This window comes from Gastrolobium bilobum, unplaced genomic scaffold (genome assembly GCF_033153095.1).
Source record: "Gastrolobium bilobum isolate Gb01-03AN ecotype WA unplaced genomic scaffold, APGP_CSIRO_Gbil_v1 utg7510, whole genome shotgun sequence".
Classification (NCBI taxonomy): Eukaryota; Viridiplantae; Streptophyta; class Magnoliopsida; order Fabales; family Fabaceae; genus Gastrolobium; species Gastrolobium bilobum.
Window position 1 is genome coordinate 33,599 of NW_026897090.1, and position 72,089 is coordinate 105,687.

General features: G+C 34.7%; 7 protein-coding genes across 7 annotated transcripts; 1 reads left to right on the top strand and 6 right to left on the bottom strand.

Moving 5' to 3' along the window:
* Window positions 1–4,199: 4,199 nt before the first annotated feature.
* LOC133304072 (multicopper oxidase LPR1-like) lies at window positions 4,200–8,473 on the top strand. Its single transcript, XM_061504042.1, has 3 exons — window positions 4,200–4,418; window positions 6,823–8,280; window positions 8,420–8,473. Exons 1-3 carry the CDS (start codon window positions 4,200–4,202, stop codon window positions 8,471–8,473), a joined length of 1,731 nt encoding a protein of 576 aa, XP_061360026.1.
* Window positions 8,474–12,519: 4,046 nt separating this feature from the next.
* Window positions 12,520–13,749, bottom strand: LOC133304061 (uncharacterized). Its single transcript, XM_061504031.1, has 2 exons — window positions 13,144–13,749; window positions 12,520–12,732 (listed from the first exon to the last, which is right to left on the bottom strand). Exons 1-2 carry the CDS (start codon window positions 13,747–13,749, stop codon window positions 12,520–12,522), a joined length of 819 nt encoding a protein of 272 aa, XP_061360015.1.
* Window positions 13,750–23,707: 9,958 nt separating this feature from the next.
* Window positions 23,708–33,161, bottom strand: LOC133304057 (beta-galactosidase 10). The gene is made up of 19 exons (XM_061504025.1): window positions 32,996–33,161; window positions 32,642–32,737; window positions 32,404–32,516; window positions 32,219–32,285; window positions 32,005–32,097; window positions 31,656–31,799; window positions 31,289–31,377; window positions 29,962–30,067; window positions 29,714–29,801; window positions 29,459–29,577; window positions 28,618–28,782; window positions 27,203–27,399; window positions 26,770–26,879; window positions 26,470–26,579; window positions 25,631–25,738; window positions 25,376–25,486; window positions 25,052–25,266; window positions 24,203–24,530; window positions 23,708–23,864 (listed from the first exon to the last, which is right to left on the bottom strand). The coding sequence occupies exons 1-19, from the start codon at window positions 33,155–33,157 to the stop codon at window positions 23,754–23,756; spliced, it is 2,532 nt and encodes an 843-aa protein (XP_061360009.1). The 5' UTR covers window positions 33,158–33,161; the 3' UTR covers window positions 23,708–23,753.
* Window positions 33,162–34,555: 1,394 nt separating this feature from the next.
* On the bottom strand, window positions 34,556–43,883 carry LOC133304062 (beta-galactosidase 6). Its single transcript, XM_061504032.1, has 18 exons — window positions 43,719–43,883; window positions 41,938–42,033; window positions 40,988–41,100; window positions 40,829–40,895; window positions 40,499–40,591; window positions 40,256–40,399; window positions 39,768–39,862; window positions 38,424–38,529; window positions 38,093–38,177; window positions 37,901–38,019; window positions 37,644–37,808; window positions 37,359–37,540; window positions 36,942–37,033; window positions 36,755–36,864; window positions 36,561–36,668; window positions 36,301–36,408; window positions 35,755–35,900; window positions 34,556–34,712 (listed from the first exon to the last, which is right to left on the bottom strand). The coding sequence occupies exons 1-18, from the start codon at window positions 43,881–43,883 to the stop codon at window positions 34,556–34,558; spliced, it is 2,151 nt and encodes a 716-aa protein (XP_061360016.1).
* A 2,847-nt stretch (window positions 43,884–46,730) lies between these two features.
* LOC133304070 (cytochrome P450 94A1-like) lies at window positions 46,731–48,361 on the bottom strand. The gene has a single exon (XM_061504040.1). It carries the CDS (start codon window positions 48,336–48,338, stop codon window positions 46,839–46,841), a length of 1,500 nt encoding a protein of 499 aa, XP_061360024.1. The 5' UTR covers window positions 48,339–48,361; the 3' UTR covers window positions 46,731–46,838.
* Window positions 48,362–54,859: 6,498 nt separating this feature from the next.
* Window positions 54,860–55,825, bottom strand: LOC133304063 (uncharacterized). The gene has a single exon (XM_061504033.1). The coding sequence runs from the start codon at window positions 55,823–55,825 to the stop codon at window positions 54,860–54,862; it is 966 nt and encodes a 321-aa protein (XP_061360017.1).
* A 9,273-nt stretch (window positions 55,826–65,098) lies between these two features.
* LOC133304069 (cytochrome P450 94A1-like) lies at window positions 65,099–66,628 on the bottom strand. Its single transcript, XM_061504039.1, has one exon. It carries the CDS (start codon window positions 66,626–66,628, stop codon window positions 65,099–65,101), a length of 1,530 nt encoding a protein of 509 aa, XP_061360023.1.
* Window positions 66,629–72,089: the final 5,461 nt, after the last annotated feature.

Genomic DNA, 72,089 nt, shown 5'->3' on the forward strand with positions numbered 1-72,089 from the left:
TTCATCATAAATCTATGCTCATCACTTTTTGCCACTACGGCTGTATGGTGAGCCTTCATAGAATATAATTTGACTGCATGTTGCATTTCAGATTTGCTACGAAACTCCTGATACAAATATAATGGATCCCCTAATTGCCAAACACCGTGTAAGTCATCGTCACCATACAATATCTCCGCCTCATCATTAGGGTGAGCCCAATTAATGAAGGAATAATGTGGGCTTTCGTTCCAAAATGGCTCGATCTCAGAACCTACGTCTAAATTATTACTTTTCCGTCAGTACCAACAATAACACAAAGATGAAATGTTAAATTAAAACTTTAATTTACTATCTTACCACTGCTAATTGGATCAACACGAAGTGGTGGCATAACCGGGGAACTCAGGTTTCCTGAGTTTGTGTTAGCGTCAAAATCACCCTCTACGTCAGTATATGAGGTGTCACCTAGCGGAATAACACTCTCAGCTTCACCGTCCTCATCACTGTCCATATCCTCCTCGTGCTCATCCTCATATATTTCTCTCAATGTTATTTGACTTATGACAGGTGTAACACCCCGTATATATCCGGTAATGTTATCATACTATCGTATTAAGCTGCGCTTAATTAAAAAATGCGGAATATCTTTTTCTTTTCAATTATGAAGTCAGTATCATTACCAACTTGCTTATTAATCAATTAATAAAATATCGTCTGTATGCAATTGCAATAAAACAGTTAACTGAAATACCTCATTAATTAAAATAACATAAGTATGTCTCTAGTCACGGAGCTACAACACGTAGACCAGACCAACTAGCAGTTTATACAAATCAACTCAAAAGTACTAACAACATGGTGGCATGGACAACTCCCATGCTCACCCCAAATAAGGCAACAAAGCCCAACATAAGTCTCAACTCAACAGCAACATAAAGATAAGGGCAGAAAACATAAACAACATCCAATCCAGTCATGCCAGCATAATATGAACAACACAAAACATCAACTAAGATCTGGCCTCCTGCCACCAGAGACATCAGTCCCCATACTACCTAAACCTAAAATAAGCATTCCCCAAACGTGGGGTGAGATCTCTAAACAAGAAATCTCAGTAAGGCAAGGGGTCCTCAAGGATCTTCCACCTCAAGCTCACTTACATGTGCAATATAAGTTCAAAAGCAGTTTATCATCATCAGTTCTAAAATAGTATAATGCAACAGATAATCATGTAATGTGTGTCAATTCTATTTTACTAGCCAGAGAAATGCAGGATTTATATACGTCTAATACCCACACATAGTGCAAGACGCCACCTGCATCCACCCCGGATTACCGTCTTGTATGGCGCCACATACTCAGGCTTACCGTCAAGATGGAACAACACATGTATATTAAAAGCCATTACACATAAATCTCAACATCATTTCAAATATTCAAAGCATGTAACACAACATGCATATAACCATACCCCCAAGGGACATGGTGGAACCACAACATGGCTAAACCGAGGACACGAAAGCTTACCTTGCAAGCTAACTATCCAAGCCAAGAGTCCGTACAAGCTTAGGACCCACAAACAGCACAATCACAATCTGTTTATATGAGAAATATCATCAATAACCATAATTTAAAGGTTCATTTCATTATGACAACATTTCCTTATTCGATTACGTCTTTTCTAGATCATAATTATCAAGCACTAAGTCCCTTAATTATAGGTATCATTGTTTCCCAACAGTAACACCAACTTCCTAGGCTATCAAGCCCATATGGGAACTGTCCCACACACAACAAACTGATTTCTGGTCATTTTCACAGGTGGTAATCGATTACCAAGGGCTGTTAATCGATTACTGCAAATGGTAATCCATTACCACCAGCAAGGTAATCGATTACCACACATGGTAACTGATTACCAATAAAAAATAATCGATTACCACGCGGGCAGAACAACATTATGCAGATTTTTTCTGCATAATCCGAAGTCAAATTGCTACCCCATGACCCAAGGTCCGATTTTGACCCAAAACAGAAGTTCAATACCACATTTTAGACTTAGATTAACAACCTTAAGCTTGAATGATTAAAGTTAACTCATTTCATAACCAAAAACAAGCCATTATCAAGGAAATTCAAAGGAAAGTTCAAGGTATACCAATGGAGATTTAAACTCAGCAAAAAGAAGGCTCTTGGAGCTCTCCAACAAGGCTCAAAGATTCTGACTTTGCAAGAGCACGAAAATACAACACAAGGTTGGACCATTCTCTTCAAAGATGGCTCTTTTAAGCACCAAATGCCATAACCATGGCTTTCTCAAAGAACACTCACCAAGTCAGCCCACTAACACCCAAAAACCAGAGGTTAAACTCAGCAAATTAGGATCTTTAACTCACACAAGGCTTGTCCTCACAATACTCAACCATTTTGGTGAAGGAACCATGACCAAAGGTGATAACTTTGGTGAAATAAGTGAAGGAGAAGCTATGGAGTGGAGAAGGGAAGGTGGCAGCTAAAAGGAACCAGAAAAATCACGTAGCACAAATGTAATTCTGACCTAGGGCTTTGTGCCAAAAGCTTATATAGGCTCACTTAAACATTAAACACACAAATATAACATTAATTGCTACGCTTAGCATTTTAATCCCAAACTCAGGATTATTAACCTACTCAATTTTACAAGAATTATCATATTTTTCTTATATTTTTCGGAGCACCTTTTCGGTACGCGCTTTTCATAGCCAGTACCAGTTTCTGGCACCAGTTCTCATTATTTTAACTTGAAACTCGTTTTACAAGTCCTAAATGGTATTCTAGTAATTATCATGCACTTATTATAATTTTCTGGGATACTTTTTCGGTACGCATTTATACCGACTAGCAGAACCGGTATCTGCACTTTTCGTCAGAAAAGTAACTTTCAGCATTATTACCCACTTACTATAATTATTAGAGCCTCATAATAATTATTAGGGTCAATTATGAAATTATTTCCTAATTTCACATAATTAATTAATTAACTTCCTTAATTAACGGTGCGGGTTCTTACAACAGGTGCAGGTGCAGATAAATCGATGACTATGTCTTCTTGACCAAAATATTGTTCACTTCTTGTATGCATAGGTGCAAATGAAGATTGACCACAATCTATTTCAACATATATCTCAATAAAATTTTGAAATTTTCGATCAACAATTGCATCTATGACATATTCTACGTCTTCATCATCACATATATCGTTACTAATGTAGTATATAGCATCCTTACCAACTGTAGACTCTACCCTGGATATCATCTGCTCAACGCATTGGCTGCCTTGTAGCCCTAATTTTTGGTGAATTCTCCCCTTCAGCTCATTGTATGTAGTGCCCCGTTTGATTTTTAAGATTTTCATTTTTCCTTCAAATTGAACAACATTGGGGCCTTCATAATGCCTTCTATTGTAGTAGATCACTGTAACATACATGTTTGGACTTGAGCTCATCTTTCACACGAATTTGGGACTAGGGTTCGGATTTTGGGGACAACAAATGAATATATAAGTGCAATGACAATGATTTCACAAGATTAAGGGTTTAGAGATGGTGAGATGAAATAGAATATTGATTGCAAGGATTATAGATGACAAACAAGAGAGATATTGGTTTACAAAACGAAAATATTTGAAATGAGACCGAGAATGGGCAAAATATAGGGTTTCTGCCGACATTTAATCGATTAAATATTTTTTTTTAATCGATTAAATGTCCCGAAATTTAATCGATTAAGAGGGATATTTAATCGATTAAATTTCGTGTCAACATTTTTTCTGTATTTTGACCATTTAAACGATTAAATATTCAAGTTAATCGATTAAAGAGAGAAAGATTGGTGGATAGGTTTTGGTGAGGGAGAAAATTGTTATTAATTAATTAATGAGAGACAAAAAGGTCAAAAAACCTCTTTTATTTTCCCTATTAATATTAACTCCCTAAACACACCCTAAATACACAACATGGACTAACACCTTGTAAATGTGAAATGTCACATGATAAGATGCGTGTTCAAAGTGTGTCATACATCAAAATATTTTTTTGTTGTCTACCAAAAAAAAAAAAGTTTTTTTTATTATATATTATTAAGGTATTCTTTTTTTTTTTTACGAGATTGTTCAATAGTTAACCAATTATCCTATAAATACACTTATCTTTGTTTGAACTGGAGCAGAGCAGGAAGCCATGGAAAGAACATTGCTACTGCAACTCACTGTTTTGACTCTAATTTTAGGAGCATCTACTTGCACTTCATCTTCAGATAACCTCATAAATGCATCCAAGCTGCAGATGTTTGTGGATGAGCTTCCAGACATGCCTAGAATCCCAGGCTATGAGGTTGTACTTGTAGATGGCGTTGCCAGATCCAGGTCTCTCCAAATTGGCATGTTCAAAAAGATTTGGGTATGTATCCTTTATTCTTTTCTCTTTCTCTCTTTTTATTTTTATTTTCTTCAATTTTAATTCAACCCGAGCTCCTGCTTCTTCTTCTTCTCTCTCTTTTTTCTTTTTTTACCCGTCTTTTCCTTTCCCTAAAGACTTCAATGCCCATTCTTTGGTGCCATCGACACTAGCTAGGAGCCCAGGACACATGAAATACAAATAAGTACGGTATTCAATGTAGTCCAAGACTTGAAAAGCGATGTTTCTCAAATAAATGGTCTCATAAAGTTTTAATTTATGGATTTTTTTTTAAAAGCATAATACATCTAAATAATTATTTGATATGATTATGAAAATTTTTATGTAGTTGGTAAAACGAGTCCAACTTATGTCGGATTGTACCGTTTAACCCATTATATATAAATGGTTGGATTGGGTTTCACAACTTGTCAATCCATTTGAATTTACAAATATAAGGTCGGGTCAAAAATAGATTAAACCCACCGTAGGATAAGTTGATCCATGGGGTTGCTTTATTTTATTTAATGTTAAAAAATTAATTAATGACTTTTTATATCTCTTTGATCATTATTTCATGCCTTTTGCATTTATAGGGAATATATTTTTGAATATATTTTTATATTTTAATATGGAGAAGGTTATATTGACAAATTTTTTTCTTACAAATTTATAAATTATACTAAATTTGACTAGTCATATACTATTGATTGAAGTTTGACCAGTCACACTTAGTGTAGTTTGTATTAAAAAAAAATTGTTATATAACCCTTCCCTTTAATATAATAGCGGGTTCGCCTTACTATCTTTTATTCAATTTGAAAATAATTGAAATCCAAAATTGTTGATATTTAAAAACCACAAATATATAACTCATTCTCATGAGCCTTTTGTGCTCAAGGATTAATATGACCAACATTTGTGATTCTTCGAGATTAAGGGGAGGCTTTTGTAATTTTAGAGATTCAGATGTATAATATTTCAAGAATAAATTAGAGATTCCGGGTGTGTTTGAATGTGTTTTTGTTTTTAAAAACTGTTTTGAGGATAAATTTTGAAAACTGATTTTGAGAATAAAAAAAATAAGGACTCGTTTGGTGGACAAGATAGGATAATGATAGGATATGATATGGGGTTGATAAAGGTAGGATATGGTATGTGGCTGATAAGCTTATATCATGTCCTGTGTTTGATGAGCACCTGATTAGCAATCTGATAAAATTATATAGAAGGAGAAAGGAGAGAGAAAAAATAAAATATAATGCAATAAATACAAATATATTAGGTAGCGTGAGGATATATTGGGTAGTATGGAGATATATTGTGTATCCAATATTGGTATCCTATCTTGTTGAATCCTAACCCAGCTCCTCCGGATGAAAAATTATGTATTGGATAGGAAAAAATGAGACAATAGGATAAGCTAATCATATCCTATTGACCCACCAAACAAGAGATAAAATAAGATATGATAAGTTATCTCATCCTATCTTCTTTATTAGATGCTCCAAACAGGCTCTAGAACTTGTTTGAATATAATTAGTTTTAAAGTTATAAAGAAGTTGTAGTTATTTACAACAATGCCATTAATGAATCCTCATATTTACAAGATTGTCACCGCAAAATAATTTAAAATTAAAATAAAATTTGATTTAATTACAAAAATTCCATTAATGAATTCTTGTATTTACAAAAATGCCACCGTGAAAACAAGAAAACAACAAAACAGCTTTTGAAAACATCCCTTAGTTATTTTGGTTTTTTGGTTTTTAAAACAAAAACGCCAGGCTGTTTTGAAAATAGATAACATGAAAACACTTTTTCCAAACAATTTTTTTGTTTTGTTGTTTTTAAAATTCAAAAGTTGTTCTCCAGACTTGATGTCTAGCGTAAGCTCGAACAATGCACTCCCAATTTATTATAGTGGCAAATATGGGATAATTACTACCGATATCTTTCTCAAACCAACTTTCTCCTCAAATAATCTACATAATTAAAAAAATTGATGAAATTTAAGCCGTTTAACAATATTCAGGAGTGATTGTCCTAAAAAGAGAGAGTAGGGGATACTATTAGTGCTCCACTAGCGCTGTTAATGCTCCATTAGTGCTGTTAATGCTCCACTAGCACTGTTAATACATATTGTAGAACAGGTAATTATTTAATTAAGGGTTCCAAACTTTTGCTGCACCACTTTTTTTACGCAATAGACATAAAAAAAGTTATACAGTGATAGAAGAAGTATAAAAGTCTTTAACTCAAATATCCACCAAAATCAATTAAAACCGTGCCTTTTTAGAACAAAGTTATGCCTAAATTCGACTAATAAACTGATTAAAAGAATTGACATTTTACTTTTGTTGTCAGAGTTATATACGAGATAAAAATGTTAAATTTGATTTGGCAGAAATTCCACAGGGATATTCCCCCAACATTAGTTTTTGCATTCGGGATAACCATTGAGACAGCAACAGTTCCAGGTCCAACCATTAAGGCTCTTTATGGAGTTGACACCTACGTGACGTGGCAAAATCACCTCCCTCCAAAGCACATACTTCCGTGGGATCCAACGATCCCAACTGCAATGCCCCACACAAAGATGGGTGTCCCCACAGTGGTTCACCTCCACGGTGGAATTCACGAACCCCAGAGTGATGGAAACGCAAACTCATGGTTCACCTTTGGATTTCAAGAAACGGGACCCACTTGGACCAACAAGACATACCACTATCCCAACAACCAACAACCTGGTAATCTATTTTACCATGATCATGCTATGGGGTTGACCAGAGTCAACCTTGTTGCTGGCTTGGTTGGGGCCTACATCATCCACCACCCTCAGATTGAGGACCCACTTGGATTACCCCACGGTGATGAATTCGATCGACCGTTGATTATCTTCGATCGAAACTTTTACACCAACGGTTCCATCTACATGAATTCCACTGGAGACAACCCTTCCATACACCCACAGTGGCAGCCAGAGTACTTTGGTGATGTTATTATTGTGAATGGTAAAGCTTGGCCACGTTTCACTGTACGACGTCGTAGATATAGATTTCGAATAGTCAACGCTTGCAATGCTAGATTCTTTAGCTTATTTTTCACCAACGGCTTGAGATTCATCCACGTGGGATCAGATTCTGCTTACATTGATAAGCCAGTTATCACTAATAAGACTGTGGTGGGGCCATCTGAGATCATAGATGTAATTGTTGACTTTTCAGAGTCAAGGACTAATTTCGCTAATCTAGCCAATGATGCACCGTATCCTTACCCATCTGGTAACCCTGTGAATGAAGCTAACAATAAGGTTATGAAATTCATCATCCTACCTCATCCAGAAGTTGACACGTCACGAGTCCCACAAAAGTTGTTGGAATATCCCAGTGCAGATTTATCCAGTGTGTCAGACACACGATACATTACTATGTATGAGTACACAAGCAACACTGGTCAACCGACTCATTTGTACCTTAATGCAAAACCCTTTGAAGCGCCGGTTACAGAAACACCGAAAGAGGGGTCCACAGAGTTGTGGTATGTGATCAATCTCACAGGGGATAATCACCCTCTGCACATTCATTTGGCTTTGTTCAAGGTATTGGATCAAACGGAGCTTGTGAAATCAGATGAATTCAAGAGTTGCATGATGAGGATCAATGATGCATTGAAGTGCCACGTGGAAAAGTATGCACGTGGCAGGAAAGTAGCGGTGCCGGGTAATGAGAAGGGGTGGAAGAATGTGTTCAAGATAATACCAGGGTACGTGACGAAGATATTGGTGAGGTTTTCGTATATACACACAAATGCGTCGTATGCTTTTGATGCAACAGCAGAGCCTGGTTACCTATATCACTGTCATGTAAGTATTTTTTATTAAATATGTTTTTTCATTCATGCATTATTATTATTTTTGGTGCAATTCATGTTTTTTTTTTTTGTTTATCTTTTTTAAAATTAAAGCTTTGTCTATTCCTAATGACATGCACATTTATACGTAGATATTGGACCACGAAGACAATTCAATGATGAGGCCCTTTAAGGTCATCAAGTGACGTTTGTCTAAGGTAGCCAAAGAGTGGTAAATACATTAACAATTCAGTTAGATTCCTATTTTGTGTTTTTTCTTAATACGCATTTTATGTTATTTTTATTGGTTATTTTGTATATATGTGCTATAAATAGGTTTTTATATTTTAAATTTGTTAAAAAAAGTTATTGTATTTAATTAATGGGAATAAAATTTCCTTAAAAGTTTAGGCTTGAGTTTGGGGTTTAAAAAAGTTAAGTTGACGAAATATACTTTTTATTACATATTATCACTTTCATTTAATAATTATTTTTCTTGTCAATACTTTCACCCTATGTTTGTAATTATATTATTAATTTCCTTTATATTAATAATAAGATAATTTTTTTTTTTTGGAAAACATAATAAGAGAAAATTTAAATGTGTTATCACGACTTTGCAATTAATGATGTTAGTCGCAATATATTTTTAGTAATAAACTATTTTTCCATTCACCAAAAAAAAAAAAAAAACTATTTTTCCATACTCACGTTATGCTCAAGTTCATTATATAATGTAATTTTCTACTCTTATTGCATTAATTATTCACAGCAGTAAAATTTACTTAAAAATAAAGAAATTTTTTATTCATGTAGTACTTTTCTTATATCATGATAATTGATAGTTTTGGAATAATATGTGTAAAAATAATAAAATAAATTACACTTTAAGGATTCAAATATAATATGTATGCTATATTGAGGCTAATATTTAATTAAGGCATCAATCCAAATCAATATTCATGTATAGATTACTGGGGAAGGATATTGTGACAACCAAGTTGTGTTACTACCAAGTGATTACCAATTAATCTTACCGTTAGATCGCTTATGTTGATTCAACGGTTATATTTATTTTCATCTTTGTATGGTCATGATTTCCCAAATTTAATACTTTATATTTATTTTTACTTTTGTATGGTTATGATTTCCCATATTTAATGCTTTCACTTTAAATATGGGAAATCATAACCATACAAAGATAGAAATAAATATAATCGTTGGATCAACATAATCGATTTAACGGTGAAATTAATTGGTAGTCACTTGGTAGTAACACAACTTGGTTGTCACAATATCCTTCCCCTTACTTACGTAAATAACTTTTAATTCTATTTATTAAATTCAAGCCATTAATGTATTTAAAAAAAACCAATTATATATATATTACTTATCGTTTCTCAAGCCGCTTGAGATAATTTTATCTCCGGCTACTAAATACTAACCGTACAAAGATGGATCCATGGAGATAAAGGAAAAGAGAGGAAAAAAGAATCATAACCATTCAAATGTGAATCAATTAATATAAGAAAATAAATAAACAAAACGATGTAATTTTAGGGTGACCGGAGATAAACTTAACTTTTTTTTTGTAAAATAAAGAGGGGCACAACCCAGAAAGACAAAGACTAAACAAAAAGAGGCAAAGAGACAGACTTGGAGACATCCCTTAACAGAGTTGCAGGAGAAATACTTTTCTCATATATATATATATACACGGAAAAACATTTCTCTTGCAAATTGAGATAACTTTATCTCTAACCACTAAATCATAATCGTGCAAAGATGAATCAATGTTGATATATAATTAGAGAGAAAAAGAGAATCATAACCATTCAAAAGTTAATCTATTAATATAAAAAAAATAAAATAAACAAAACGACGTAATTTTAAGGAGGACGAAGATAAATATATCTCAAGTGACTTGAGAAATATTTTTCTCATATATATATAGAGATAGGATCCTTTGACACTGGTGTCAAATTTTAAAATTTGACACCACATCCTAACCGTTGATTTTTGCAATTAACTATCATGATTTCCGCAATCAAACTTATTTATTAATGAATTATTAATTTCCAATAAATGATAACCGTTAATTGACAGAAATCAATGATTATAATTTGTTGTCAAATTTTAAAGTTTGATATCGATGTCAAATGATCTTATCTCTCTTATATATATATATATATATATATATATATATATATATATATATATATTCTTACACCAGTGTAAGAGTTATGAGTCTTACATTCAATCTTGACCATTGATCCACTTGTATCCAATGACTCACATTACTAAAAAATTTGAACCCTTAGATATAAGTGAGATCAACGGATAAGATTAAGAGTGTAACTTACACTGGTATAAAATGATCTTGACCCATATATATATATATATATATATATATGAGTGTGGGAAGATAGAATTTTTTTTGTAATACCTCTGTTGTTAGTGCCATCTTTAGTTATTATTATATATATTTTTCAAGTAAAAGAAGTTTTCATATACATTTCATTAGTAAATTGAATTTATTTACATAGTATAATAGAAGCACGTGCCTCAGTGCAGGATGGAACATTTGACATAGTCATTATACCCAAATTTTAATAATTTTGGCCAGTAATAATTAAGTTATAAAATTAGTAGCCATGTAAATTTAATGTGATTTACACATAAAACATATAAGTGAAGCTAATTATATTTTTTATAAACATGAATGTCTCTAATCAATACTTTTTTCATCTTAAAACTCAGTTCACTTTACATGTTAGTTTATAAACGTAAGTTGTTAGTTAATATATTGGAAAGTAACTGTAGAGAAATAATACTAGCTAGAGGTACCATTGAAATTTTTATTCAAACATCAAATTCTTTCTTTAAGTAGAAATTAGATCATAGAACAGATAAAAAAAAAGAAAGAACTCGCATTACAGAATTTTGATTTATTTATTGTATACAACATTTCAAAATAACAATAATAATCCTAGATGATTTTTGGTCTATCATTAATGTAAAACTTTTTTCACGCCACTATTTGATTTTGTGTTGCATGTATCATTAAAAAAATTTAGTTATAGTGACAAATAATTGACATGTAAAAAAATTTCAGCGATGTAATGACAAATTATTTGGTCATAGTAAAAAGGTCTCAAGTGGCATTTAGTTCTCATTTTTCATCTACTACTTCTTTTTTTTACTACTGTCTTATTTGTTCTAATGCATATAAAACTCACGAGTTGAAACTGTATTAGCAGGAACAGAAGAGGGAGGGATTTATGTTCTTGAAAGGCCCTTCTGTCATTTCTCAGTTATTATATATACATTTTAGTGTGTAATTGTTGTGCTTAACAAATATTATTTGTTTGTAAAGTGAAAATCCAATGTGATAAGTGAACCAAGTAAGATCTTGTAAAGTCAGATATACTATGTGTATATGTGCAAATAAAGTTCTAGAAATACATTTACTGTCTAAGTACAGAATAAATCATATTCAAATATTAGTCTGCAATGTTTTATCTTTGTTAAGATTACCATATGAAACCTCATAATAGTTGCATAGACCGTTGGTATATGCTAGATGTTTTTAGCATACGATATTATGTTAAATGTATAACTTCATCTTGAGATCCTACTGAATAAAATCAGAACATGAAATAATATAGATTATTGATGACCATATAAAATAGCATTTTTCGAAACTGGATGCAGCACTGTTATTTTTAACTAGAAATATTAGCATGCTAATATTTATCATGGTATGTCCTACTTAAACAACCTCATGTTCTTCCTTCTGCTGCGTTAGGTCATTAGAAGCTTGAAACACAGTAATTTACCTTGATTCATCTAATACGTCCGCTCTGTTTATAAATAAAAATATAAATAGGATTAGAAAAACCTTAACAGTAACTATGTTGCTTTTCTGCTAATCCCGAAAACACCTCACAGCATGAGAAATATGAGTGATAAACATTTATGGCACAATGGCTTTTTAAGATGGTTATTGTTATTATCTAAGAGGGGAGAAGAAGAATTGAAAAAATCTTCAAACTAGGATTAACCAGTATATGATCTATAAAATTTATCCAAAACCAAAGTCATATATATAGTTTCACTAATGTAATAGAGAGCCACATTTTTAAGTCCAGGCTCATATATCATACACATTCATTATCATTTTTCTAAGGAACAAAAAAAGAAATGCTAAACTGTTTAAAGTTGCAAGTCCAAGCCAAATTGACTAAAGCTCTTAATCTGTCTTCTTCTCTGATAACTGGGGTTTGTTGATGGCCGCAGATCGCTTGTCTTCTCCTGTCTTAGCATAGATCTCTCCCCTCTCTTGAAAATACCTCTCAAAAGCTCTTGGAAGGAACCTTGGTATCAAGAACCCAAATAGATTGATGCAGAAATAAACCAGATTTAACACTGCCAGACCCTTCCCAAACCAATACCATGCTATGTCCTGCATGCAAAACAGTTGTAATTCATTAATTTCTGTCATCCAATCAACTATCAACTATCTCAAAAGAAAAAGCTAGCTTAAAATGTTACATGAAAATGATTTTATATTTTATATTATATTTTTAATTCAATATTTATTAAAATTAGAAGATCATTGGAAGAATGAAGCAGCAAGGTCTGTACCATTTAATCAAAGTCTCTAGTATCATATTAAACAATCAACTATCTCAAAAACTTAAAAGCTGTTAGATAGACGGAGATGAATGATTTTATATTATATTTGTAATGATTTCCCATGTACATACACATAATATAATAATCACACACACACGAGATTATAATCTTAAAAGAACTTTAATTGGGATGAGGTCATCTCAGTCATAAAAAAATAAAAATAAAATAAGAAAATTACCTGAAGCGGTGCATTTGCAGGCAAAGTTTTGTTGAGCCACACATCATGTATCCAATCAATATCCACAAAGATCCTCCGAATTGTGTAGATCATAGGAACCAATGCTCTCACAGGTGGTGAAAACAGAGACAAGCTACTGATGATGTTCTCAGTCAATATTTGAAAAGAGAGCAAGAACAAATGCGGGGTTGCTGACCTTACAGCATGCTCATCCCCTCTAGCAAACCCTCCCAACACATAGGCCAATGGCAAGAACAACCCTACAGTTGTTCCAACAATAACATACATTCGGAAGAACCTGCTTCCTTTGAAGATCTCCTGTGATGCAGGCCCTGATGTTGAACCTAAAGATGGGAATGCAAAATGTGCAAGTGCCATTATGTAAGCAGAGGCAAGGGCTGGGAACACTAGATCAAGGAGTGGAACAAGACCACTTGCTGAGAATACCAATATGAATGCCACAAGCTGAAGCTCTATCATTCGGAGTGAACCCATCATGCCACCAGCTGGTGCATGTTCTTGCTGTTTTTGCTGTGTGCCTGGTGGAGCCACCGTTTGTTCTGTCGTCTGTGATGGACGTCCCACTGCTAGAGACACGCCTGACATTTTCTTTTCACTGAGGTTGATTATTTTGATCAGAGATTAGTTTCTCTAATATGACACCAAATCTGGGAACAGAATAGGCTATCTAACATATCATTAATAATTAACAACAGGGCATGCATATAAGAGTTGTCATACACCAAAACTAAATAAGAGTTGTCATACACCAAAACTAAGTTACAATGTGTGGAATCTCATGAATAATTTTATTGTATATATTAATAATGTGTGGAATCTCATTAATAATTAAACAGCTAGAGGGATCACATTAATAATGACAAGAGGCAACCATATCCATATCCATATCCATTCAATTTCAATCAATCGTATATATTAAATGGGTTGCAGATTTGTTTGCATAACAGTGTAAATACATGGACAGAAACTACAATTTAGAGCTAATTAATTAGACATGTCATGTTTGATGCCACAATGCATACCACGCTGGGAGATATGATGAAAATGATGAGTTGAGAATGGGAATTCAAAGATTATCGTTGGAAATATTCCAGAGAAAAAATTGATGAGGCTAAGGAAAGTAAAAATAAAACAAAAAAAATTAAAGAGACCTAAAGTGAGAACATGAGATGTTAGTCTTACAAATGAAATGGTCAGAAAAGAAGAGAAGAGCCGGAACTGTTGATTCAAAAATGAGTTGCCGTAGGCGATGAAAAAGACGAGTCTCCTTGAATGAGTGAAAATGAGTGTATGATCCTAATTCACTGCACAGAACATAAAAACACCCAGCATTGTCCCGAATCTATAGCAAACGTTGTAACGTGTAATGTAGCATGCACAACACTTGTTTCTCTTTGGTGTTCTTAGTGGCCAATGCTCTGTGCACGTGTTACATTCTAATGCTAGCTGATTTCATCATTTATAAGCTTAGATTTTTTTTTTTTCTTTCCTCTTTCTAATCTTTAAGCTATATATATATATGCAAAACACTCAGGTTGATTAAAAAAATAAAAAGTGAGTTCTGGTATATTAATGATGATTTGTTATATAGGTGTTTGTGTTATATAAAAGGATAATATTGTATGATATAGTTTGTGTTATATAAAAGGATAATATTGTATGATATATATATATATATATATATATATATATATATGAGAAAAGTGTTTGTCATTTTAAATGACATAAAGTTATATCATTTTAAGAGAGAGATAAACACAAAATAATTTTTTTATTTAAATTTTAAATTAAAAAAATCACTCACTTTCTCTCTCCCATGATTTCTATTTTTGTGTGTCTATCTCTATCATAAAATGACATAACTTATGTCATTTAAAATGACAAATACCAAACCATAAGATTTTCAAGCTGATTGAGATAATTTTATCTTCGGCTACTAAATCATAATCGTACAAAGATGGATCAATGGTAATAAACGAAGAGAGAAAAAAAAGAAATCATAACCATTCAAAGGTGAATCAAATAATATAAAAAAATAAAAATAAAACAACGTAGTTTTGGGATGGCCGAAAATAAATTTATCTCGAGTTGCCGGAAAAATAATTTTCTCGATATATATATATATATATATATATATATATATATATATAAGAGAATATTCTTACTACTAAAATTTTCTACTACCAACTTACTACCTATCTAATCACCATTGAATCAAAGAGAGAGAATGTTAAAAAAAATTTGAAAAAAGAGAAAATATTGATCTAATGGTGATTAGATAGGTAGTAAGTTGGTAGTAAAAAATTTTAGTAGTAAGAATATCCCTCCTCTATATATATATATATATGTGATACAGAGATACTGGTACCCTGGTGTGAAATGAGGCGCAAACAGACACTGAGTAGTACTCAAATGTGGAGAATTCGCAACAGGATTTGTAACTGTGGCGGTGCCTATTAATGAGTGGTGGATTTTCCAAAGCGGGAAACCAGAAGACTCGGCAACTATTAACAATGAATCGAAGAGTGAAATCAAATATTCAACATCAAATTTAGTTCCAGAGTAATTTGAGTTACAATTATCATTAGCTTGCAGATTATTATATAAAGACATTTTCATGAATCTGAATGAAAATTGTATTACAGGTAAATTAACAGTTACCCGGTAAAATGCAGTAATAAACCTAAAGGGTAAATTTCACCCCTTAGTTTTTTTATAATTAAATTGAGTTATTATATACATATTCAACTATTCATATATATCATATGAAGGGAGTTGCCAGCTTTTGAAACGTTACTGTTGAATTTTTTATTTTTTTTGTAATAATTGAATTTATTATGTTTTGTTGTGTGGTGAAATGCCATCAATGAGTATTAAAGGCATGCACTCGGTGACCAAAGATTGCATGAAATAATGAGATGAAATAGACAGAGAAAAGAGATAGCTCATAGATAGTGAGCTGGAACAGTTATCGAGAAGCAGGAGAAGTTAGCTATGGATTCTCTGTGTCATCACCGAATAAATGAAGGGAAATAATTATTTCATGTTTCACGAGATAATTATTTCATGTAAAAAAATAGTGGATCCTATAATTTTATCTGTGTTGCATGAGACATGGGAATAATAGATCTCATAAATGAATCCGTGGCTTGTCAGTGTTTATAGTTTGGTATGTCTTCCACTTGATTCGATTTGGTCCATTTTAAAAATAGTAACGCGAGAATATTTTTTTTTATAAATTAGCATAAGCTTATTTTAGGAGGTTCGGTCTCTAAATATCGTATGTATTTTTTTAATACATAATATTTATTATTTTTTAATAAAATAACTTTTTGGATTATGTTATAGCTTCAGCCTTCATTATTATATTATTTTAACTTTTTATCAATTTGAACATATAAAAAGAAATAAAATAATATAAATATATAAAATGTAATATGTCCTTTTTAAAGGTTTGATAGATCAGATCAAGAATTGTATTCTTTAACGGAAGTAACTGTCTTACCCGAGTAACTCACATACTTGATTAAGTATTCAGCATAAACTACATTGAATTACATATTCTCCATGTGCGATCAATCCATTAGATCTCTTCCCGTTATTGTCACATTAGTTACAAATACCTACTTTCTAACAACTATAATCTTTCGTGCATTAAAATGAGGACAATGCTTTTCTCATGCTACATGAGATAGTATTATTTCATGTAGAGACATAATTAGGTGGGCCCCACGGTTAAAAGAAAATAAAAAAGAAAAAGAAATGCTAGCTCGGATTGTGATGTGTCTGTGACATGAGATAAAAAAAATTTATGTAACTTGAGAAAAACATTTCTCTTAAAATAATGAGTCAACATATACGTTTCTTTTATCATGACACCCCAGATATATCATGTTAGACAAATTTCGTCTAATGTCATAGAGATAAACATGTGGAATTCATTTTTTAAATAAAAAATAAAATAAAATTGAAACTAAAGAAACCCATATATTTATCTCTATGATATGAGATAAAATATCTTCAATAACATTATATTAATAAGTCTCTGTGTTTATACAATACAAAATCAATCAATATCAATATTAGAGGTGGCAAAATGCGCCCGGCTCGCCCGTCAAATGATGCGGGGCGGGCTGAGTTTTTCAAACCCGCTGCCAGCCAGCCCGCCTGGGTTGAATTTTTTAATTTTTTTTAGTGTAAGATGTCATGGGCTTGGCGGGCTGAATTTTCTAGCCACCTTCAAAGGCGGGGCGGGCTAGCCCATTTTTTGGCGGGCAGCCCGCTTTGCCACCTTAATCAATATGTTAGGTCGCTGTAGAGTGCCAATAACCTTTAAAAATGGCCTTCTGACCACTGTAGCCTTTAATTAATAAAAAAATTACCATTTCGTCCTTCCACCAAAACCTATCATCCATTTACCCTTATTTGACCGTTAACCCCGTAAAATACTCGAGTACATAGGGGGATACCCAGGTATCCTTCGGAAAAAAAACTACCCGAGCACACAGATGGGCTACCGGGGTAGTGTTCATAATCTGGAAAAAAGTTTGAATTATTTACCCGGGTAGGGAGGGGGTACCCGTGTATATTTCGCGGGTAGGGTTTTTTAAAACCCAGCAGCCTCCATTTTTGCAAAACAACAAAGGATACCCTGGTAGAACTGCGAAAAGGGAAAAATCACTTATTCCTTTACCACACTGGTTGGACAAGTTTCTTCCTCTACGATCATCCTTCGTCACCACCGTTTCTGACTTCAACCAATTGAAAATGAAAAAGGGTATTTTTTTTAGGTTTTAATTTTTGATGAACCCTAACCTAAATTCTGATTTTCGTTTGTGGGTATCTTTCAACTGCTCAAATATCATTTAATCGTTGATTACATTTCGCTTGGTAGCTAGAGCTTGGATTGTTTGCTAATTAAATTTATGATTCTTGAGAGTGACTTTAATTTCTGCGTCCATGAAGTGATGTTTGATTTTTGAGTGTTAATTATATTTGGATTGGTTACACGTGCATTTGTGTTTTTTCAGTTTGACACTGTAAAAAAATGGTTGACAAACGTGGTTCGAAGAAAGGGGTGGTTACCGAGCGGAGGACCAAGTGTTGACATAACGGGTCCTCATCCTCTCAGCCAGAGGCAGCTGTTCACGAGGCTCCTGACATGCCTTTTGGCTATTTATTTGAGAATGACATTATAGCACACGATAGGTTTGTGAAGTCCTTCATGAGCTGCAAAGTATGTGAGCCGAAATCACTGGATTAGGCGTTTTTCAACATGGAGCGGTTACATTGTGCCACTTCTGGTGCTTGTGGAGATGAAGTGCCCTTTTTGGAGGTTATGGTGAGGGCTTTCTACCAGAACCTCCACTACCTACATGGCGAGCTGACTTCCCGCATCTGCGGGATTGACATTGTCCTGACTTCCCCTATCTGGACGGAGCTCCTCAGCTTCATGTATGACGGAGACTCCCATCATATTTTTGGTGCTTACGATCATGAGCCGATTGTCGCGTAGACCAGGAGGGCTGATGCAGAGGCTGGTCATTTTGCTCATTATCCTATAAGTAATCTTTTGGTGCCCGCCCGCATATTACATTATGTTGTGACACATTTATTTTCCAACACAGGCATAATCACTCGAAAGTGCAGGAGGGTGACTTTGTTGTTTTGTGGGCCATCCTTCACCATATTAAGTTGAACTGGAGACACTACATATGTATCCTAATGTGGAAGGCTTCGAAGTCTAGGAAGGTTGAACTGCCATTTGCATTCCTAATGCAGAAGATTTTGCATAGGTTTGGTGTGCCTATGCAAGACGTTTGGTGTGCCTATGCAAGACCCAGCATCAACTTCAACATATATCCCATTAAATTTTAATACTTTCCACTTAACAAATGCATCTGTGACAAATATAATAGCCCTAACTTAATTAATTAGTAAATTATATATAATTAAGTAATTAGGCATGTATTAGTGAGTAAAATTAAGTATAGGGCCAAATTAAATGATTTGGGGTCACTTTTGAGGTAAAAAATGCACTCAGTGAAAATTATGGGGTAAAAATAGGTGTAGGCAAAAGTACCCAAAATATAAAAATAAAAGTGTAAATATTCCTAGAAAAATATTCCAAACCTTTAAGTAAAGTTTGAATGAGAACGGAGTTGGGTAGATAGATAAGCTATTACCAGTGAAAATGACTTAACCAAGTTAAGTGGCAAAAACATGACAAGGACCCCTCATTTTCTTCCTCTTCGTCGAGCAAAAACTGAAAGGGAGGAGAAGAGAATAAACCTTGAAGCCTCAAACCCTAGTTCCATCATCTTTCAACCGATTTGAGTGATTCAAAAGCCTAAACCACTTAGAATCTTCCTCTCATCCTTAATCCTAGCTTGGTTTTGAGTGGGGAGCATTGTGGTGTGAGATTTATCTTCCCAAATTTTTCCCCCTTTGAAGATTGAAGGGGTTTGGGAGCATTTCACTCCTTGGAAGTTTTAGGAACAATCATTCCTTGGTTAAACAACCATTTGTGGTAAGTTTCCACTCCTTAAGCTTGGTTTTCATGGAGTTTGTATGATGGAGGAAGATAATGAATAGTGTCATTGTGAGTAATATGAGTTTGGGTTTGATTTAAGCTTAAGCCCTTTGTAAAAGTTGTTGTAGATGATAAATAAACGGTAGAAATGGATTTAGATTGTCATTTGGTTGTTGTTCAATGTATTAGAAAATTCATGCTTGGGGTTTGTGAGTTTTCTAGCATTTTGAGCAAATTGTAAATTGGATAGTTGATTGTGTCCTTGTGTTGCTAGGAGTGAGGCAAGTGGACCAACCTTGAGTGACCACTCATTGGAGCAAGCTATGGAGCTTGATTAGCGCATTTGGATAGGTAAGCTCATGCCAATTGGTGGTGTAGAGTTGTTGTTTTATTGATGAATATATAGATATTCATTAACTTGTATTGATTGATTGTGTGACACCTTGGTGTAGGTGTGTATTTTGCAAGTTGTAGCTTGAATTCAAAGTTGATTGGTTGCAAAAGTTGTTGGTGAACAAAGGTTGAATTGGAGCTCTGAGGTAAGCATTCGGACCTTGGGAATTGATCCCTTAATTGTTCCACCAAGCCCTGAATGGGTAGTGGTTATTAGTAGTGTTGTATACGCAATAAGGTAGTTCAATGCTTTGTTATATGTATGTGTATGAATTTTGTGTGGCATAGGATGGTGTTTCCCTATGTTATGTATGTTGCATGACGATGTGTAATTCATACTTGGTAGTTTAGCTGGCCAGTAGGACTATTTTGCATCTGAGTATCCTTAGGACGGCATAAGAGCTCGAGGGATGTCTCCTGGAGATGTTTTTACACATTGCATGGATATGTATTTACTGCATTATTTACTGATTATTGCTATTATATTGTGAGTGAACTATGGGGTGGAGAGATGCTCCAAGGACCCCTGGTTTACTGAGATGTATTTATATATCTCACCCCGTGTTGTGGGGACCCTCTTTCAGGTAAAGATGTTGCAGGAGCCTCTGATGACAAGTGGCCATATTTGGACTTGTTGATACAAGAAGATTTTGCATCATTTTGGGTTATGCATGCCATGTTGTAGTTCCTATGTATAGGATTGATATTTGAAAGCCATTGGTTATATGTAAATGTCATGCTCTATTTTGATGGACTTAGCCTATGCTCATCTCCTTTGGTATCTCTTTTGTCGATGGGAGCCAAAGATTTGATCATAGTGTTTTGTATCAAAGTCCCATGATTATGTATTAGAGACACTTGGATATTGTGCTTATATATATATATATATATATATATATATATATATATATATATATATATGATGGAAGGGCATGAATGCTTCTTTTGATACATGTCTACCTTGAAATGACTAAGAATCATGTATTGAAGTGGTTGTATGTTGTCCATTAGGTGAAAGAAGACCTCTAGGTTGAAAATCCATGTAAAAATAAAGATTTCATGTCTTTTTGCCCATTTTTCATATCCTATATGATAGATTTGGACCATTGTTCCTTGATGGAAGTTGTAGATCCTTTCTTAGCTTTTCAACGAGACCAAGATGACGTCGATCAGATAAGTATAACTCCAGTTGGGGGTAAAATACTAAGGCTAGGTGTAATCTCCAGAACCTTGGCGCTATTAGCGCCGTGGTGGCGCTAATCGCGCCAAGATACAGTTGGAAAACGCATTTTTGGCGCCATTCGCGCCATGATTGGCGCCGTTCGCGCCATATGTCTGGAAAACTTCTGTTTCGTGGCGCTAATCGCGTTGGGCCCAGTGGGTTCGACACTCGTTTTGTAGAAAATTCATAACTTAGGCTACGGTGCTCCGATTTGAGCGTGGTTTGAACCTACGTGTAGATAACGAAGAGATCTATAACATATTGAAAGATGAAGACCATAAAAGTAGTATATAAATTTCTTAAATAAATAAAGAGTGGAGATGTTTAGTGTTTAATAACAAAAAAAAAATGAGTTTATAAGCCTTGTTGGTCTAATGGGACTACTTGGCACACTAGGGTAGTAACGTATGGTTTAAATAAAATTAAATTAGGTGTTCCACACATAGTTTAAGTTATGATGACAACTATTGGAATTGTTTTAATTACGGAATAGGGTGTTACAACAAACTCCACATCTTCATCATCATTGATCTCATTACCAATGTAGTATATTGTATCAATATCAACTATAGTCTCTAACCTGGCTATCATGCGCTGAATGGATTGGCTGCCTTGTAGCCCCAATTTTTGATGAATTCTTTCCTTCAGTTCATTGTATGTAGTGTTCACTTTGATTTTCATTGTTTTTGTTTTTCCTTCAAATCGGACACCATTGGGACCTTCAAATTGCCACCCATTGTGGTAAATAACTACATGATACATGTTTGAACTTGAACTCATCTTTCACACGAAATTGGATCTACGATTTGAGTTTGGTTCAGATTTTTGAGAAAAAAATAGGAATATGTAGGTGTAATGCCAATGATTTCACAAGATAAGGCCTTTTGAGATGGTGGGAGAAAATACAATCTTGATCGCTCAGAATAGAGATGAGAAAGGAGAGAGATTTAGGGGCACAAAACATACAAATGATAAAAGAGGTCGAAACCCACTGATATTGGGGTTTCTAGTCGACGATTACTCGGGTATCTGGGTGTGTACTCGAGTATTTAACAATATACCCAGGTATCTGGGTGTATATATCCGGGTAAAAACTCAAATTACGTAAGAACACTAATTATCCGCGACATATACCTGGGTAAATGGGTCAGTACTCGGGTAAATGTGTACTCAACGGTCAAACAAGTGTAGATTGATATTATGTTTGGTGAAAATGTCAAATTTTTTTAACAGTTTATAAATAGGGCTAACATAATAATTTTTTATTAATTAAAGGCTATAGTGATCAAAAAGCCTTTAAAAAGGGTACAGTGTGAGGAATTCCGACCTTATATATATATAGTCATGTTTAGAATTTACTTTTGATGAAATTAATAATATTTTGCTTATAAATAATTAATATTCATCTTTTTACACAAGTTCATTAATAAAATCAGTAACTCAGTTTAATTTTTATATGTTTTAAATATTATATATATATATATAATTTAATAAATTTAAATCCTTACTACTTTATATATTTTACTCTATAAAATGCCTCTATTTACACTTTACAGGATGCATATCCTCATTTTTCATTTATTTCAATAAAAAGGCATACAGGAAAAACGATTCAATTTCTCACAAACAATCTTTATTTCAATAAAAAGGCATGAACAAAATTAGTTTATAAGAAAATACATTTTAATTGTACCAAAAAAAAAAAATTACATTTTAATGTTTAAAAAAGAGAGGAGAGTATGGATATATTTATGAAACAAACATTACATTTATGACAAAGTATTAAACTCTTAAAACAAGCGTGGAACATAACATTTATTAATTGGGATTAAATTTATTACTTTTGTCAATAGACATTTCAAAAACTTATTTAATTCATCATTTGAAGCCTACCATTTTACCTACTATTATTTTGATGAAAAAAAATATTATCTACTCTAAGAATTTATTACTTAGACTAATGAGGTTCATCATCTTACTTAGAATTTAGCAATACGTGTACGCAAAATCTAATTTATTTATTTTTTAAAATATTTTAATAGATTTATTGTTTTGCGACTAGTCCAATTTAGAACGGATCCTGAAATTAAGATTTTAAATCTCTTTCAAACACATACTCTCACTTTCAACTCTGCTCAGTTCCCTTCCGCTAATTGAACTATCATCATTTGGTAAGCAAAATCTAATCTAATCTAACATGAACGTTGTTAACACCTCTCACATGATTAATGAATCAAAATGTTACTACTGCGTGCAGTTTCAGAGCCTCGTGTGAAGAAAATGCATTGATTCTGAATGTGGAAACCCAATTAAATAAAAGCTGAGACAATATTAATAAATGCAAAATTGTCATCCGCTTCTTTGATACAGCCAAGATGGTAAAATAAATCGTGTAATGCAATGTTCCAATTAACTCTTCCCGAATTGATATTATTATTATTATCAGCTACAGACAGCTTCCACTGCAAGTTTCCTTGATAAACCAGGACACAAGTTGTTTTTGAAATTCTCTTCATTTAATTTTATGACACAGTCGTTTTTGTTTAGGCACGCCTGCAATAATGAAATGTATAAAGACCTATCAGTACTATAATCCTTTAAAATAAAATGCCAAACTATGGAACATTGCATGAAGTATTTCCCTACAAAAGAAAAAGACAGATAGCTGAGTGTGACCTGCATGCATAAGCTAAGTTTGAAACAAGGGAATAGTCAAATATTTTGATAAAAGACCACTTTTATGTAATGATAAATTCACTCAAGTGTATGAAATGCTGGAAACATTGAATCCTACGTGGGATTAATGATGATAACTTGCTATGAACTTCATTAATAGATAGGTGTAGAGTATAAATCAAATGCAAAATAGAATAAATTACAAAAACACATACCTTCTCAACAACTATGCTAGAATTTGGATCATGGCAATCTCCCTTCAAGTAAGATCCACATGTTCCAGAAGGGGTTCCAAAGCTAGCAAATTTTACAGCAGATATAACAGTGTTTCTGGGGCATGTTAAACGTGCAATTGGAAAGTTTTTGTTATTCTCTATTTTATGAGAAAGGAGTCCAACATAGGGATAATCCTCTGCAACAAGGGCACACACTCCAGATACTTTACGTCTCAGGAATCTGATACTTGTTGGATCTCCACCTTTCTCCTCAAAAATAACAAGAATATTTCCAGATGGCTTGAACCAAGAACGTGGAACATGATACCTGATCCATAGGAAATACAGAATGTTTTATTAAAAAAAGCAACAATGATACATAACTATTGAGACCTACCAAATAAATTTCTAGTTCTTCACAATTATGATGAATCACGAATGATTTCTACTCTTACCATTTGTCAAATTAGCTATGATGTAGAAAGAGCTACAAAATGAAACTCAATCTATCAAAATTGTAAAAGTGTACTATGGATACTAATTCACAATAGAAAGTGAGGACAGCCTCTTGAAAACCTATAAACAATCCTTATCAATTTTTTTTGATAAAATAAAAAATCTGTCAGGGATCTATCCTGCAGCATCAATCGCATCAATTTATAAATAAAATCTTATTCTAGTATTTATCTCTGGCCTATTTCTATTAGTTATGAAATTTGGCACGAAACTCTTCAACCACTTTAACATATCTAAGGTAAAAGTTTTGTATATAAAAAAAGAAAAGAAAGGAAAAGGCAATGCATTTCAATTCATCAATTTCACTTAAATCATAATTGCCATAGATTTTACCACTTCTGTGTAGGTTCTCCACAACCAGTGTCACATTTGTCAGGAAGGAATTTGCCTCTATAGTCACATTCTTGAACACAATCTTCTTTCTTGAATTCACTTGTCCTGGGCCAATATCTTCCAATTTCTTCTCCATTTAACCAGGCTAGACCTTTTCCCATATGCAACATATCCAAACCAACTGGTTCATCCCCAGGTGGAGCATCCACAACAGCCTGCAAGGCCAAGAGTTTTGAAAGAAACTTCACCAAAAAACACTATACTAAATGAAAGAAGTACTGATAATTTCCATAAGTGATGCCAAAAATAGAAAGGTCGCATTACCTTGTACCACGTCAGTGGCTGCCCTTTGGGTGGTTCTGAGGTAGATGTCCAGTTCACATTATTCAATCCATCTCCCTGGTATATCCTTAGATGTTCTCCTTGCACTCCAATCTGAGAAAGCAGGAAATAGAACAGATCATAGGACAAAGGCTAATCAAAACTTTCATGGTTAATACTACCATCAAATTTCTTTAAAAGATTGAGCGGTATTTCTAAGGTAAAAGGAACTGCCAATATATATATCCATTGAAGTACCTTGTAAGTCCAAGCATAAGAAGACAAGTCTATTGTCCCATTGTTGAATCCCTCAATCTTTACACTTGTTAGTCCTGCCCCTACGAAGTCGTAAAATGGTCCAGCGGTCTAAACATAATAAAAAAAAAATAGTAATGAGAATTCAAATCATTTAAGAGAAAAATAGACACCTTATGACAAGCCATTCTCAAATCTCTGGTTTAACAACTAATGTCTTACAACAGTTTGGGCATCTGTAAGTGTAACTAACTTCTGAAAAAAATTAAACTTATGAATAAATTTAAATTAAGTTTCAGTCTCAAATGAATTCCTTGAATTTCTATGGACATTTTATAAATTCCATCCATAAGGAGAAAAAAGAACATATAATTGACTTGGAGCTCAGAAATTCATGCATTCAGTGTGGCATTAATAGAATTCAGTCCGATCCAGAAGTCAATTATAAGCCTTTTTTATGATCCGGACCTCAGATCATGAAATACAAACACACTGAAGGGTATAAAACCAGGTGAAAAATACATTGGAAAATACAGAAATAAATTTCATATATGGGGTTTAATATTATGAAATAAAATCATTCAAAATTCTGGATGCCAAAGAAATGGGCCTAGATGGCAACAGATACCTAGATAGCAATTTGCAGATGGTGGTGGTGTTGTTATTGGAAATTAAATTCTATTACCAGCGCAGAGATCAATCTAAACTTACATTTTGACATATTTGAACTCCTGCCACTTACTAAGCCCCTATTGTGATAAGAAAATTGTGTTTCTTATTTATATCGAACTCTTAAACTCTCAAGAAAAATACATGCTCTAATTCTAAACAGAGTAACTTACCTGTAAACCTACGGTCAAGCTCAACAAAGCAATTTCATTCTTCCCTGAACTGAGAGAGATAGGATTCTTAAAAGTGAATGTTGAATTTGTACCATTTCCAGATGCAATCCCTAAAGGAAAAATTTAAAATTATAAAAAATGAAGGGAGAAAAAAATCATTTGTCAGAGCTCATGATCAACTTAACTAATGATTATACTCATCTTAAGTGCTGCAATTCAATCACTTCTGATTTTTTTCACCCCATGATAATTGATTAATAAAATATAAAGCTATGTGACTACTATCTATTAGAGGATAACCTTGATACTCCTGATTCACAAAAGCATGCAGAGCATGACCCTTGGATTCTATTAGAAGAACTGGTTTGCTTCCCTTCTTTAAGAACTCTTCATTTTCACCAACAAATATACTGCCATAAACAAAAAATTGAACTTTAATTGACTAAAATCTACTTAAACTCAATTTACTAAGCATGTCTATGTCTATGACATTATATATAAATGAGCATAAAATTCATAATGTAAAGAAGAAGCACGCATAAACCGCTCCCCATTAAACCCCACTAGTAAGGGTAGGGGTGAGGGATGCAACCTTATCTTGCATATTTGCAAAAAGGCCTTCTATGGAAATTACTTATCATATTAAAATATTATGCACAAGCACATGTTTCAATCCTTTATCCTTTTTATTGATTGATACCTGCCCTTGATCATTTTTTATACTGAGACAAACCTTGTTGTATGCCACAGATAGTCAGTGGTATCTTTGGTAGTATTGATGTGGTCGACAAAGCCATTTTTGACCAAGTCTGCCTTTCCCCATATCCCTGCTTTCTCCTTCAATACACCCCATTTAAAAGTTTTTACACTTTTATCTGATTGCTGCAAATTCTCAGGAACCATTGCAACTACATTTGTCTGGGAAGCAACCTGTTGAAGATTTTAGGACTAAGCACAAGGACCAGAAAAAAGAAGTACATACATATTTTTTTTACATTTATTGTGTTCCTAGGGAAATTAATTAAGACAATAACTTCTATTGCAGAAAAAGTTGTCGTATTGAAAGTGATTTTGGTCATGCTGCAAATAGCAATTTCAGTTTCATGGGGTTTTCACTCACAAACATCTAAACACCTTAGCTTTAAGGATTATAATCATAGAGTTGATATGATTTTGTCTAGATGTATTCCAAAATCAGTCTTTTTCCACGACCTACAAAATTTTCATTATTTTAGAGAAACCTCAGAACTGAGTTCCAATGTAATATTCAACATCACTAAAATTTTGAGCAATGTTGCAAATATGAACTGAGTCCTTGATGTTGGTTTTTGTGAATCGTTAGACAAGATGGAAGTTAAATTGTTAAACATTGTCAGATGTGCTAACAGAACCAGCATAGGCAGAGTAAACATGCCATTTCTGTGTTTTGTCCGAGCCACCCATAATATAAGCCATGCTGCCTCCCCCAAGCTTTGCAAAGTATCCATCCAGGATCGTTACTTCCTCAGAAAAGTGGCGATGGGGATAAGGCTGAGCACCAGGAAAAATGAAACTTCCTCGGGTGTATCTTACAGATCTAACCTTAAGGGAAAGGACCTCAGCCAACTTCAATATGGGTGGGATTGAAAGCAGTAACTTCGTAGTACCACAGGTTTTAATGATGATCTTGTAGGGATAAACAAAAAGGCTGGACTCAGACAGAACATACGAGTCAATTTCATCATTTGACAACGAAGAAACAATGGTGCACTCAGCTGGTGCCAGAATCTCATCCAACTGGGATTTAAGAGACCTTAAACCACTTCCATCAGGGTCAGAAAAGAGTCCTGGCTGGAAAAAGGTTATCTCCAGTCTCTTCTCGTAACCTTCAAAACCGATAGCAGAAACTGCCATGGCCGTGTTTCAGAAATGAAATGAACGCAGTCGGGAACGAAAGAACAGTTGCAAAAGAGAATGATCGCAAAGAGAGGGATTGGAAATATGTCGTTTGAAGGAGAGTAGTGAACAAGCCTAAAGGAAAACAAAAAGAAAAGCTAAAAAAACACTGGTTGCATGCAAGGGATATCAGGACGGCTTGCGAGCGCAGTTGGAGTATGCAGCAGAATGCAGGAAAGATGTCAGTGGAATGCAGGAACAGTAATAACATACCTTTGCTGTGTTGAACACTACATTCTTGCAATCAGGAAGAATGCTAACTGACCATGCTGGCAGGTGATATGATGCATTCCGAAATTCCACTGTCTTATCATTTTTATCATCAACATTAGCAATAAAGGCAGCACATGCTCCTGATGAGTCAGTATAGACATCAGCCTGCAATACAGTGGTTACCACATAATGGCATATAATTCCAGATCAATAGATTATTAAGTACATTCAAAATCAAAGACATCATGGATGATCGAATATGAAAGAAAACATATACCACTCCCCAAGAATAGTTTTATATCTCTAACACTTGATAATATCATAAAGCTAAAATTTACTTCCTTAAACTAAACTGTAGACAGTCCAGTAATGAAAATTCTGCTGCTACGTAGGAACCACTAGAAACTTCTTAACTCTACCTAATAATCATTCTTGCTGAAAATGCAGATAAATACAGCCATCGTACCTTCTACCAGAATGTCGTTTTTGTAATTTTAAATAAATTAAAAGAAAAATTTGTTTGTTGTCTAAATCCATGGTTGAGTAAAAGGAGACTGAAAAAATGTTCCACTCTTCCGAAACAGATGAAGTGACATGATAATATTTATCATTTTAATTGTAATACACAGTACCAAAGGATTCCAGCAGCAAGACAAGAAGGTCTAGAATAAAAAGTAAGCAACATTTCAACAGTATCATATAAAATGTTTAAGAAAACAATCAAGCAATCAGAATATGCATAATATGATTTGGATTTGAGGGAGGGTTCACAACTACACAAAAGACAATATATTTGTACCAGCCATGAATGTCAGATTTTTAAAGGAAGAAAAATAAATACCTCCACAGAAGGACCAAGGGAGATATTAGCCGATTTACCATTAAGCAATACACGCTCACACAACTTGATAGCTCTGTGAAGTTCCTTAAGATGTCCCCATTTTGGAAGTCTAGGTAATCCTGCGATTATATGATAAATTTATTAGTCAGTAAACTTTATAATTGATTGAAAGGACCTTTTTTATATAAAAATACAGTAGAGAGACTTGTGCATGAATTATATTACAAAATGAGAACTTTAGTTTAGGTCACTTACCATACTCATCTATCGGGGCATCATAGTCATAACTTGTTGTGATGAATGGACCACCTGCTGTACGCCCAAAATTTGTTCCTCCATGATACTAACCCACAGGGATGATACAAGAGGTCAGCATAAGAGCAAAGTAAACTAACAAATGGCATATCATTATAAAGGTGTTTTTAATGGTATCTCCTGGTACAACAAAATGTTTAGTACCTACAAACAATTTAAAATAAAAAATAAAATAATATCATCAGTACCATGTAATAATTATGTACACTTCCGCCTTTCTGGAAGAAACGAGCAACAGAAAATGCAACATCTTCTGGTGGCCTGTGAGGATCTCTTCCCCCGAAAGTTTTAAACCTTTAAATAGTAGAAAATCCCAGCACAGAAGAACATTAAACGTGAGATACATTCCCTATTGCAAGATCAAAAGCAAATAACTGGGGAAAAAAGAAGGGAAAAGAAAAACATCCTCGCAATTTAGGTTCTAAATAAACTGAAAAGGCTAAATTTTCAGAACTTCTACAAATTTATCATTTGCTTACGTCTAATCTACTAGATGCACTTAGTGTATCTTCTAGCCTTTTGCAGAAGCAGAGGGTTAAAATCCATGAACTATTTTTTCAATGGTAACACACTCAAATTTGGCAATTTCTAAAACTAGTTTAAAATGGTATAAGATGGAACTAGTTACAGAAGTCCTCATAGACCTAATCCCATCAGAAGTTCCTATAGAAAAAAACCAGTTCAAAAATGTGGTTAGTTGGTTCAAAACTACTTCAAAACTAATTCTAATATTGGAGTTCATTATATATGTTCCCCAAACACTTAAGCATTTAAGTGAATGACACACTAATGGTTTATACATTATATCTCCGACATATCCCTCACGCAAGAGCCATTTGGTTAGTTTGGCTCAAAACTACTTCAAAATAATTCTAATATTAAATTTATTTGTATAAATGTGAAAGATTGTATTACTTAAATTCAGAAAACTTGGCATGCTTATTGACCATTGGATGAATGATTGATCCCTTCTACTATATCTCATCTGCAAAGTTTTATATATCTCTAACACGCCCCCTCACATGAGAGTCCATTGGGCTAGAAGGGTGGATAATGCACAAGCCCACCTACTTGTGCTAAGAAAATTCCACAAGAGAAAGTGGGGGTGATGAGGATCGAACCTGTGACACGAGACTGGAAAAAATTGGACTAGAAAAAAAAAACCAACTTTGAGTTTTAACCTTTTAAAACTAGTTTTGCCTCATTTAGTTTAGATAAGAACTAGTTTCTTAAAATTAAGGAGATAAACAAATACCTACATATAAAAACCAGCTCCACTATACCTAAATATGTGATTTTTGAAAGTTTCCAAACACCCTCGAATATTTAGCAATAAAATAATTTTCAGCCTTACATGATACATAATTTGATGAACCTAATATTCGCTTATAATTGTTAGCAGACATTCACCATACACTCATGACAGATACATTATCACACAGTGAAATGAACTTTCTGATACAAAATATGAAGATGGATTACAGGGAGCAAAGGTTGAAAGCGAATTCTACATACCATCCAGGCCAGTTCTCAGTCCAAATTTTGGGCCTATTTGGAGATGTAGGAGTAAATTGGTCACAATAGAATGAGTTACAAGTATCTATCTGCAGCAGAATCAAGAATGGTCAGGTTATCATCTAAATATGACCAGCTGCATAGACATTTAAAAGAAAATGAAAAAGAAAACCATTATTCTTATAAATAGCAATAATAATAATTATTATTATAATAAATAACTTTGGAGCACGGGCAGGATGAGTCTCAAAAGCCTTATTTAATGATTCAAGATAATGTATATAAGTATATTATGACTTTTCCCACTTATGATTGGAAACTTTCAATATCTTCTAGTAACAAGCACTCTAAGAAATTATAATCTTACCACAGGATCTGGAGCATCCCATTGTTGGCACATTATCCAAGGGACGCCCGTGTTTTGAGAAACAGCCATTTTTGCAGCCCACATGGCATATTTCTTACCTTCCTCTTTATAATAGTTTTCATAGTATCCATATTCATTTTCTATCTGCAATATTGTGAAGATGCAAAATCAAGTCATCGGATCAGATATGCTTTAAGGACAAATTAGACAAGCATATTGAAGAAAAGCTACCCAAAAATAGCTGTTTGTATGAAAACCCAAGTGAAAAACCTCTGTGACCTTTAGTGCCCACCCCTACATACACACAAAGGCACTGAGAACAAATTGAAATGTCTAAGGTTATACTTGCCTGGGCTAAGATTATTGGACCCCCTTGAGAAGAAAAAAGCTTCTCTTGCTTCATAAGGTTCACTATGTATGTTGTAAATTTCTGCATATGATACTGAACCCCAAGGAAAAGCCAACAAAGTGAGAGTGATCACAGTTATTTTACTGCAAATAAATAAATGAAGATGGCATTTGAACACTAGTATGAGTTACAATTCAAAGTCCTACTCACATACCATAAAAGGCTGATTGTAAGTCCGGAAAACTGTGCCTGGAATATAATGCAGCCATACCGGTACACCGCTGTAACATACAGCCATGGTTAAGAATTATGAAAGCACAATCAACCTTATAGAAGAGGTTAACATGAATTAATTCCTCCATGGTACACCAATGTAACTTAAAGACAATAATTACACACCCAAAATTCCATTCTGCAGCAACAAAAGGGCCTATTCGAAGAATCAAGTACATCCCAGCCTGCTGAACAATCTTCACAAACTTGACAAGATCGAACCGTCCTCCAAAGTAATACTACAAGAACACAATTTCAAGTGGGAGATACAAAGTCTTAAAAATTTTATTCCGCACTACATAATAACTGTAGTAGCATCTTACAATTAACAAGTACTGCATCTAAATTGCTTAATCTTACTCACATTGTCTGGAGAAAGCTCATGGCCATTCCAGAAAACATAGGTTTCGATCACATCTGCACCTCCTTCCTTCGCTGTTTGAACAAGACCAGGCCACATCTGCCACACAAACACATTACTTATCACAACCCCAAAAATCAAAACAAAATATAATAAAAGAAAAAAAGAGCATTAGATTTTAGGAATAAGGATCCAAAGTTCTCAACTACAAAGTACAAAGTTTAAAAGACCCACAAAGCTGAGTTCAATGAAAAGTTTGGTTTTAATTAAAAACAAAGAAAAAGACAAAGTTTTCTGAGGAATCAAAAGCAAAGCTACACGTTTTAGTTGGTGGGGGTGGTGGCGGTGGTTTCTTACCGCGGGAACGCTTCGAGGGTAATGAATGGAAGCAGAGATAAGAAGCTTCCGTTGGCCATCAATGATGAGAGAGCGACCATCATAGGTGACGTTTCCAGCAAAGGACAATGTGAAGGAAACTGATAACAAAAACAACAACAACAAAAGGAAACAGAGCTTCATTTTGCTCTGATTCTGAGCTTTAGATATCTACAACGTTTCGGTGTGTGTTTGGCTTTAAAATAGTTGAAGCCAGCTAGCTATTAGAGTTAAGCTCGGTAACTAAGTAAGAAACAGAACATGTGTTAAAACGTGTTTTGTTACAGTTCACCGAAACAAAACCTTGATGGAGACCCACATATTAATTTGAGTTGAGCAACTGTTTATTTTTAAACCATGAGTAATGAAAATGTCACTGTCGTGGCTGATGAGATATAATTTATTACGGGTGTGCCAAAATGAGGAGAGATTTATTACCGTGATGCGAACAGATTTACACGGTTTCTCCAATTGATAATTGATTGAAGTTCATGACTTTGGACTCACACAAACCTAAATGGATCATGTGAAAAAAAAAAAACATGGTGACGTGGGAATTAACGGTTTCTAAAAATGAATAAATGGATATGATTTTGTAATTCTCCATTTATTTATTTTTCTTTTTTTTATTATCACTAATATAATCATCTATTTTTTTATGATTATGAATGTTAACTTGATTATATTATATTTATTTATTTTTAACATGAGAGGGTCGGATCCAGATCTTAAATGGACTGACTTGACGATATTGTATTTATTATTTTACTTTTTAACTCTTCTAAATTGGTAATAAATCCTCCAAAAGATTGTGCCGTAGTCTTAAATTGGTAATAAATCCTCTCAAATCCCATTAACATGATTGTAACAGGTTAAATTAGCTAATTACATTCTTCTAATAAAAAAACTAATTAATTATTTCTATTCCTAAGGTAATAAACAAGTAAATAGATTATGTAAATCTAATTGGGACAGAAACCTGATCCTGATTTGGATTGATTAGTGTCAACAGGCAGGAGCAGTGGGGTAATGACCGTATGTGCCCCATTAATTTATCATGGATCCATCGTATCTCTGTTTTTCAACAACCTGACCAATGTTGTGGCAACTCACACCGCACCCACGTTACTCTTCTAAAACAACCAAACATTATTTTTTTATTCACGTTTGTGCAAACTTCGAAGATATCATAAACTATACTATATTTCTATCTATCTACGTTTATATGTTTTATATATAGTCTTAAATGGATTCTATTATATTAATTACTAAATAATACTCCTTTAAATTAAAATTTTCAATTCCCAATTCTATTGACAAGAGAAGTCAAATGAGATTTTTCAATACAAGCAGAGATCCAAAGAATCAATCCCGATTAGCACTTTAGCAGAGGTTTCAAGAAAAATACTTTCGTAATAAACAATTTATTATAATGGGTACAAGCCATGTTAAATGTTCCCATTTCCCAGCCCAGAAAGGAATCAGATTCTGTATATATATATGTATGCTGTACGTGTGTGTTTTCTCTTTTCCTTTATAATATTAAGCAGAGGAGGGGAATGATAGTTTAGAAAAGTTTTCTTGTAAATTTGTAACTGAGACAGTGTTCAAGGAGATATCAAGAGGGTTCCCACCACCTTCCTCCAGCAAAACCAAAACGTTTCCAGAGTCTTTAAGGAAAGACCGAGGCACGTGATACCTGTTGCAACATAATACATAGCATTAATTAGTATCTGAACGTCACCATTGTAGTTAAAAAAAATTTCCATATATATATGTGGACATAATCAATTTACACCAATGTTAATTTTAACTGTTAATTTTTATCCATCAAATGACCGTAGTTAGTAGGATTATTCTTATTAATTAATTATTAATTTCTAAGAAATTATAACTATCAGAAATCGAAAATCAACTATTAAGATTAAATGTAAGATTTCTTATTTTTACGCTGATGCAAGAAGATCTTACCCCATATATGAATTTATTGTTTGTCCTGTGACTGGACATAAGGTTTTGTCTTGTCGTCCCCTTATAATTATGTACTTTGAGGAATATATAATTATAAGATTAAAAAAAAAAATTCTCTCTCTTTATAAACTTGTAGGCTGACATGGAGAGTAAAAAAAAGTAATTTTAATATTATAATTATGTATTCCCCATAATATGTAGTTATAACTTATAAGAGAGTGATTGAACAAAACTATATATCATGTGACTCGACACCAGATGAATCACACACACACATATATATATATATATGATCTTTTAACTCTGGTGTCAAATTCTGAAATTTGACATCAAATCCTAACCTTTGATTTCTGTCAATCAATGGTTACATTTATTGGAAATTAAACTTATTAGTTAATATTAATTTTCAATAAATGATTACCTTTAATTGGCGGAAATCAACAGATAAGATTTTGTGTCAAATTTTAAAATTTGACATTAGTGTCAAAGAATACTATCTCATATATATATATATATATATATATATATATATATATATATATATATATAGTAGGGCTTTGCATGTCTGCTGTTGCTACAGAATTTTATTGGATACAGCAGACACAAGCAAATGGATCCCACTTGCTTTTTTTTTTTTTTAAAAAAAGCACATCAAGATACAGAATCATCTCCTAGTGTTGCTGAAAAAAAATAAAAAATTGCAGTGACAAGAGAGTTATAAAACCCTATGTAAACATAGAAACTAATGGTGCCTAGGTGGGTTAACTTACAGTGATTGGGAAGGCTCGCCTTTGGAATTATGAAACAAGATCCAATAGCGACCAATGCTTTGTCCATTTACCCAAGCCTCACCTTTTCCCATCGAGCTAAGGTCCAAGGCAACCGGGTCATCTCCCTCAGGTGTGTCAAATGTAGTCTATATACCAATTCAAATTGTCATTATCACAATTAAACCAATTTAACATAAAAACTTAAAGGTTTTAAACGAAGGTACATTAATTTTTATATGTTTTATATTATATTTATGTAACATATCCTTCACACAAAGAGTTTTTTGAATTTGATCTATTTATTTGTGTTAAAAACTTCACAATAAAAAATAGAACTGGTGACCAAAAATAAGAGCTTATCAATTCAAAAGCTTAAACTATTAAGTGATGATAAATAAACGATTTTATATTTTATATTATATTTATGTAAGAGCTTCTCTGCCATCTTCCTTTAATTACAAAAGCTTTAATGTTAGCTATTGTACTTTCAGAGAAAGGAAAATAGTAACATTAGGATCACAGTCACAGCTTCCTGAATCATTTTACCTTGTACCAAATGAGCGTCTGATTGTTAATATTCCCTAGTTGATTCCATTCAATATCACTGCTATTTTGCTCTTTATATACTTCTAATTGCTCCCCCAGCAATCCAACCTGTAGTGCATGTGATGGATGAAAAAAATTGACACACACATACACGAGCTACGTGCGTAATATAATGAAAAAATTTGACGGTTAAACATAACTTGAATAATAGGCAACCTAACGATGTCAATAGGTAGAAACAAAAATGGAGAAGAGAAAACCTGATATCCCCATATAGAATTGGTCAAATTAAGAGACTCTTCTTCGCTGCAACGAAGTTCCACACTGATTAAACCAGCAAATCTTCTTTCAAGAAATGCCCCTGAATCCTTTTAACAAACATAATCTCTCTTAAATACTACAAAGCAAAGGAAAAATATGTCACATATTATAATCGACTTCTTAAGAAAGTTACCGGAAGTCCAACCATAACGCTGAGAATAGAAAGATTGTTTGTCCCTTCATTCACTGTAACCGGGAGCTCTAAGGTGAATGACTTCACATCATGATTTCCATGTACGGCTCCTAGCAGATTTAATCATTAACCATTCAAGGTAACTTCTTTACAAACTTCAAACTTTGGATTATATTATTTTATGTACCTATGTATGTGTTGTTCACAAAAGCATGGGCAACATGAGCAGCAGACTGAACATGAAGTATTGGTTCGCTGCATGATAAATTATATTCAAACCTGTTCAAAAAATTAATAACTTCAGTTATTTGTTCAAAATTTATGAACAGCACTAACGTGATGTAAGACTAAAATAGATAGTAAGGAATGACCGATATGTTTAACATATTTTTTATAGGGTTATATTTATCTTATGTGGTAGAAAAATGGTTATGTCATGTTATAGAAATAAAATTACAAGTGATATCCGCATGTAAAAGCACAAAGAAAACATAAATGTGGGACCTACTTCCACTTCATGTGTATAGGAAACTTATTTATCTTATGCAACATAAGATAAATATAACACTTTTATATAAGAAGTAAAATCAGAGAGATAACTAACCTAAGAGTATACCAAAGGTAATCCGATTTATCTTTGGTTGTATTCATTTGCTCAAGTAATGAGTTTGATCTTAGCGAGGTCTCATCAAAGTTTGGAATGACATCTTGAAATTGCTCCCAATCATCCACTGAGCTGAAGTTTTGTCTAGGACTTATGATCCTTCTGTTGCTTGTCGTATTTACCTGTGCATAAATATATATAAAAAGACTAAGTGAAAAAATAAAAATAAAAAAATCACTAGATTTGATACATATATGTTTTGATACTGTCGAAGTTATAACTTACATTTGCAGTATTGAAAGTCACTTTTTGACAATCTGGTAAGATACTTATTGACTTAGGGAGCAATTCGTATGATATGTTGCGGAATTGAACAGTAACCTTACTCCCTCTATCATTGTTTATAAGGAATGCAACACATTCTCCTTTTTCTTCTTCAAAAACATAACCCTGAACAAAATGAAACCAAAACCTATCGAATATTTGAATTCCATTCAATGAAAACAAACCTGTTGGAGAAAAAAAAATGGGAGAGCATTCACCTCCTGCAGTGGACCTAAAGAGAAATTCCTCTGCACTCCTTGCAATAGTGTGGTAGAGCAAAACTTGATTGCAGCATGCAACTCCTTTAGATGTCCCCACTTGGGTTGCCTGAACAAGCCTAATAAGAAGATTTGCAAATTTTAAACTTCAAATGAGGTGAGGTAAGAAAATAATTATTGTTGTACACTTACCATATTCATCAAGTGGGGCTTGATCATAATAGGCTGTTATAACATAAGCAGAGCCCGTTCTCCCAAAATTAGTTCCACCATGGTACTAAGTCAATTTGCAAACAATGTTAATTAGATGAATATACTGCAAGATTAATTAAGATTTATTGAAAAGAGTTTCTTTGGAAGACACAAAATGTATAGAGTGAAAATCTCGAACATAAGTTAATTGGTATATTTCATATTTGTATGCAAATAAAATAAGCTTAATTAATTTGTTATGTCTAGTTCTAGCAACAGAGGACTATGGAGGGACCCTATCAAATCGAAAGAGTTTAAAGAGTAACAATACCATATAATAGTTGACATAGCTTCCATTTCTGGCAATAAAAAGAGTGACATGAAATGCAATGTCTTCGGCAGACCTTATGTATGGCAATCCTCCATACACTTGATAGCTACAAGCGAAAACGAAAAGAAAACAGTTAATTATGTTAAAATAATAATAATCTCCTCGATAGATATAAATTAGTAGTGACAGAGTTATGAGTAAAACGTCACTTTGGTTCTCCAAAATTCAATTTATATAGTTATATTTTTAAAACCTAACAATAAAATCCCTGAAATATTAGTTTTGGTTTCTGAAAATTTTTACTTATTTTACATTAGTTTTGGTTAACAAAAACAGATCTAACTTAATACCGAGACAAACTTGTTGCCTGTTTTAAGGGTGCCTGCAAAGTAATTTTTCCTGTTTGGTATGCCAGCAATGTTATTTTCCGGTGGGGAGTATTTAGTTTAGCAGAACTGCTTTTATATTTTTTTTTATTTTTTTATTAAGTACCGTAGACCCATGAGAAATTTATTAATATTATTTTAAGGGTTAAGGGCTTTATGCCTGAGATGACGTCACATGAAACAATCCATGAGTTCCCCAGGGAGGATCTGTAGAACTTGAAGCGGGAAATACAAAATAAAATAAAATAAAAAAATTAATGAGTTCCTCAAGGGAGATTCCCGAAACTCATTAAAAAATTTAAAAAAAATATATATATATATATATATATAAAAGCAGTTCCGCTGGCCAGTTAGTGAACTAAATGTCCCACCACTAGAAAATAACTTCGGGGATGTGCCAAATATGTAAAATATATATGAAAATGCCTCCAAATAATCAAATAGTCCTAATTTGCTTAACAAAATATTTTAAGGACTTGATATTTGATTTAAGAATCCAATGACAAATGTGAAATAGGTGGAGTTATGGAAGACAAAATCAATATTTGATATCAACCCAATGAACCGGTCACGACCCACGATTCAACCAGTGTTATGTTAAATTTTGTAAAATATGTACATTTTGCAAATAACGAAATTCAAATTTGAGTCCCCTTGTTTGAAAATTGAAAGGCTCACCTCTGAATCACTTTTATTTATTAGACATAATGATCATAATTTAATATTTATTATATATTATTTTGAAATTCGATTGAACTTGATTGAACCACTGATCTAATGACCTAATATCTGTAGCAAGGTGATGACCAGATCGAATTTTAAAACATTGACAATTATAGTGATGAGGTAACAATCAATTGAAAAAAAAAAAAAAAAAGTAGCAGTTGCACATTCTCATGCCACATACCTCTCACATTTTGGTTTCTCAAGAATGAATAATGGGAACTGAGGAACTTACAAAGATGTCCAATTCTCGGTCCATAATGCAGGCTTATTGGGGGAGTTTGGTCCGGTAAAAGTTTCTCCGCATCTCATGCCATTGCATGTATTGATCTGCATGAATAGAAAAACTCATAAAAAGTAAAAGAAAAGTAATCTACCAAGAAATTATTGAGAAACCTTCCAAGCCAATCCCATAAATATAATCTATGGCTCAAATGAGTTTTTAGTGTGTTTACGTTAATTCATACATTTTAAATTCATTCATCTGTACATTAATTTACTAATTACATTTAACAGCAACTTGATAAAATCTATTTCATATGTAATGATTTAACAGGATAATTTAGATGAAAACTCATCATTTTAATAATGTTATATATATAATTAATAAATTCAAGGACTTAAATAAATATAAAAAGATTAATGACTAAACTTAATTAAAATTGAGTCATTATCTAAAATTTTAAATTTATAAACAAGGGCCGTGGTGTAAGTAGAGCTAACCACAGGATCAGGAGCATCAGTTTGCTTGCACATAATCCATGGCACCCCAGTCTGAAGGCCCACGGCCATTTTTGCAGCCCATTGAACATACCGTGATCCTGCTGTGCCAAACGCCTTTTGGATGTTTTGATATTCATTCTCAACCTATATTATTTGACCCATAATTAGCATTCAATGAGAGAGAGGGGGAACGAATCCATTAAATTAAACTAAATAATTGGATGAATATAAGTCATAATGTACCTGCGACAATATAATTGGGCCTCCTTGCGAAGCATATAATTCCTCTGCTTTCATCATGTTGACAATTTTGGTCGTAAAATTTTGCATGTGGAACTAAACATTGTAGTGGAAAATAAATAAAGAAAATAATAGTCTCATGTTATATAAGAAAGTTATTTCATGCCAATTTTTTTTTTTTAAATTGTGGATCCCACATATTTGTATCACCCCACATAAAAGTATTATCTCATGTAACACGAGATTAGTAAACACCAATAAATAAATAAATAAACACGTTAGTATGTAATGTAGTGAGGCGAACAGCGTGCTAGCTCCATATATATTACATACCTTGAATGGCTCGTTGTCTGTTCGGTAGACAATGGCAGGGACATCATGTAACCAAAATGGGAATCCCCTACAAGTTCAGGATTATCAGTTAGAGGTACCAATTTTTGGGTTAGTAATTGGGAACAATTTACATTTTTATAAGTTAGGAAGGGAAAGTACCCATATGTCCATTCACTCTCGATGAAAGGTCCAATCCTGAGGCAAACATATAGCCCTTGAGCTTGGATTTCCTTTATGAATCTCACCAAGTCATATCGGTCGCTGAAATCATACTGTTTTATGCATTTACATCATAATTAAATTATACTAAAGAATCAATTGACCCCAAAAATTTAAACGCATTGCATCAGGTTCAACCTACTTATGCTAAGAAATTTTACAAAGAAAATAGGAGCGATGAGGATCGAACCCAGGATATCAAAATTCTAATACTATGTAAAGAACCAATTCAATCCAAAAGTTTAAACTGATAGGTGATGGTCTCTTAATGATTTATATTATACTTTAACAATTTAAAATATGTACATATACTTGTATACTATGAAGCACTGACACTTCAAAAATCTTGACGTGTCGTGTCCGACACTTCTTAACACTCACCGATACTCCGACACTTCCCGACACTCCAATATTTGTTGCAAAGACTCACAAAAGGTTCAAAGGTTACATTGCGTTGCATTTTGAGTTTTAACTATTAGATTCGTTAGATTACGATTATGATTTTATTGAGTTTAATATAAATGTTTGTGATATCTTATGTTTCTTTGCAAAATTGATGGGTATTATAAGTTTAACTTTATTTTTTTGTTAAATTATTGAATACTAAATATAATATACACTACATAAATTAAAAATATTATATAATATCAAAACGTGTCCTAACGTGTCGAAATTTAACATTTTTTAGAATTAACGTGTCGGAGTATCGTGTCGTGTCGTATCCCGTGTCCCGTATCGGTGTCGGTGCAACATAACTTGTATATAAGATGATGCTTCAACAGTATTATAGAAGTAAATCTAAGCACATTTATTGTATTAAAGAATATTTTTATGAAATTATATTTTTATATATATGATATGAGATAATGAGAAATGAGAAATAGAAATACCTCTCCAGGCTGAGGCTCATGTAGATTCCAAAACACATAGGTCTGAATAACGTCCACTCCTCCTTGTTTTGCTTTCGCTATCAAATCTGGCCACATCTGCACCAAGGGTTTAATTTTATCAATATTCCTTATCTTCCTCTGTCTTTTTCTTTCTTTTTTCTTGTCATTTACCCTTTAAGCAAGTAATGGGTAACCGTTAAGTCTACTCGTGAGTCGTGACCAACTTACGAATGGTTACTTGCTTATTCACTAATACACCCTATGTTCAGCATAAAATATTCAATCTCATTTTATCACTAGGTACTTAGTGTACCCATGTGTAAAAGTGATAATTAATCACTTCTAATTGAGGTTATTATGAAGATAATTTTTACACACGACCAAGCTTGGTCTCTTGTGAGCTATATGCTAATGCACTTACGGTTGGGATCGGTTCACACTCCCAAATGATTGCGATTGTGAACCCAATAAAACTTGACTAACCAACCGAAAAGTTTGATGAGGAAACTTCCTTTTGTCACATATTCATTCATACCCGTGATGTAACAGTTTAGGATCCGTTTAATTTAAATTTTGATAGAATCAATCTTGAAAAAAAATTAAAGTTGGAAGAAGCATTTTTGCAATAATTGATGTTACAGAATTTAATTTTGTAGTATTAAAGGTAGTGCATGCTAGCTACAACACAGCTGGGTTAGTTGAAGAAAAAGGGCATTTTTAATTAAATACCCGCGTCAGCCGGTACTAGTAATATACATTATTGGCAGAGAAACAGAGTGTACGAGATTTCTGTCTGTAGTTGAGAAGAAAATAAATCTTACATTTAGATGGTAGAGATAGGGATGAAAATTTTTATTAAAAAAAGTTATATTTAAGAGTTTTATAAATGAAAGGATTTTCATAAAATTAAAAATGTGGGAAAATGTTGAATATTTAAATAGTAAAATTACTATTTAATCTTTCGTTTCCTTATTTGTTTAGGGGAAAAGGATATACTTATCATTAAAAAAGTTTACCACCTTCACAACCAAACTAGTCACCGTTGATTTCTGTCAATCTAACAGTTAATTTATTATAAATTATTGAGTCACATTTATTAATTAATTATTAATTTTTAAAAATTATAACCATTAGATTGACGGAAATCAACGGTGATTAAATTGGTTGTAAATGTGGTAGACTTTTTTAGTGGTAAGTATATCCCGCCTCTTTCTTTATTATCTTTTTCTTCCGACGACGTTAAGGTGAAAATGGCAAATAACATAATGCAATTATAGCTCACATGTTTGAAGCTGAACCGGGTGCTTTAAGTTACCACCTTACCTACCCCGGGAAATGCAAAGAAAGTATGAACTTCTGTTTCACAAATGGAATATATACCCGCTGCTAGCTATACTTCTGTTCTGTGTTTTCTAACGACAATTTATAATTAATAAAGTGACATTAATTAATCAATTAGTTCATGACTTGTTCAGACGCAAGAACTCAACAATGTGGCTTCATGTTCACATCTCCATAAAGCCCTTAACTTTAGGCCAAATGTTATCAGAAATCAAGCCTTTATGGAATTTGCTTATAGATGAAGACATTCAGTTCATCCCCTAGAGAAACATAAATGCAGAAAAAAGTTTGAAATGTGCCTATAGATTATGTCATTGAGACATCTCATCCTCTCATGGATAAATTAAGATGGGTATTGAAAATCAGAGACTATTAAGACATGAAAGAATGACACTTTGGTATCGAACATCATTATTGCATATTTATAGTTTAATTATTACCTGAGGGGTGCTGCGAGGATAATGAATTGAACCGGAGAAGAGAATCTTCCTCTGTCCATCAATGATAAGAGATCTTCCATCGTATGTCACATCTGCTTTAACACTAAAACTTACCATTATTTTCAACGACACCAACATCATCACGAAAGCCAGCCACTTATCCATCTCCTCTAACTCTGCATATATCTTAGCTCTTTAGCTCTCTTTATCTTCCTTTCAGACCTTCACTATATATATTTATATGACAAATATGCGGCTAGTACAAAATCTTTTATAAGGTGCTAGCGTGGCCCAATAAAACAGAAAACAAATTAAGCAATGCTAGCTAGAGGGAGAAACTATAGAGACATGTGAGAGTCACAATTGAAGTGGGTGACCAGAAATATTGTAAGGGTGGGAGTGGGACTAGTTTTATTTTCCATGCGCCACCGAATTTCGGAATCTTATTCAGTGGGATAGCACTTGCCAACAAGGAACCACACGAGGAACAGCTGCAACAGTTCCTTATGCAAAATGCAAACCAATAATAGATAGATATATATACACACACTTTAACAAAAGTCACTTTTCCACTATTTTCATTTCATTTTTGTGCGCTATATTCTTAGTTTTTACCAATAATGTGATGCCTGTAGATATGCAATTTGATGTTATTCTACTTGTTTTCATTTCTTCATAGTAATATGTGATTGGCGTTGTCCCTTTTGTTGTAACTATTGTAGGCGGCAACCCATTATTCTTGTTTTTGACGTAGCTATGTTGCGCTTGGAGTTGAAAGGTTATTATTTAGTGTCCCCTCATATTTAACATAATACCAAAATAGTGTAAATTTGTAGCCCGTGACCGCCCGCTAAAGCCCAAAAGATTGTGTGCCAAATTGGATAATTGATCGAATGTCAATAATAAGATTCGGATATCAAACCATATTTTCTTGCAGACTCACAGGTGAAGAAATCACTTTCTCACAATCAATAATAATAAATTGATAAAATAATGACATGTATGTTTCCAAAAATAAAAGTAATGACATGTAATATAGAGTCAAATGTATATGAATAAATTAATTTTAAAGCAATAGTAAGAATTTTTTTATTTTTGGAAATCACAAGTATCTTGCATAGGAGACAATCCTATTCGGAGAGGGTCCATAATTAAGGTTTTAAAATCTTTTCAAAAATGATATTAAAGGATCGAAAATATGCTCTCATCGCTTATCTGCTCAGTTCACGTGTACCAAGTGAGTTAGAATCATTTTGGTCAATAATAAGAATATTCGATGCGAGTAAATGTTTTTCCATGTGGACCAATTTGAGTAGACCAATGCTTTCCCATGTCCAATTAGAGAAGTTGGCTACTGGAGTCTGGTCCTATATAAATACTCAATCTGGGCCTCACGTGATGAGACTAAGCCCAAGTTGAAGGCTTATAAAGCCCAATCACGATTAGAATCCATGGGGTACCGCACACAATTTCACACGTGGTAAATGCGCATGTTCGGTCGGTCCACTATTTTTTGAAAACTAACCAAAACAGGCCGAAGCACAGTTGAAGGCTTATCAGACTCATTTTGATTTTCTGTCTAGTGTTCCCAATGGGTTGGGACCTTTGTTACAAAAAGATGCTAATGTTGTGTAGCTCCTTCTCTGTGTTTTGGGCTTAGACCCCTTCTAATTACTAAAAAACTAGAATTAAAAAGGACAGGATATATTTATGTGATAAAATCATACAGATTTATATATTTTTCTTTTAGGAAAACTTTTTTAATTTTTTCATAGAAGTAATGTATTTAAAATTTATGAAAAGTAAAAAAAAAAAAATTACTTAAATTTGTCATATATATTCACGTGTGCAAAAACGGTCAACCTAGGAATATGTTATGGTGACAAAATAAGTAGGACGTAACATGATAAAACTAATGATATATCGTACATTATATGGATTTTTCAAATTTGATAATTTTTTAAGAAAGAAATATTAAATAAAAAGCATTAATTATATTATATTTAAAATTAAAAAATGTGTTTTTTTTCGGCCGACACTGCAGATAAGTTATCTGCACTAAACCCAATGCGATATCGTTTTGAGGCGAAAATTATGGTGTTTTGTAATTTTAATTTATTTCAGGATTATTAAAGTCTTTATAATTATAATTTTTAAATTTTTCAAGTCCAAAACGACGTGATTTTGATAGTAAATGTTGATAACTTATATGGAATAGAAATACTTTTCTTTAAAAAATTAAATGAAAATAACTAAACACACATGTTGAAATTTAACAGGTAAAATTCAATGAATTACATCACGTTGTCCAGTTGAACTACTCATAAATTTTATTAAAAATAAAAAACTGCAAAATAGTACAATTGAACGTGAAGAACCAAGACTTCGAGGCTTTCTAGTCTATAGATATTTTTAAATTTTATATAACAAGGAAATTTTACACATTTAGAAATTAAATAATGAGAAAAAAATGATTTATGTTGTAATCACAAACTGATACATACATAATAAATAAGAAAAATTATTTTTCCATTTCACAAATATAATATTTTTAGGGATTTACTAATCTCATGATACATGAGATAGTACTCTCATGTAAGTGATAAAAATATGTGAGGCCCACAATTTAAAAAAAAAATTGACACAAAATTTTATAAATGTATAACATGAGATAGGTGTCTTATCCACAATTTCCCATATTTTTATGCTCCATTCACCTCAAAAGATGAGTCATTTTTTTAAAAAAATAAAATAAAATAATGCGACTCTCTTTATTTGTGTCACGACTCTCACCTACAATAAGATATGAATTCTCGCCAACGAGCCAAATAAATAAATGATAAGGGGTGAAAAGTAAAGTTTTCGCAATTCAGAAGGTAGAATTTTTTAAATTATTTTATATTAAAAGATGATAACATATTTTTATTGCATGAATTTAAAGATACATAGGGCAAACAAGCAGCAGCCATATTGCCATTGGCCACACATATATAGTATACAAAACACTCCCAAAGCGGTGCAGGTGCAGCCCCCTCTGCCTCTGCCCTCGGCACCCAAATTCGAACAACAAACAAAACACAAACACTATAATAATCTCCACTATTGGTTATTATTATAGTGTTAAGCAAGCCTTTCCTGGATTTTCACGTGGAACCCACCTTCCATTTGGGACGTCAAGAACGAAACGAAGTTAGGCTCCACCCCTTCCGCAACCGTCGGCACCACCTTGAACTGCCTGAGGATACCAGCCACCACCCTCTGCATCTGCATAAAAGCCATTTCCTTCCCCAAGCAAATCCTGGGACCCGCCTGAAAGACTGGATAACTGAACGAATCTCTCGCAACGAACTTCAACTTTCCCGAATCACCAACCTTCTCTAACCACCTCTCGGGCCGAAACTCCGCCCAATCATTACCCCAAATACTCTCTAACCTCCCCATCGCGTACACGCTATAAAACACCACCATCCCCTTCTTCACCACCGTCCCGTCCGGCAACACGTCATCCTCAATCGCTTGCTTGCTGTCCATCGGCACCGGCGGGTACAGCCTCATGCTCTCGCACAACGCAGCGTGTGTGTAAACCATATCCTTCACTTCATCGTACGCTGGGGTTTCCGATTTTTCCATTATCTCTTTCACAATCTCGTTCTCCACACGCGGGTTCTTCGACAGCAGCCAGAAAAACCAAGTTAACGCCGCTGACGTCGTGTCTTTTCCGGCCAGTATGAAGCTTATGACAATGTATGTGACGAATTCCTCGTCGGAATGACCCGAACTCAAGAACCGCGACAGCATGTCAACCGATTCAAGTGAGGACTTCTCCTCCAGCTCGCGCTTCTTTCCTCTCACTATGTTCTTCGCGAATTCATGTACTTCTGAAACTGCAATACGCAGTCGTTTTTCAGATCCTATGTTGAGCTTTCTCTTGATTTTCCAGATTAACTCTGACGGTTCGCGGAACCGTTTGCTGCTGATCATGGTCGCCTCCTCGAAAGCTAGCGCGAACTTGCTCCGTTCAACGGACGGTGCAAGGTATTTTGGGTCGAACCCGAACGCGATTTTGCAAATGTTGTCGAACGTGAATCGTTGGAGGATGTCTTGGAAATTGAGGGTTTTTTGGTCTTGGGATGCTGAAGTGAGTATGGGGATGAGCCGGTTGGAGAGCTCGGTGTCGACAACGTGTTCGACGAATTTCCGCAGAGAGTTTGTGTTGAATTCGTGGCTGGCGACTTGTCTCTGAAACTTCCAGTTGTCGCCGTTGGTGTTGAAGATTCCGGTTCCGAGGAAATCGGAGAGGGTTTCGAGAAAGATGTGGCCCTTTTGGTAAATGGAGAAACGGGTCTTGAGAATGTGCTGTACGATGGCGGGGTTGCCGGTGATGACTTGCCGGCGGCCCAAGGGGCGGTGGAGGGTGAAGGTGGCAGCAGGTGAGATTTGGACTATATCAGATAACCATTGGATGTTGGTGTTTTCGTTTGCTTTGATGGCTAAGTACGAACCAATGAGTGGGTATGCTTTTGGTGCTTTCTTCGCCGAAGATGGTTTGAGGAAGAGGAAAAAGATTAGCACTGGGAGGATGAATAGGAAGAACAAAGGATGCAACAGCATGTGAATCATTGTGGTAAGTTCAAAGAGAGTGAAGCAGGTTACAATAATTGCTAATAGTAGATGTTAGGTTGTTATTTTCAACGATAAAGGAAGTGTAGATATATATACTTAATATACATGGACTATGGTCTCCTACTCTCCTTAGTATAATGCATTACGTTCGATCATAATCTACGCAAGCAAAGTGGTCACTTTTTAAAAAATACTTTTTCACTTTTTAAATTGGGAAGAGTACCTGTTGTTTGTGTCATTTTAAAGGACTTAAAATTATATCATTTTTAGTGAAAGAAAAAAAATAAATAATGTGAGAGAGAGTAGACAAAAAAGGTTAAAAGTGTGGATTTCATCTTTTATAAGAGTAAAATAACACAAATTATGTTAATTAAAAGGACAAACATTTTCTTCTTTTAAATTATACAACTAATAGTAATTTGCAGCCGCCGTGTTATAAAATTCGATCAATTGGCCCGGTTTGGAAACTGATAAATTAGTCCGATTTTTATATTGTTAATCGGACATGTAATAAAATCAGTATACACGGGTGATTTGGTCCGATTTTTTTGTATTGTATAAAATAATTATGTCATGAAACATAAATAAATATTTTTCTTCAATAATTTATATTGTAGTAAAAACTGATTCGTACATAATAAAAAATGATGAGTGGTGAAAAGTAAAGTTTTCTCAATTCAGAAGGTAGAATTTTTTTAATTTTATATTAAAACATGATAAAATATTTTTATTGCATGAATTTAAAGATTGGCCAAACAAGCAGCAGCCATATTGCCATTGGCCATAATATACAAAACACTCCCAAAGCGGTGCAGCCCCCCCTGCCCTCCGCACCCAAATTTCAACAACAAACAAAACACTATAATAATAATAATAATAATAATAAAAAAGCGCCTAAAACGTAATAATTGAGAAATAATATAATAATAATAGATATATAAGTGGTGCCTAAAGCGCAAATGTCTTCCTTATTAGACGCTAGGTGTTTGATAGGTGGAAAAAAATATTTTTCCTGAAGAAAGGGATGGGGGAAAATTATATTGCCATATTTGGTAGATGGATGAGTAAAAAAGTAGTTGGGGTATTTTTTTTTTGAAAAAAAGGTATCTAATTTGTCTGATGTTCATTGAAACGACGTCATTTTGAGATTAAAAAATAAAAAAATTAGAATGATAAAAACTATTATAATCCTGAAATAAATTAAAATTACAAAAATATCATGATTTTCGTCCCAAAACGACGTCGTTTTAATGAACATTAGATAAAGTTATCTAAAGTAACTTTACAAAAAAACAAACCTTTTTTTTTTGCCGTTTTATTTATGATTTTGTTGATTAACTTTCCCATTAAAAGTGTGGTATCAATTTTTCCCCGCGTGTTTGGAGAAATAAGAAAAATTTGTGAGACAAAACTACCCCAGAAGCCCTAGTGGATTAGATGCGTGAACACAAGTGATAGCCGTGAAACACAACCTCAAATCTGAAACAGTGGTACTCTTCCTCGGGTCTGTGTTGAAGGTGTGGCTGCTTGTAGGTGTTACAAATCTCTCTTTTCTCAAAACCACTTCAGGGATGACTTCCTCAAATTTATGTATAATTGATCTTGTTGTGCTTACTTCTATGGGATTCACATTTTTACAGGGATGACTTCCTGTGTCCCAGGGATTCAAGTTGACTTTGTAAGAAAGCATTAGAAGAACCAATGGTATGTGATTGGTTGTTACTGGATTCATGATAACTTCTTGAGTTATCCGTGTTGATGAAATTAGTGGACTTAGTTCAGGTGTTGAGATATATAGTCACACATTGGTTATATGAGCAACTAATGTGGAGTTTATAAGGTGCACTCTCACCCTTTGAGCTAGCTTTTGGGGTGGTGTATCCCAAGGTTCTTTACATGGTATCAGAGTCTCGCCGCCCCCCACTTTCTCTTGTGGCATTTCTTAGCACAGGTAAGTTGGGCCTGGCCTTTATAAGGCCTTGGACACTCTCACCCTTTGAGCTAGCTTTTGGGTGGTGTATCCCAAGGTTCTTTACATCATGGAGGGGAAGAGTTGAACTGATATGGAACAGATCGAGCTCCTTTTTTTATTGATAAGATCTACGACTCTTTCCTTGCGTTGCCTTGATTTTGCACCTTTTGTTTCGCAACGAAGAAGGTGAAAGGAAGGGCTTGAGTTCCAAATATTGAAGTTAAAACGAACAATAATTGAAGAACAAATGTCAGATGTACATTGCTTCTTTACTTTCCTTTCCTTTTACTTGCTGGATTACCCTTTCTTTTTCTTACTGGATTACTTGTAGGTGTGGCGCTATGCGAGCTTGGCGGTGTTAATGAGATCTCATCCACCATTGATACCCGATACAGGAAGAGAGGTCAAGCCAAATGTGCACACACAAAAAACAAACGTTGAGAGAGATAGAGAACACAGACGTATTAACGTTTTCAATAATAAGGACATTCAATATTCAAAATATCAGGCAGTTTCATAATTTTGCTTTATTTTTTTATCAATATTTTACGATCATCCAAATTTAACTTTAGTAAAATTCACCCAATTGTTCTGGAGCCAACCAAATAATTTTTCTTAGCTTATTCGGAAAAAAAAAATTCTGATCATATTCCAATAAAAAATATTTAATTGGTCAAAAAAAATATCTCATATACCAAACAATCGTATGAAAGCGCCAATAATATCGTGACTCTGGCACAAATGCACCATTATTAAAAAGCACATACATATATAGAGATTGGCGCCTTACGTGCCATTTCTTATATATGGAAGGCTAAAGCGCCACTTAGGGGGCGTTTGATCGAGGAGAAATTTTTTGAATACTAGAAAAATGTAATTGATAGGGAAATAGTTAGAAAGTGAGTTTGATAGGAAAATAAAAAAAAAAATTGTTTGGTACCGTAAAATATTAGTGGAGAAATTGAGTTAAATATACTGAGTGTATGTTTGGTTGAAAATAAAAGTTTGATAGAGAAATAAATAGAAATTACGAAAGTAACCTTTTTATAAAATTTTAAATGTTACATGTGGTTAAGAAAAGGGGTATTTTTGTCTTAATTTTCACCCACTTTTTCAATTTCTCCAGTTTTTCAAGAAATACCATGTTGCAAACGGCATTCTTTAACACTGTAGAAATACCTTTTTTACGTGCATTTGAAATTAGATTGGCAACTCTTTTTCATAGGTAAAAGTCATGATTCCATTCAACCAAACGCGGAGAAGGAGAATACAACATGCACTTCCCTAGGAAAATTTTGAGATATCCTGAAACAAACACCCCCTTTAAATGAACGTATATGCTCTACGCGTGCTGAAGGGTCTTCGGGACATTTCTTAATGATGTATGCCTACTTCTTCTTGACGATAGGAGTACGTTTACCTTTTTCGTCCTTTGTTTGTAAGTTGTTAGCGCATGCCAATGTGGCGCCCTCACAATTATCTCCAAATGTCTGGGGTTTTATAAGGGTGTACGAGATGGTTTGTAAGGCGTACAACCTATTTCAATCTCCAGAATCTTTTTTATGTCTGTATAGGTTATGGGGCTGCGTTCCAGCTGGGTTTCTTTCAGGGAAAAAGATAAATTCAAGTTTTGTGACTCCTATCTGAGGAAGGTTCACAAATTTTCCACAGATTTCTTCAAAATTTTCCTCGCAAAAGTTTCCCAAGCATTTTTCTTAAAAGAAGAAGACGATACCCTCATCTTTCCTTTGTATTGGACACATTATCCTTTAGAGGGTCAAAAGTTAAGCTATAGTTTTGATGATTTGAATGATTATGAGAAGCATACTGTTATCACATTATGTAATATAGCGCGAGAGGCTTCTAATTCGGGTTACCTGAGTACTTATACTGTTTTGAATGAGTACACTGATGACGATATTAGGGCTTTCTTGGGTAAGTTCGTTTACATTATTTCAGTTGTAACTAAAAGAAACATTTATATTTGTGTCTATTTTGAATATGTCTAACGCGCACTCTTTGTCCTTTGGTTTTCATATAGTTCTAAAGCAATAGCGACGAGACAAGCTGCTGAAGATGCCATCCCAGCTGATCCTAAGGTGCCATCAATCACTTCTTCTCCTGTTGGTGCCGAATAAAGTCATGGTGCCGTCGCGCGTTTAAAGTCACCCAGACCATCAACAGCAACCCATGCCCTCTCCCCCAAAAAGAAAGAAGTGTTGCACTCACCACAGGGGCAAAAGAGAAAATTCGCAAAAACTGATGAGGGTTTTCCAGAGTCAACCTACTTTGGGGAAGGTTGGGGGTTTAATGCTGATTTATTCGCGAAAGGAAGGGAAATAGGCCCCTGAATTAAAGAAATTCCTATGGATAAGTGGCTGACTGTAGCTGGGAAACTCAGCGTTGCCAACCAGTTTATAATGTCTGTGCCGGGTAAGTATCACTATATGTCTTTTGTATATAAAACTTTGTCTTGACCTTTTAACGTAATATTTTCTGTGTGGTAGAGACAGTTTCTTATCTTAAGGAACGCATTGTGGACCTGAAGGGTGAAAAGGCCATCTTGTGCGCTGAGTTTGAAGAAAGGATGAAAAAGGCTGAAGATGATCGAGCTAAGTTAGTGCAGGAGGTAAAGGATTTGAAAGCAAATGCAAAAGAACTGAGGACTGAAAAGACCACTCTATCCAAACGTGTCATGGATCTCAAGGCCGATGTTGATACTTTGGAGGAAGAGAAAGGCTCATTTGAATACTGAGGTAAAGAAGTTTCAAGATTTCTTCGAGAAGGAGGCCGAGGGGACCTATGTGAATATCGTTAAGCAAGTGCGTCTCTTCAATCCAACTGCGAAGTTGGATAACATCCACTATCTTCATTTCATCAAAGATGGAAAGCTAATGACTTTGAATGATAATAATGAAGAGGAACTGGTGGATTTAGTGAGCGCGATGGACACAGAGACTCCTCCCCAAACAATCGCGCCATCCACTCAAAGTGTAGACCTTGAGGTCGCAAATGAAGATCCTCAGGATATGTCTATCCAAACAATTTGAAAACTTTGTTTTAACTCTTGCAAGATCTGGTTTGTAAATGGGTTGTCCCATTAATATTTTGTTTTATCATCTTTGAACAATGGCTATCGTTTCTGAGACATTCCTCATAGGGTATACTATGTCACGATCTGTGATGTCGCGAGCTAAACAGAGGAGTCTGTTTTCCTCTGAAATATTTTTTATGACTGCATGCTATGTGTAAACCATCATGTAAGATGATTTTTAATTCACCTTGGTGTGCATCAACACATTGATTTTCACAAGTAACTTTAATATCCTAACAGTAATATCCTTATAGGGATATCAAACCGAAATAATGTATATCCATCGTACCTTGTTGTCATATGGCGTTGTGCCACAGTCGAAGGAGGTTGCTTTATTGGCCACGTCAGAAAGTTATAACCTTTGGGGGTTGTTACCCTCCTCGTCCTTCTTCTCTTTCTTTTCTATATCTTCCTTTATAACTTTGAGTTTTCATCGCGAAGTGTGGAAGTGTTGACCAGAAAGTTTTAACCAGTTAAAGCTTTATCTTCCTTTATCTTGGAGGAAGTTTTAAATAGTTAAGGTTTTACCTTTCTTTAATTGCATGGAAGTTTTAACTAGTTAAGGCTTTACTTTCCTTCTTCTTGGTCGCGCGTTGGAGAAAGTTTTAACCAGTTAAGGTTTTACCTTCCCTTATCTTGGAGGAAGTTTTAACCAGTTAAGGCTTTACCTTCCTTTTTTCTTCATCGCGCTTGAAGGAAGTTTTAACCAGTTAAGGTTTTAACTTTCTTTTTGCTTGGAGGAAGTTTTAACCAGTTAAGGGTTTACCTTCCTTTTTTCTTGGAGGAAGTTTTAACCAGTTAAGACTTTACCTTCCTTTTTTCTTCATCGCGCTTGAAAGAAGTTTTAATCAGTTAAGGTTTTACCTTCCTTTTTGCTTGGAGGAAGTTTTAACCAGTTAAGGCTTTACCTTCCTTCTTCTTAGTCGCGCGTTGGAGGAAGTTTCAACCAGTTAAGGCTTTACCTTCCTTTATCTTGGAGGAAGTTTTAACCAGTTAAGGTTTTTCCTTCCTTTTTTCTTCATCGCGCTTAGAGAAAGTTTTAACCAGTTAAGGCTTTACCTTCCTTTTTTCTTGGAGGAAGTTTTAACCAGTTAAGGATTTACCTTCCTTTTTTCTTCATCGCGCTTGAAGGAAGTTTTAACCAGTTAAGGTTTTACCTTCCTTTTTGCTTGGAGGAAGTTTTAACCAGTTAAGGCTTTACCTTCCTTTTTTTTTCATCGCGCTTGAAAGAAGTTTTAACCAGTTAAGGTTTTACCTTCCTTTTTGCTTGGAGGAAGTTTTAACCAGTTAAGGCTTTACCTTCCTTTTTTCTTCATCGCGCTTGAAGGAAGTTTTAACCGATAATATGTTGTTTGTTATGCGCAATGAATGATATGATCATATATAAACCTACAAGCTTTATTTGTACGAAATGATGAACAAAAAATACATATATTGAATTGAAGAAAGGACTTAACAATAAAATATTTTGAGTTTATCTGCATTCCATGTATGTGGAATTGTGAGTCCAGATAACGTCTCAATGATGTATGCGCCTTTTTCAGTCTTGCTTTGGACGCGATATGGTCCTTCCCAATTCGCAGCCAATTTACCTTGTCGCGCATTTTTATTGCCAAAGTCTGTTCTGCGTTGGATTAATTCTCCCACGTTGAAACTGCATTTAATGACCTTTGAATTATAACGCGATGTTATTCTCTGTTTTAATGCCACTTCCGTGATATGGAAAATCTCGCGTATTTCATTGATTGTATCTAAGTTATGCAGTAATGCCTGAGAATTGCTTTCCTCTGTTGCATACATCTTTCTCCAAGACGGCTCTCCAATTTCGACTAGAATCATTATTTCACTCCCATAAACCATGTGAAATGGAGTCCCGCCAGTGGTTGAATGTGGAGTGTTTATGTTGCCCCATAATACATAGTCCAACTGCTCCGGGCAGTCTCCTTTTGTTGCTTCCAATCTTCTCTCCAATCCTAGTTTTAGGACTCTATTCGCGGCTTCAACTAAACCATTGGTTTGTGGATGTTCAACAGATGTATATCTGTGTTTGATGTGTAGATCTTGAAGCACTTGATTGAACTTCTTGTCCACAAATTGTGTTCCATTGTTGGTTACAATGGTATTAGGGACACCAAATCTGCATATGATCTTGCCATAAAAGAATCGTCGGATCTTGCTAGCTAATATTGTGGCTAAAGCCTCAACCTCAATCCATTTGGTGAAATAGTCAATCGCGACTATTAACCATTTTACTCCCCCTATCGCAATCAGAAATGGTCCTAAAATATCCATACCCCATTGGTAGAACGGCCATGGGGATATGAGTGAAGATAACTCCTCTAGAGGAGCATGGTGTAAATTTGTATGCTCGTGGCATTTGACACAATGTCGCACGTGCTGTTTAGAGTCTTCTTCCATAGTGGGCCAGAAATATCCTACGCGAAGCAACTTTCTGGATAGGGATTTTCCCCCCATGTGGTGACCACCAATTCCTTAGTGAACCTCAGTGATAACATACTGGGCTTGTTGTGGGTCTAAACATTTCAGCATGGGGGAAGAGAATCCCTTTTTATACAACTGATTATTGATGATGGTATAAAATGAAGCCTTGCGCACTAACTTTCTAGCTGAACGCGGTTCTGAAGGCGCTATGCCTTTAGTCAAATAGTTCCAAATTGGAGTCAACCAAGTTTCTCTATCATTTGGTTGTATCTCGTCATCATCTATCATGTGTTCTGCTTTGTGAGAGGGATGAGCTTTGCGCTTGGTGACGGCCATCACAATGCTTGGGTTGGGAATACTTTGTTGGATGACAAATCTATTATTTCCAGGTCCCTTTGTGCTAGCAAGCTTGGATAAAATATCCGCCCGGGAGTTATTTTCTCTTGGGATATGCTCAATTTTAAAACTTTAAAAATCAACTAATAACAAATGTACCTTATCCAAGTATTTTTCCATTAAAGCCTCCTTTGCCTGGTAGGTTCGTTGTACTTGTGCAACCACCAGTTGTGAGTCATTTTTCAGGATTACTCTTGTTGTTCCAAGTCTTTTACCATCGCGAGTCCAGCCCGAACTGCCTCATACTCTTGATTGTTGGATGCTTTGAATCCAAAATGGATAGAATGCTCCACTGTGACGCCCTGGGGACTTTCAACAATGACTCATGCCCCACTTCCTTTAAGATTGGAAGATCCATCAATGAAGATTGTCCAATCATCGTCTAGCTTAGTCTGTTAGGAATGCGTCATTTGTACAAGGAAATCAGCTGATACCTGGGCCTTAATGGTCTAGCGCAGTTCATAAATGATGTCATATTTCGATAGTTCTATTGACCAGGTAATCATTCATTCGGCAAGATCAGGTTGACGTAAGACTATCTAAGAGGTTGATTAGTTCTGACTTTGATGGTGTGCCCCTGGAAGTAATGTCGCAAGCGACAGGAGGTTATAATAAGCGCAAAAGTCACTTTTTCAATCTGTTGATAACGCAATTCTGGACCTTGAAGGGCTTTGCTGACGAAATAAATTGGTTGTTGTCCCTGGGCATCTTCGCGCAATAACACTGTGTTGATGGCCTCGCTACTTACTGAAAGGTATAAGACCAAGGATTCATCTGGTTGAGGTCTCACCAAGACTGGGTGATTAGCCAAATGTTCTTTAATAGCAGTAAATCCTGATTCACATTCTGGAGTCCAATTGAAGTCTGTTTGTTTACGTAACAGTTTGAACATGGGTAACGACTTTTATGCTGATGCTGGCAGGAATCGAGTTAGAGTTGTTATCCTTCCAGTCAATTATTGTAATTCCTTAATATTTCGAGGGCTAGCCATGTCGAGGACAACTCTGCATTTGTCAGGGTTGGCATCTATGTCTTGATGTGTTAACATGAATCCTAAGAATTTTCCAGCAGGAACCCCAAATGCGCATTTGGCTGGATTAAGTCGTAATCTATATTTGCGCAACTGCTGAAACACCTGTTCTAAATCGTGAGGGTGTTGTGGGGCGGCCATTGTTTTGACAATCATGTCATCTATATATACTTCTAACATTTGACCAATCTGCTGGCTAAAGACCTTATTCATCATCCGTTGGTATGTCGCGCGTGCATTTTTAATACCGAATAGCATCATATTGTAACAATAAGTAGCCTTTTCAGTAATAAAAGCAGTGGTTTCCTCTTCGTGTTTAAACATGGTGATTTGGTTGTACCCTGAATACGCATCCATGAAGGAGAGAATTTGGTATCCTGCAGAATTATCCATCAATTTGTCAATGGTAGGAAGATGATAGAAATCCTTTGGGTAATGTTTATTAAGCTCTGTGTAATCGGTATACATGTGCCACTTCCCATTGGCTTTTTTGACTAACACGACATTAGAGAGCCAAGTGGAATAGGTGATTTCTCTAATCTCGAGCAACTTTGTTACTTCGATATCGACCAACTGTTATTTTTTCAGAGATATTTTACGCTTCTTTTGCGCGACTGGTTTGGCTTTTAGATCAAGGGTAAGATGATGGCATATTACATTAGGATTTACTCCTGGAATATCGGCTACTGTCCAAGCAAAAAGATCTTTATTTCTTAATAATACCGCCACCAGTTCCTTTTTCTCCATTTTTGGTAAATGACGTCCAATTTTGGTCACGTTTTCAGGTAATGGACCAAGTTGAAGATCTTCTAACTCTCCATAAGGCTAGGATTACGTATCGCGCAAATCTTTGCGCATGTCTAAGTCAGTCATATTGATCGATGCCTTGCCTTTCTCATCGCGATGAGTTGCTGGTTTGACTCGTAAGCTGGTGTTGTAACAGCCTCGCGCTATTTTTTGATCGCCTCTAATGGAAACAACGGCGCTAGTGGAGTCTCAAAATTCCATCAAAAGATGAGGCATATAAATGATTTCCTTTAAAGCAGCAATGGGGGGACGTCTCAAGATGACGTTATATGCCGACACATATTCAATAACACAAAAATGTACTTTGACAGTACGAGCCAGAGGCATGATCCCAAAGGTTACCCATATTTCGTTGGTACCTTTAGGTTGTACACATTCACCGGAAAAACCGATCAAATTTGTGCAACCTGGAATTAAATATTCTTCTAGGATATTCATCGCGCGAAATGCATCCCAAAAGTTGTGTCAGCAGAACTGCCATTATCAATCATAATTCGTTTTACCTGGAGATTGGCCATGCATGAAGAGATCACCAACGAATCATCATGGTCTGGGATGATGTCACCATAATCCTCATCATCAAAACTTATGGATTGACGCTGGACGCGGGATGTAGATGGTTGTGTATGATCGTGAACTGTCATGATTGATTTCAAATGTTTCTTACGTTGTGAGCTAGTAGCTCCCCCTCCAGCTGTTCCGCCAGTGATGAAGGGTAACACTCCGGCAGCATTATTAGGCAGTTGGTGTTGTTGCGCTACCTGTTGTCTATCTCGCGTCAGAATTCCTTAACCTCTATCATTGGGTCATCGCGCGCATTCCTGTTATCACTATTTCTGGCAGGGTTATAGTCTCTTCTAGGATATGCCCTTTGTCAGTCAGGATTCTGATCGCAATCAGGACTTCTATCGCGCCTTCTTTGTTCCTTAAACTCTCTGCAATTAGAAATGATTTCTTGGAGTTTTCCTACTCTGATGAGTATTTCAATGGTGTTTTTCAAGTCATAGCACTCATTAGTAGTGTGACCGGTATCATAGCTCCCCACAGATGGCGCCAATGATCAGACCAATACAATATGGGCTGGCCAAAGTGTATCGGGCCAAATCACACACGGTTTAAGTGTGAAGGCCTTTGAGTAATCTATTTTCTGGGCTGAGGGTTATTGATAATGATGGGAGGACTTTGGTTTTCCTTCAGCGCGATGATTCTGACTGGGGGGTACCTGCAATGACACTCTGTCGCTTAAGTCAGTATCAACAATAGGTTTATGTGTATTCTTACCGAATTAGATGATAATACCTGGGCATGTACCCTCTGTTTATATAGTGGTTTTAATGCCACCTTAGAAAGGCGGTATGGCCTCTGATTGGTTGTTCAAGGGCTGCAGGTTCAGTTGGTGCCATCATAGCCTTATCTCTTCATGTGAAGCAATCTTGGTAGCATGGTGGCGAGCTGGTGTTGTCTTCTGCTTATTTGTTCAATGGCGCGGTGTACCTTTATTAGTTCCTGTGTTTGCTGCTTATCTCTGAAGTTATGTTAAAGGGTGGTTTCATGCGCGATGGTGGCATCGCGCCCTGTTATGCGCGATAGGAGCCATCACGCCTTACTCTGGGGCTTGTAGGTTTGGCCTCGTTCTATGTATTTGGGCCCTTGATGGGCCTATCATATTTTATCCAGATCAGAAATGTTATAGTTAAAAAACCTCAATATTACTGAGATTTATCTCATGTTTATTTGTTTGTATGCTTACCTTTCCAGTGAGACATGCCTAACTTAACTTTATCTGGAGAAGGCTGGACTGTCACCATTTATTTCCATGATGACCGTGAGAATATTATAGAGTAGTGGGTACTGAAGGAGCAGTGACCATATTTCATCCGGACGGCGTGGTATCTTATAATTATACATTAGACTGAATAAGACTTATGTATTGTATAAATGTTATAACCTTAAGTAGTTAGGAATATAAAATTATGTATGAGACTGATGTAAAATAGTTTAGAATGAGACTTTATTGTAAAATATTTAGATTGTAAAATTTATGTACTAACTTACATGCATGTTAAATAATGAATGATGTTAGTATATCGAGTTAATCTTCCTAAATATATTTTCCTAGATATATTATTATTAATTATTATTACTAAAATATATTTTTAGAAAATTACGTGATATTCTCTATACTAATTAATTATAAAGGATGTTACAAGAAGTAAGACTCATGCCTAATTAACTGAGCCGTAAGAGTAGACTTTCGAAAGACTGCTGCAGTAGCTAACTTCCTTCTTCGTTGATTGCAAAACCCAGTAATATTGTTTGTTTGCCATTCTTCCCATCAATTTGAAAAATTTATTTATGGAGCTACAGACCTCCAATTCACACGAAATTTGAACCATTGTAAAGCCCAAGAAGTCTATTTTAACCTATTTAAACTTTGTAACAAATGGATAAGAACTCAAATTTTGGTAAATTTCTTAAAGTGAACAACTTTGTTAACTTAGCACCCATGGTTGTTCTGTGGCAAAGTACTGATCTAATTAAATTTTATTTTATGTCTTTCTCCAATACAATTAAACAAACATTCTTCTCCCTCACCAAAAAAAAAAAAAAAAACATTCTTCTGGATGCGTACGGTAGGGATGTCACATTTTTCCTCATCTCAATATTAATTATTAATTATTAGGAAAATAATATTTTTTAAACATTTTAGACGATTCAAATTTGGATGACTCTAACAATGTAAATTCATATTTTAATACAAGTTTATCTCTTTTATGTTATTTAAAATTTTGATATGAGTGTATTTTTAAAAATTAGATTTATATATATATTTTTTAACTTGATAATTGATTTTATTGCAAATATCATATTAGAATGAATAAAAATATAATTATAAATAGAGAAAGAAATATCTTTAACTTAAAATTGTTCAAAACAACAAATAAAATAAATATAAAATTCGTATGAAATCATTAAAATATTATATATATATATATATATATAATTATATATATACTTAATGTATATTTCTATTATTATATTATTTTTATAATTTATTGTATATTTATAAATATTTAAACTTATATATTTTTTATATACATACTTTGTTTTTTAAATTAATAAGAATTTTGATAAATAAATTTTTTTGGCCCACATATAAATCTCAACCCAACCCGTTAATTCATAAAGTTTTGGGGGTTAATTAAGGTTAAAAAATATTTTATCAGAAAATAAACGTAATAGGTTAGAGAGAAATATAAAGTTTGGCGAGCTATTAGCTAGCCATAGAAAACATTCCATTTTAACACTCTAACTCTAGGAAGACATGAAGCTAAAGCCCCAAAATGGTTTTGACTTTTGGATGCCAAAAGTGGCTTTAAATGTATAAAGTAAGATGGAGAAAATAAATAATTTACCGTTTCAAAATTTAAGGCATTCAAACACTAAAAAAGAATGCGAGACATAAAGTAGCGAGTTATTCATCAGACCCTAAGCTCGACAATTTCTTTGTTATTCGTATAATGGAAATTCAAATTTGACATGCATTGTGCATGAGAGCATTTTGTTTTGAAATGTGGTTCTCGAGTTTGGATCAAAGGAATCACCATCCCTCTCTTATAAAATGTGTTTAAACCTTTAATTATCCAACTTTTTTCACTAATTTTCCCTGAAATTAAGTTTTTTCCACCCATTATATGCACCCAAAAAGATCACCTTGAAGCCAATAACATAATATGAAATACTGAATGTGAACATACCAAAACATGCCATAGCACCGTTAAACAAGAAGGAAGTACGAAATGAAGTTTATAATACGAAATTGAATAAATCATGATTTCTGAAGGAAGCAATTTAAAAGATTTTTATCGTACGAATAACAATGGGCGAGATATCTAAGATCAGCCCTACAAATAACTATTACAACTAAGAACAAAACACACTCTGCAATGTACACCAACTTTTATTGTGAAATAGCTATTACTCAACTTGTGTTGTCAATGTCAACCAAACTTTTATTGAATCTTACTGGAGAACACGAGACAATATTGAGAGCTCTCAGCCTTTGTGGTATGTACAAAGAAAATAGGAAGGAGAGAGGAGAGAAGAAAAAGGAGAGAGAGAGAGAGCGAGAAGTAAAAGGAAAGGGAGGACTAGAGAATGAAGTAGAGAAGTCGAGAAGGAAATGAAGTTTGGCTATAAAAAGAAGAGGGAGGATATTCTTACTACCAAAATTTTCTACTACTAACTTACTACTTATCTAATCACCATTGAATTTGGAGAAATTCTCAAAGATGTCAAGGCAATGTGTGAGTGTGGAGAAGTCATGCGTATATTTCTCTAAGAATGTTTCTCTGGAAACAATGAATTCCATTACCACTGCTAGTGGATTTAAAAAAGTCAGCAACCTTAGATGCTACTTGGGATCTTTAATGAGGCATGGAAGAATAAAAAGAGATCATTATGCTGATGTTATTTCTAGAGTGCAAGGAAGGCTTCAGGGGTGGAAATCAAAATGCCTTTCTATGGCGGGTAGGATCACTCTAGCAAAGAGTATTATCTTAGCCATACCCTCTTATCATATGCAAAACAATATGTTGCCTGTTCATGTTTGCCAGGAAATTGAGAGATTACAGAGAAATTTCATATGGGGGGACACTGATACTAAAAGAAGAGCTCATTATGTTTCTTGGGATCAAATGTGTTTGCCTAGGGATTGTGGTGGGCTAGGCATTATTAATTTGAGAAGAAAAAATGAAGCCTTTATGCATAAGTTAGCTTGGAAGATCATGAATGAGCATAACAGACCTTGGGTACAGTTTATTCTTGGGAAATATGGCAGGAAGCTTAATCCTAATCGTTGTTTAATGTCAAAAGCTTCTGATTATTCTCTGTGGAAAAATATTTGCATAGCTAGAGACAAATTAGTCCAGCATCTTGAATGGGTGGTTGGTAGTGGAAAAGAAATTTGTTTCTGGACTGATTTGTGGGGAGGATGGAAGAGAAGTCTTTATAACCAGGCTGTTTGCAAACCTCCTGACTCCTATTTTTCCTTTAAAATTTGTGATTTTGTTGATCCTTTTACAGGGGATTGGAATTGGCGCTGTCTGTGCAATTGGCTTGATGATACCACCATCACTAGAAAAAATTATTAGTCCTCCAGCAAAGGATAATCCTGATGATAGCCTGAAGTGGAAATGGAGTAGCCCAAGCAAATCCTTTGTGAGGAATGCATATTGTCATCTTACTGAAGTAAATGTTGGAAAGAATAGAGTATGGACTGCTATTTGGAAATGGAGGGGACCTTACAGGATTGCAGTATTCATCTGGCTTGCCTGCCTAAATAAACTTCCTGTTAGAATAATGACAGGACAGTGGAATGGGGGGATTTACTTTGTCCCACTTGCTATGCTGATCAAGAAACAGTTTTGCATACATTGAGAGACTGTAGGGTGGCTAGGAAAGTCTGGGAGAGATGGTTCTCAGGTAACATACCAATCGACTTCCTAGAAGAAGTAGATTGGTTTAAACTCAATCTGTTTCAATGTTTTTCTAGTAAGCTATGGCATTCTTGGAAGGAGATTTTCTTTGTGACTTGTTGGTTTCTATGGCAGTGGAGAAATTCTACTGTCCATGAGGATACTTTTGTAATGCCTCAAGATCCTATCCATGCAATTCTGATTTATTTAGCTGATACGAAAAGATGTAGCATCCCTGGACCTCCTTGCTCAGGTACAGAAAGTTACCAAAATTCTGGTGTTAGTGGGCAACTAAAGGATCAATATCAAGCCAGAATTTACGTTGATGGTGCTTACAAATTGACTTCTAGTATAGGAGCTTGTGGAGGATTCATCTGTTCCTCTAGAGGAGAGTGGATAGGTGGTTTTTCTTTTAATATAGGTATTTGTACAGTGTTGGAAGCTGAGTTATGGGGCTTATACCATGGTCTCAAGATGGCAGGTGACTTGAATTTCAATAAGGTGTGGATTGGTTGTGATAGCAAAGAGGCTCTGCTTTGTTTAGAGGAGGATGATGAGATTTGTGGTTTTTCTTCCCTAATTTGCAAGATCAGAAAAGCTGCCCAGGAGATAGATCATCTTCAGCTGGAATTTATCCCAAGAGAATTTAATGTTTGTGCTGATTTCTTAGCTAAATTAGGCTTTAGTCTTAAGGGTGGAGAGTTGATGTTTTACTCCTCTCCCCCTGTTAATATTTTACCTTCTTGGTTAGATTTGAGCTCCAATTTGTCAATAGAGCATATGTGCTTGAACATGCTTAATCTGGTTGTTTAGTTGTTTCTGGGCTTGGCCCTCCTTTTTATCAAAAAAAAAAAAATCACCATTGAATCAAAAAGAGAGAATGCTAAAATTTTTTTGATAAAAGAGAAAATGTTGATCGAATGGTGATTAAATAGGTAGTGAATTGGTAGTAGAAAATTTTAGTAGTAAGAATATTCCTCTTCTAAAAAGAATGTCTAAAAGTATTAAAAAAACTTAAATATTTTCTGATAAAAAGAAGGGTGATAAGCTTACGGGAAAACTTATCTATTCTTTTTTCTTTCATGTATTTTTCTCTCTTATTTGTCTTTATTTTTATTTTTTATTTTATTTTATAGGGATAACTTCAAAAAAGCTCCTATAACTTTTCTCGTAATCATTTTCCCCATTCTCAAAATTTTGAATCATTTACTCCCTTGACTTAAATTTTTAATCACTTAGCAAATGATTCAAAAATTTAAAAAAAAATGTAAATGATTCAAAAAATTTGTGAGAGAGGTAAGTGATAAATGAGAAAACTCACAGTGAGTTTTTTTAAATTTTCCCTATTTTATATTAAAAGATGATAACATATTATTATTGCATGAATTTAAAGATAGGCCATACAAGCAGCAGGTATATTGCCGTTGGCCATAAGATACAAAACACTCCCAAAGCGGTGCAGGTTCAGCCCCCACTGTCCTCGCACCCAAATTCCAACAACAAACAAAACACTAATAATCTCCAATATTGGTTTTAGTGTCAAGCAAGCCTTTCGAGGATTTTCACGTGGAACCCACCTTCCATTTGGGACGTCAAGAACGAAACGAAGTTGGGCTCCACCCCTTCCGCCACCGCGGGCACCACCTTGAACTGCCTGAGGACACCAGCCACCACCCTCTTCATCTGCATAAAAGCCATTTCCTTCCCCAAGCAAATCCTGGGACCCGCCTGAAAGACTGGATAACTGAACGAATCTCTCGCAACGAACTTCCACTTTCCCGAATCACCAACCTTCTCTAACCACCTCTCGGGCCGAAACTCTGCCCAATCATTTCCCCAAATACTCTCCAACCTCCCCATTGCGTACACGTGATACACCACCACCGTCCCCTTCTTCACCACCGTCCCGTCCGGCAAAACGTCATCCTCAACCGCTTCCTTGCTGTCCGTCGGCACCGGCGGGTACAGCCTCATGCTCTCGCACAACGCAGCGTGTGTGTAAACCATATCCTTCACTTCATCGTACGCTGGGGTTTCCGATTTATCCCTTATCTCTTTCACAATCTCGTTCTCCACACGCGGGTTCTTCGACAGCAGCCAGAAAAACCAGGTTAACGCCGCTGACGTCGTGTCTTTTCCGGCCAGTATGAAACTTATGACAATGTCTGTGACGAAGTCCTCGTCGGAGTGACCCGAACTCAAGAACCGCGACAGCATGTCAACCGATTCAAGCGATGACTTCTCCTTCAGCTCGCGCTTCTTTTTCCTCACTATGTTCTTCGCGAATTCATGTACTTCTGAAACTGCGATACGCAGTCGTTTTTCAGATCCTATGTTGAGCTTTCTCTTGATTTTCCAGATTAACTCTGACGGTTCGCGGAACCGTTTGCTGCTGATCACGGTCGCTTCCTCGAAAGCTAGCGCGAACTTGCTCCGTTCAACGGACGGCGCAAGGTATTCTGGGTCGAACCCGAACGCGATTTTGCAAATGTTGTCGAACGCGAAGCGTTGGAGGATGTCTTGGAAATTCAGGGTTTTTTGGTCTTGGGATGCTGAAGTGAGTATGGGGATGAGGCGGTTGGAGAGCTCGGTGTCCACCACGTGTTCGACGAATTTCCGCAGAGAGTTTGTGTTGAATTCGTGGCTGGCGACTTGTCTCTGAAACTTCCAGTTGTCGCCGTTGGTGTTGAAGATTCCGGTTCCGAGGAAATCGGAGAGGGTTTCGAGAAAGTTGTGGCCCTTTTGGTAAATGGAGAAACGGGTCTTGAGAATGTGTTGTATGGTGGCGGGGTTGCCGGTGATGACTTGCCGGCGGCCCAAGGGGCGGTGGAGGGTGAAGGTGGCAGCAGGTGAGATTTGGAGTATATCAGATAACCATTGGATGTTAGAGTTTGTGTTTTCTTTTGCTTTGATGGCTAAGTACGAACCAATGAGTGGATATGCTTTTGGGAGGGTAACTGTAGCTGTCTCTTTTGCTTTCTTCTCCGAAGATGGTTTGAGGAAGAGGAAAAAGATTAGCACCGGGAGGATGAATAGGAAGAAGAAAGGATGCAACAGCTGCAAAAGCATGTGGATCATTGTGGTAAGTTCAAAGAGAGTAAAGCAGGTTATAATAATTGATAATGGTAGATGTTAGGTTTTTATTTTCAACTAGAAAGGAAGTGTAGATATATATATACTTAATATACATGGACTATGGTCTTCGTAGCATAATGCATTACGTTCGATTATAATCTACGCAAGCAAAGTCGTCACTTTTTTTTCTTTTTTAACTTATCACTTTTTAAATTATACAACTAAGAGTAATTTGTATTAGTTCTATAAAACCTGGCCAAGTGGATCTAGAAGCCGGTGAATTGATCCTGTTTTCATATTGGATAAGATATGTAATTGAATCGATGTACACTGATGCAGACCGGCCATTTTTGTAATTGATATTAATTTTTATAGATATTTGATTTATTATTTATTATTTTTTATAGGTATTTAAGTATATTTATAATTTTTTAATATAAATTATAAATTTGTATATACTGACCAAGTCATATGATTGAATCAGTGATTTACTGGTTGAATCAGTGACCGAATACCTCGATCGGGTCAATGATCAGGTTGAGTTATTTGTAATTAATATTTTATTCATTTGTTAATAAATTAAGTTCTTTTTGTTAATACCATTTAATTAGTAATTGAGTAATTAATCTATAATTAATTTGATTAATTTTTGGTAATATAATTTTAATTACTAATTTACAATTAATCTTTAATTAATAATTTTGTGAATATAATTGTGTTATTAAATTTTGTAACTTAGTCAATGAATAAATAGTATTTAACTATTAAGTTAGAATTTCATTGCAGATAATTATTTATTTAGTAATTATTGTTTATTTAATTTTTTTTATTTTGCTAATTTATGAACTAATGTTAAGAGAATGGTGTGAACGGAAAAAAGGTGGGAACAAGACATTTATAATTTTTTTTTTTTTTTTTATAACATTAAGGGGCGAAGCCCCAGACATTTATAATTTATTGTTAGGAATAGGAAGAAGAATTGAGGCAAAAGCTACAAAAGCACGTGAAGCATTGTGGTAAGGTCGGAGTGGATCCTTTCATATGTAAAAGTGCTCATGTGGTCATGTTATTTGATCATGACTACTTATTTAAAAATTATAAACTTTTCTTTCTCTTATCTCATCATCAATAAAAGATTGTAATCAAATAATATGATCACATGATCACTTTTATACATGAAAGGATCCACTACTGATAAATTCAAGACAGTAAAGCAGGTTACAATAATTGCTCATGGTAGGTGTTAGGTTCTTATTTTCAACGAGAAAGAAAGTGCAGATTAGTGTGTATCATTTTAAAGAACACAAATTATATTATTTTAAGTGAGAAAAATAAATAAATCATCAGAGAAAGAATAAGAATTTGTTTTTTATAGACATGAATTCTATTTCTTTACTAGAGTAAAAGCACGTATCCTTTTCCCATATACTAATATACATGGACTATGGTCTCCGTACCATAATGCATTACGTTCGATCATAATCTACGCAAGCAAAGTCGTCACTTTTTTTTTTAAACTTTATTACTTTTTTTTCAAAACTATATCACTTTTCAAATTATACAACTAAGGTGTCATTTGGTATACAGATTATTTCTGGATTTCTGAGAAACTGAATTTTTTTAAATTTTAAATTTTCAGATATTATCGTAAACTGAATGTAAAAATCATATTTTTAAAAATCGAGATTCTCGAACAAATAAAAATTTCTCCTGTACCAAACGCCCCAAATAGTAATTTGCAGTCGTGTTATAAAATTCGGATCAATTGGCCCGGTTTGGAAACTGATAAATTGGTCCGATTTTTATATTGTTAATCAGACATGTAATAAAATCGGTGTACACTAGTGATTCGGTCGGTTTTATTTGAATTGGGTCATGCATATTTATTGAGAGAAAAAAATTGGATCTGAAGATTCTGAACACTATGCTTGTTAGAGAGAGAATCGAAGATTAAACTTGATATTTTTTAGAGAAAAAATCGAAGATAAAGCTTAATCCTCGGAGGGCACCGTCACTCGCAGTTGGCGATTAAAAAACTATGGTACCAACTCTTGGACTTTCTCCTTTCAATGTTAAGTCCAAGTTCATTGAGGGATTTTTCAAAAATCCTAAATCTTAAACTCTAGATTCCACATCCTTTATATATTCATTAGTTGTGGGTGGAGGTTAGGTCAGAGAATAGATTTAAGAGAAAAATTATTTGAGTGATTTGTGAGCAAAGCTTTGAGCTTTGTATTTGAGATATCTTTAGAGAGAGTTTAAGTGAAACATCTCTAGGATAGTTTGATTATCACCATTGTTGGAGAGATTGAGTTAACCACCACATTGATGTATTTTGATTCTTTTTATCCATTATTTACATAGTGGACGTTTGATCTGGATTAGGTCCCGTGGGTTTTTTACTTCTTCATTGGAGAAGGTTTTCCCACGTTAAAATCTGCTTGTGTTTTCCTTTTCTTTCCTGTTTGCGTTTTTGATTTTCCGCTGCGCTGCCCGACCTAGTGAAGTTCAGGCCGTGGTAATTGCCAAGATCTGAGATCAAGGATCTTGTTGATTGACTTCCGCGTAAAAAGCTGCTTAGCCGAGCTTGAGGGAACCGAGTTTCCAACATTGGTATCAGAGCCCGAGTTCAACGGGTTCTGAGGGAGATGAGATGGAGACCAGTGGCATAACTCATGATGAAGATATGTTCAAGTTGACTGCAGACAATTTCACCTATTGGAGACCGATGATGGAGGATCATCTCTATTGTAAAGATTTACATGAGCCCATTATCCTTGATGAGAGACTGGCAGGCAAGACCGATAAGGAGTGGGAGATTCAGAGTCGTAAGGCGGTAGCTACAATTAGAAAATACATAGACAAGAGCCTCTTTGAGCACGTGTCCGAGTTCACGAACGCGTATGAGTTGTGGACGAAGCTGGAGTCCATGATTCAGAAGAAGACTCCCAAGAACAAAGCACACCTGGTTCGCCGACTTGTGAAGCTGGAATACAAGGATGGTATGAGCATGATTGAACACCTCAACACCTACAAAGGTATTGTGAATCGGTTATCCAACGCTGAGATGAAAATTGATGATGAGATGCAGGCTTTGCTGCTGTTGAGCTCACTGCCAGAAAGCTGGGATACTCTGGTCGTGACCTTGAGTAATTCAACTCTAGATGGAAAATTGAATATGAATGTCGTGACAACCAGCCTCTTGAACGAAGAAGTCAGGAGAAGAGAACGAGGTGTTTCGAGCACGTCTGAGGCCAACCTTGCAGAGAACAGAGGGAAAGCCGACTCCCGAGGTAGAAGCAAGAGTCCGGGTCGAGATCGTGACAGACGAGGAAAGTCCAGACGTCGGTCAAAGCCGAAATATGAGTTGAAGTGCTTCTACTATGGAAAGACAGGTCATAAGAAGCCAGACTGCTGGACCCTGCAGAATGACGAGAAGAACGGCTCTGTGAAGCCGGATCAGATTATTTCCAAGAAGAGGGAAGACAAGAGCACCACTGCGATGGCTGCCAACTCGGATGCCGAGATATTCCCCCTTGGTGAGGATAATTATTTAAATGTTGCATATGATGACTGCACCGGAATTGTTGACTCTGGTGCCTCCTTCCACATTACTCCATGATATGCCTCCATCATATATATGATTTTAAGCCAAAAAAGAAAGAATCTTGATCAATCTTGAATAAAAAGGGCTAGAATTATTATTAAATTAATAAATCTCAATCAGATATCTTGTAACTGATTTTCTTATAATTTTGTAAGAAAACAGGACAAAAAAAAGCCAAATTGGAAGTACGAAAAAATCTTTAATTTATTCCAGATTGTATCAGAGAAAGATTGCACCTAGATATATGATGAAGATTTGATCAAGATTTCTAAGCAAGGCACAAACTCTATAAATAGAGACTCAGACCTCAGAGACAAATAATCTTTGGCTGGAGAGAATTCTTGGAGGTTCACGCTGGAGATCAGGATTCCGACGGAGTTGAAGGACGAAAACCATTGATCTTTCATCTTCTTATTCTTTTTCTTTATGAGTAAATACCCTTTTTGATCCCTAACAAAAAACACGGTCTCCACTTTAGTCCCTTACAAAAATAAATGAGTCAGTTAGTCCCTAACAAATTCAAAGTTGACCAATTTAGTTAAAATCGTGGTCCCTCACAAATTTAAAAAAACCCATATTAGTCCCTTAAAATAACTAAAATGGGTCCACTTTGAATTTGTTAGGGACTAACAGACTAATTTATTTTTTTAAGGGACTAAAGTGGGGACCGTGTTTTTTGTTAGGGACCCAAAAGGGTATTTACTCTTTCTTTATTGTTTTCATGAATTCTTTTTATTATTTTAATTTGTTTAAGCCAACTATGTCTGGCTAATTTTTTTTGTAGTTGGGATCACGGACCCGATGTGAATCCTTTATATTTTCTGCATTGTTTTTATAATTTAATTAGTTAGTTTGTTTTATTCTTCCTATGTTAATTTTTCTATATTCTGAGTAGAATTGGCCACTCTAATTATAAGGCTTTGAGGGTTGAGACTCACAATAGACATATTGGAATTTTAATCTGGACAAGGGTAGAATAACAATTTATGCATGACCTAGACATAGGCTTACATAAATTGCAGACTTTTAATTCATTTGCTTAATGCTTAATTCAAGAGTGATTAATAGGACACTAGGATTCTGATTGGGTTAAAGGGTTAAAATCACTAAGACATTAGGGTTCAACTATTTTATAGGGAAATAATGAATTGTCTAAGCAAACCAATTAGTTAATTATAAAATACAATATAGGAATATAAGGGAGGATCGGAGGTGAAGTGCCTCCTGGCTACAGTCTTTATTCTTGATTTAAACTCGCTTCTTATTTCTTATTAGCTTTTTAATTAATTTATTTTACTGTCATCTTCATTTTAAATTTTAATTAAATATTGGTTACCTTTGAAAACACTTTTTGGATTTGTCTAACTTAGATAAAAACGGTGAAAATATTGCTTGAATTTAGTCCTCATGGGAGAAATATAAATATCTTTATCCTTGACTCGGCCCGTATCCCATAGCTAACTTGAAAAGTCGAAATTTGTGAGAATACCAATAGAAGCCAATTCATCTTAAAAAAATAATTAAGATTAGGTAACTCAAAAAATAAAAGTATATAACACGTAACACTACTCAAGTTTTTGAAAAATAAATATAGTAAAAGTTCATTTTTTTTTTGGAAAAAGAAGTTATCTTATGTAATTTATTATAACTATGTACTTCTCCTGTCAGTCAAATTATGCCTTGGAGCTGAGATGCCTCTTTTGCTGGGTAGACCTTTCTTAGCTACATCTCGTGCCATGATTGACGTTGAGAATGGGAAGCTAGAGTTAAGGATGAATGATGAGTCCATTACCATCAATGTCTTTGACTCTGTGAAACAATCTTCTGGCAAAGGCGATTGTTTTAGAC

Coding starts and splice junctions, on each gene's coding strand:
- LOC133304061 (XM_061504031.1), bottom strand. CDS start 13,749: ATGTCAGGCGTGTCTCTAGCAGTGGGACGTCCATCACAGACGACAGAA. Junction 12,733..13,143: donor CTGCAAATGCACCGCTTCAG/GTAATTTTCTTA, acceptor TTTTGCATGCAG/GACATAGCATGGTATTGGTT.
- LOC133304072 (XM_061504042.1), top strand. CDS start 4,200: ATGGAAAGAACATTGCTACTGCAACTCACTGTTTTGACTCTAATTTTA. Junction 4,419..6,822: donor GCATGTTCAAAAAGATTTGG/GTATGTATCCTT, acceptor TTGATTTGGCAG/AAATTCCACAGGGATATTCC. Junction 8,281..8,419: donor GTTACCTATATCACTGTCAT/GTAAGTATTTTT, acceptor ATTTATACGTAG/ATATTGGACCACGAAGACAA.
- LOC133304070 (XM_061504040.1), bottom strand. CDS start 48,338: ATGATTCACATGCTGTTGCATCCTTTGTTCTTCCTATTCATCCTCCCA.
- LOC133304057 (XM_061504025.1), bottom strand. CDS start 33,157: ATGAAGCTCTGTTTCCTTTTGTTGTTGTTGTTTTTGTTATCAGTTTCC. Junction 26,580..26,769: donor TGTGAATCAGGAGTATCAAG/GTTATCCTCTAA, acceptor TTTTTCCTTTAG/GGATTGCATCTGGAAATGGT. Junction 25,267..25,375: donor AGCCACTGACGTGGTACAAG/GTAATGCGACCT, acceptor TTGGCCTTGCAG/GCTGTTGTGGATGCTCCACC.
- LOC133304069 (XM_061504039.1), bottom strand. CDS start 66,628: ATGCTTTTGCAGCTGTTGCATCCTTTCTTCTTCCTATTCATCCTCCCG.
- LOC133304062 (XM_061504032.1), bottom strand. CDS start 43,883: ATGGATAAGTGGCTGGCTTTCGTGATGATGTTGGTGTCGTTGAAAATA. Junction 38,020..38,092: donor AGCCCCACTTGATGAATATG/GTAAGTGTACAA, acceptor TCTTCTTATTAG/GCTTGTTCAGGCAACCCAAG. Junction 37,809..37,900: donor CTTTAGGTCCACTGCAGGAG/GTGAATGCTCTC, acceptor CATTTTGTTCAG/GGTTATGTTTTTGAAGAAGA.
- LOC133304063 (XM_061504033.1), bottom strand. CDS start 55,825: ATGGAAGAAGACTCTAAACAGCACGTGCGACATTGTGTCAAATGCCAC.